Consider the following 62,545-nt stretch of genomic DNA (forward strand, 5'->3'; position numbering starts at 1 on the left):
ACGTTTAAATAAAACAACTTTTTTATGTTTAAGTCCTCGTCATGTTCTGGGTCTCTGGAAAGCACCTAGGGACAACTTCTGTTGTAATATATAAATAGCTATATAAATAAAATTGAAAATAAAGACTCCTTTGGAGAGAAGAGACCATCTTTAATAAAGCACGTCTGTTTCTTTAACAGTTCAAACCATTCAATGATTGCTGTTCGACCCGAGAGCTGACTGAGCCAACATCTGGTCTTTGGAAACATCTGTGTTTAAATACCAGTTTGATAGTGTGGATGGTCACACGGGAGGAGGAATTAGACTAAATGAAAATCAGATCAGCGGGGAAGTGTTTTATAAATGCACGTCATTTACCAGTGAGGTCTATTATAGTTGGTCAGAGCAGGAAGGTTTTAACTGCTGATGGTTGCTGGGTTATAAAACAGAACAAAGATACAAGTGTCTGGGTTACACATCTTTAATTTTTGAACAAGCAAACCATTTCTCTTGCATTTTCAGGCACCTACAGAATACTTTGAACAGTGTTCGCCCCATCTCATGACTTTTACTAATGGTTAAAGAAGTCAAATGTTGAAAGACACACTGCAAAATAGTGTCAGTGTTTACAACCATGCCAGAAGTGACCGGAGTTTGACTGCCCCCCTCAGGACCGACAACACAAAACAACCTCTCCCCGTTTACAGAGAGGGACACAGAGCTTCACACAGTACAGTAGTGTGAACTAAAGAGTATTTCTTCCTCCAAATGAAGCAGATCTTTTTGTCCAGACTTCTGGCAATGTCAGTCAGCAGGTAGAGGACACGTCTGACAGCACTGGCGCAGATGCATGATGATGAAGATACTGGTGCATGTCATTCAAACTGAAACCATGCACCGTGGACTTAAAACCTCACAGCAAGAAAAAAAAAAAAAAAGAAAAACCCAAGAAAGGCTGACAGAAAGTGAGATACATCGTTTATTAGAGGTGGCACACAAGACAGGATAACATGAACACATGCCTACATAGTCACGCTGGATCACTTCTCCTAAGCTCAGTTACATATAATAGATTTTGACTTTTCCTTTTGGTGCACAATAGACGGACACGTTTCACATGAGAGTTAAGGCAAAGGTCTGTAATGTTTGGTGATTTAGAAGTCAACACTATTCTGATCAGACCCTGCAAAATGCAGGTTTTGTGTATTTTCTTTGGCACAAATGTAACGGCCAAAGACAAAAGCATCTCCTGTTATATTATTTTATATATATCATTGTTTACAGTTGAAAAGAAAATAGATGAAGTTCATATAATCTACACATCAGTAAATGCCACTAATACTTCTAAGCCTGATGACCTGATTTTAACAAAGGCACTGACACAATCTATTTCCTAAAGTACAGGAGCGTTACAAAGTTGGCGATTATTTTGTTCAGTCAAATTACACATTGTAAACACATTGATTACCTAAAAAAGGTATCGTTTATATCTTGAATGAGATTGACTTTTATTCAGGTGACTGATAAAAAAAAAAAAAAGAGAAAAGACCTAAGACATAAAACTCTTACGTGACACTTCGGTAACAGCTGTTAAAATGGAGATGAGACTTCACTTCTGACCAGAAATGCTTTAGAAGGATGTTTTTGGTGACAAGATGTTATTGTTTTGTGTCAAGTTAATTTTTTTAAGGTTAAAAAGTCAACAGCCAGAAGAAGGAGCAGGACTGCACTATGAAGTGAAGCAGAAAAAGATCCCCTCATGAATAACACGACATCAGAGCGGATGATCAGGTGATCTTTGAACGACAAATGTGTCTAATCGCATGTGAAAATCACTGGCCACTTGAAATGAAACATCACATCCGTGGTATTCTTCTACAAGCTGGGAGGGACAGAGGCGTTTAAACACGGCAGTTTATTTCACAGGAGAGAGAAGGAGGCGTGATGGTTATAACTCACTGCCGAAATGTAGCAATACACATTCACAGACTCTGAAAAGTGGTTGAAGATTACTCAAAATATTATCACAGGCATAAACATTGGTTTTAGAAAAATAAAATCAAACGAAACATGCCAACAGTTCACAGTAAGCTGGTCGGTAAGGTGGAACAACAACACAGAGGGTGATATACGTGCCATCAAATATGAAGTTTGGATTTGCCTGACGTAGAAACAAATTATTCAGTGAAGTCTTATACCTGTTAAAACTCTGCCCTCTAGAGGCCGAAACGTGTGACGTCACTTTAGAAACAGTGACAATGGTTTTCCTTTGAAATAAATGCTGTGTATGAACTTGTAACCAGTGCTAAAATTCTACTTAAAAGGAAAAAAGTTTAGTTAGTTTTAAAACCTTTTAAAACCAGTTGTAATGTTACATTATACTATGACGAGCAGAATATGATAGAACCAGTAAAAACACCAAGAAAAAGCTTAGACTTCACTTGTTCTAGTTTTCTTCACTTTGTAACAGTTTATAATTCATATTTTCTTTTAAGTTGCAGATAAAAGGTCGCTGGTCCAGCTTCTCTGCCCACACACACCCTCCACGTCTCAAACTCATCACATGCTTGTTTTCCAACTTGAAACTGAACGCCACCTTATATTTCTGCTTCGTCATCGTGGAATGGGAGACGGCGACACGAGCCCGTGGAGGCGAGAGCACCGGGGCGTTTTCTGCTACCAGGGATTCGATGTGGGGCTACTCCCAAGTTACAACATACCAACGACATTCAAAAGAGAACGGGTCAAAAATTTGAACAAAAACTCAATTCACTTGTGAAAAGAAGTTAGGAGCTGGAGGAATGATGCGCGGGGAAAAACTATTGCAAACTCAGATCCTGACAGTCTAACTAGTGCTACTGGAGGTACATTTAAAAAGAAAAGATTGTTTCAGCAGCCCTGGCAGGTATCCAGGCTCTCTTAAGGCTGTGTATGGCTTTATGTTTGCTTCACAACATGTATGGGTCCAAACACGTGACAGAAGAGTAAACACTAGTGTTAGTATGAGCAAATATCATGAGAATAATTGTTAAACATCCATCTTTAACATAGTGATATATTCGATACGTAAATCTAACTAAAGCCAAACCTGAACCCTGAGGTTTGGGCACTTGAGTGGTGAACAGGCACTGCACATCAGAACGAGAAGACAGCTCATGTTATAATCTGCTGCGAGGTAAGGATCATCGTACAAATGATTCAAATATATCTTCTATTTTGATATAATCTAAATTTTACAATCCCGCTGAGATCTAACAGGAACCATCTGAGCTAGAAATCCATCAAACTGAACATATGGAGTCTGAAAGCAGAAGTTACTTCTAAAAGAGCTACGAGCAGTGAAACTGACACGCTGCACCGTTCAGAGCGGCGATCTCGTGTCACAGCACACGAAAACGGAGAGATGCTCCCGACTCCGGGCAGAAACTTCCACTGCTCCCGAGAGGAACAGTCCTCAGACTGTACATGTGTGGATTCTTCCTAGAACCCACAACACTGAGCTGTCTCTCCAATATCCAGCGCTGCTTTGAACTAAACTACATCGCCGTATAAGAGTTTTAGATAACTAGTGCAGATCAAAAAGTGGAACTAAACACAATGGATACATAAGAGTCTGGCCCCATTTTTTTCCTTTAGAAAATTAAAAACATCTTTAAAAGATTAAAAAAAAAAACAACAAACAAACTGTTCTCTGTTGGTGTCAAGTGTTTCTGGTCAAAGGCAGTTGCATAAGGGGTCTCCGGCTGAAAAATCGGTTTTCATGCTTGAGGCAGATGCACGGTTAAAGACTGCCACGCCTGGTTCATCACATGGCTGTTTGGCACTGTGGGCTGATCATCTTCTGGAGCAGAGGGATCTGTGGGACCAGAACACACACCGATTACCTCGTCTGAGCAACAGAGAGTCTTTTAAAGGCTGATCGTTGCATCTTGGTTGCATATTAAAAATATAGAAGCATTTTTGGGAGACATAATGTTCGAAACGTGGAATGGAAAAGACAAAAAACTGCTGACTATACTGTTGGCAGCCAGTAAGAAATGTCTTACAAGGAAATGGTTGAAAGTAGAACCCCCCACTATCGACGACTGGATTGGGATCATCTACGAGATCTATGTTATGGAGAAGATCTCTTCCTCCCTCAAGGTTGAGAAAGAAAACTTTTATAAGATCTGGTCCAAATGGACTGAGTATGTGAAACCAATCACATCCGATTTCATGTGAACTATTTTTATATGTGATGTAATGACTGTAAACATGGGTGCGCTCCCTGGTTTTTATTTTTATTTTCTTTATTTTTTATTTTTATTTTTTGATCTTTCTGTTAGTGTTTTCAATTACTGTTCATAAAAAATGCCTGGAGGACAGTAGGGACAGAATCATTTAAGTTTAAAGATTGAATGCATAAATGTGTAAGATGGAATACTGCTGTTCTAAATAAAAAGAGAATTTCAAAAAAAAAAAAGCATTAAAAACTGTAACAATAGAGCAAACGTACAGTATTGTTTGGTATTTTGTGTCTTTCCAATAAAATACATTTTTTTCCAAAAATAAATAAAAAAAATAGAAGCATTATTCCTTTAACTTGCCAATTATCCACATATGTACGAATCGCGAGTGTCTGCTGAAATGTAAATGTTTTGTGCTTCCAGAGAAACTCTGTGCTTCATGAGAGATAAACATTTCTTCCTGCGTGATGCAGTCATGCATGTCATCAGCAATGTTGATTAATTCATATATGTTTTTACAATGATTAGATAACTATAGGCTAACAGTGTAACATAATATCACACTATCTGCCACATCTGCCAAAATTACATCAGGAAAGAGGCAGAAAAGGTGAGGAGAGGAAATTCTTTAAATAGATTCTTCCCGTACGTCACTGAATTACAGACATGTGCATCGGCACACATTTAAAATTATCTTGTGACCTCGGGTCGATAATTTGTGGTTCACAAATCACAGATATAGTGCGCTCACACTGGATTAAAATGTTCCTTCATTATTATTACACAATTACCACAGGTCCCCAGATAACCCAGTGTGAACGGGGCGATAGAAATTATATCTGTAACCAAATAATCCGGAAAAATGAATGCAACTGTTGCAAAGCATCGATGCTTGTTTTGTCCTAAGGGGGGTATTGCCTCACAGGTGGCTAAACGCAAAGATTTATCAAATATAGGGATTTATCTAATAGGGTCAATCATTTTGAATTTCAAAAGAAAGTATCAAATGGTCAAAAACACTCAAATCTTACAGTAATTATAAACCCGGTCTACAACTGATCACAAAGATATAAAACAAACACCACACACACACAAGGGGCCCCTGATCAGCGGTTTGGCCTCGGGGCAGCGCCGCCCTCACCTTGGTCAGATCCACCCCGGTGAGCGCGTTGACGGAGACAGGAAGCTCCGCTAGCAGGCGGTTAATTTCTCCGGTCACGCGGCTGCCTTCTCCACTCAAGATGACGATCTCATTAGTCTTGGCCAGAGGTGCAGCCACCTTACCAGCAATCTGTATATTCAAGAGAAAAAAGACAGTAGCATGTTTGTTTTAAAGATGAAGAACTTGTTCCAACAACCTACATTTACGACACAAAACACTGGCGGCAGAGTCGTGTTGTGGTGTCGGACTGATCGGAGAGACCAGGGACAGCTCTACTCTTAAAGGGACAGAACCAGGACCAGTATCACCTATGAAACAAGTAGTTTCGTTCTTGATGATCCACCTGGAAACATGCCACATGCATTTTTGAAGATTGCTGGTTTAAAAACATTAAATATATTCACCTTCAGTAAATCAAAATATGAGCAGCAACAGCTGTTTTTTTTAAACATAGTATAGAATGGAAATGTTATTGTCGTCATTGATTACACGTGTGCTGTGTGAGAAAGGTCTGCTGTGTTGCTGAGACACTCCCAGAGCACCGAGCCTTGGCTTGTAGTCAGTGAAGGAAACTGTACTGATGTTGGTGAGCAGGGACGGCTGGGAGATGAGCGAGCTGATTAGGGCATGTTTTCTAGGCCGAGCACAGACTGCTGCTTTATACACAAATATGCTGGATATACCTGCGCTTCCTCTCACTCTGCCTACAACATGAATGACGCCTTCATTCCTCCCAAGATCATGCAGCATCTCCAAAAGATCCCACATCTGGAGGACCCAGGTTCAAGCCCCAGAATGGCAACCAAGATGAACCATCTTCGAATCCTAACCCTGCGTTCACACTGAAGGCGTCAAAAATCTCCCAACGCCAGCATCTCGCTGTTTGGAGCATTCACACTGAAAGTGGCATGTACTGTCAACGCCTGCAGTGGGCGGGGCTTGAAGCTGCGCTGCAGAAGTGGAGGGAACAGTGTATATACCCTACACATATAGCCTACACATCTTCAGTTTCCTATTTCACCATAGATCAAACTTTGGGACGCCTTCTTTATATTTTAGCGTTATTTCCGCGTAGATAAGAGTGAGTTTGATGCTCCTTAACAAGTTTGGTCCACGGATCAACATCAACCCTAACAGTGCTTTACAGTGTAATCTTGATTTGGTGTCTGAATGGATAGATAAAAACAAGTTAGTGTTAAATGTACTTAAAACTAAATGCATAGTCTTTGGTTCTAGTCACTCTTTGAGCAAAAAGTTACAATTATCTCTCTCATTGAGAGGTATTGCATTAGAACAAGTCAACAACGTAAAACTTTTGGGCCTAACACTAGATCAAAAACTGTCTTGGACCACACATATTGATAACTTAGTGGTTAAAATGGGCAGAGCCGTGTCTGTGATCAAGCGCTGTTCCCACTTTTTGAATGTTCATTCTATGAGGCAGATTACTAACTCTTTGGTACTATCTCACCTGGACTATTGCTCTATGGTCTGGTCATGCGCTGCTAGGAAAGATATTCATAAACTTCAGCTTGTGCAAAACAGATCTGCACGTATGGTCCTTGGCTGTCCGTTCAGAGCCAATGTTAATAAAATGCACAACAAGCTCAACTGGTTGAAAGTAGAAGACAGGCTGTCATCCAATCAGCTCATTTTCTTTCGTAAAATGTGTATTACATCTAAGCCCCGATGTTTATATTCTAAGATGTGCCACGCTGACGAAGTTCATGATCATTACACAAGGCAGGTAACCATGGGTATTTTTGTACTACGAGCTGCAAGATCATGCTCTATGCAAAAAACTGTTCTATATCGTTCTATTTCTTTATGGAATAAGTTGCCAGATTGCTTAAGACACACTACTTCTGTAATGGTTTTTAAAAAACATCTTAAAAAAAGTATGTTGGCTGAATACCATTAAAGTAACAATTAGCAGTCAGTTAGGTTTTTACTAGAGTTTTGATTTCATAACATGTAGAATTCTCGTTTTGTTTTGATCTCATGGATACCATGTTTAATTTTAATCTGTCTTGACTTCTAAACATGTTCTAGTGATATTTTTAGAACAGTGTTCTTGTAACATCTGACATTGTTTTATTTTGATTTTATTTTCAATGTTTTGTGCATGTACGGAGTAGGATGGGGTTGTGTGGTGGGAGGTGGATGGGTGGGTCGGGATTTTGGAGTGCTTAGTAAAGTCCAAGCTCATTCAGTTTAGCTCTATTCACGTAGTAATGTACGAATTTTATTTTACATTTATATGTATTTTATGTGTAGACCCCAGGAAGACTAGCTGTTACCATGGGTGACAGCTAATGGGGATCTTAATAAACAATAAACAATAAACTGCCAGAGCCCTTGCTCCCGGTGAAGGCTGATTTATGGTTCCGCGTCACACCAACGCAGAACCGACGGCGTAGGGTACGCGGCGACGCACACCACACCGCGTCCGTACGCCGTCGATTTAATGCAGAACCATAATTCAGGCAAAGCTGCAGTCTGTCTGCGCTGATCACACACCGGGTCGGAGCGGATTTGGTCATGATGTTTAACCTGTGTTTTGTGATTAATAAGCACGGTTTTTAATTATTTTGCGTTGGATCAATGTAGCAAATAAAATAGTTCGGACCATCCAGCTCCTCACCCATCAGGTACGTGTTTCACATGATCAGTTCAGGTAAAAACGGCAGTCAAATCAGCTAAAATGTCATTTTTCTGGATGAAATATATTAATTCCTGATAAAATAAGTGTGTTAGTGCACAGCTCTGCTCCTGTACGCATGTGAATGAGTGTACGTTTGGTTTACATGAAAGTACAATCTGCATTGAGGGTTCTCGCTTCGGGAATCCTGGTGTGTGATTGGACGACGCCTCGGCGTCGCCGCTGCTCATTTGCATAAAGTTCAGATTTTTCAACTTCAAATTGACGCCCTGCTCCCGCCGCTCCCGCTGCTTCTCGACGCGTGTTTTCATAGACAATGAATGGCATCCGGCCACCTATAACGCGCGTGACGCTTTCAGTGTGAACGCAGGGTTATTGCATGCGTTTGTTCTCTCAGATGTAAGTTGCTTTGGATAAAAACGTCTGCTAACTAACTAATGACAGTAGTTGTTTTAGTTGCACATCAAGATGAAAGTGGCTTCAGCTCCTCGGGCTCAAGTTCTACGAGATGCAGTTTTAATAATGCCAAGTGACCGTGATGCCTTCTTCCACTACACTTAAACGCATGAACAAGAAAGAAGCTGCATGAAAAGAAGGACACCGTCTAAATACCATTATGTTCATGTTTTCAAAGCCAGGGCTGAGTAACGTGAGGCACAGACCTTGGGAAGAGCTTCCAGGACGAGAGCGGTCTTGGCAGCATCGCCGTACATGTGGTAGGACTCGGCCTTCAGCCTCATCTTCTCAGCCTCTGCTTTCCCCACAGCTTCAATAGAGGAAGCCTCTGCCTCACCGATGCAGCGGATCTTCTCCGCCTCGGCCTGTGCCGTTAGCACCTTCTTTATCCTGGAGGAAGGTACAAGAGACATCCAAGGTAGTCATACATTTCTGCAAAACATGTTCATTATAGTCATTTCCTGAAATCTCAAGACACATTTATGATAAACAGTAATCTGTTATATATTAAAGTCTCCAGCTGGTATGATGGTGTAATCATCTTGCTGCTGTGATTCTTACGGCCTGGTGTTATAACACTTCTTAAACACCAGAGTAGGGCTGTGCGATTAATAGATTTTAAATCTAAATCGGATTTATTAATCAAGACGATGTTAAAAAAAGGAAAATTGGAAAATCGATTTTTTACTTTGTTTGGTCAAGAAAATTGTAAATGTTGTCCCTTTACTAAACTCAAGGAGGATTTACAGTATCTTTCAATTGCACTTCATTCCCAATAGGGAAATGTGTTTGCTATTTTTCTTTAAAAATAAAGATACAATATTTGAAACAATTTATTCCATTGTCTTTTGTAGTTTTACCAAAAAAATCGAAATCAAAAATCGGGTTTACAGGAAAAAAAAAAAATCGGGATTTTATTTTTGTCCAAAATCGCCCAGCCCTACACCAGAGAGTTTAAAAGATTTAAACTATCTTCACATTAGAAGACTTTAAATTTGATTTTAAAGTGTTCTGAATGTTGATGGTGGAGTTAATCTTCCCAACATCTTTTGTATCTTCCCACAGGCTGTCAGGTTTATTAACACTGTGTGCCAGCTCCATAAATACAAGCCGATACTCGCCCCCACAGACCCTGACCCTGACAGTGTACAACCGGACTGGGCTGTGATGTGGGAGTATGGCTATTTGTATTCATTCATTTTTATTCTGCTCATTTTATCTCCAGGTTTTATCATGTTTTGCACTTTGTGGTAAAGATTGATATTCTGTATGCACAATGAAAATGATAAATAAAAGGAATCTGAATCTTTATGGGCTCGTCCAGACATGCACCCATATAAATGAATCAGCAACGATGCTTTACCGTCTTACCAAAAATGTGGTTCTCATATGCATTTTTTCCTCTCAATTCCTGCCTGTCGCGTCATTTTATTGGTCATAAATATTTTTTTACTCATCTCCATATGAGTGTTGAAATAAAAAGTCTACTATGATACTGAAGGTGTGGTCGGCTCTCAGGCTTCATTACTGAAGTGTTATTTCATTCAAGCAGGATCTCTGAACCAATTAACAGCTTCAGTTATTATGCCATATTATATCTACGTCTGACTTTTGCTGAATATTTGCATCTATTTTAGGAATTGTGAAAAAGGTGAAGTAAGCAACTTCAAATAAAGCAAAAGCAAGAGGTATTTGTGTGATTTTTAAGGACTCACTTATGCCCCTCAGCCAGCTGCTGCATCTTGTAGGCCTCCGCCTCCGCAGGACGCTTCACAGTTGCAATGAGCTCCTTTTCAGTTCGATCGATCTCCTTCTCTTCAATTGTGATCTGTTTTTTCCTTTGCACCACCTCGATTTCAATCTCCTCCAGCCGGATCTTCTGCTGCTCTTTGGCCGCCTGCAGCTCGTACGCCAGTTGAGCCTCTGCTTTCTGGGAGAAGTGTTTTGGGTTTGTTTTTTTTAAATTAATTTTTCATATTTATTTGGAAGACACAGTATATGAGGTCCAGTGGGATTCAGTCTGATACCTTTGTGTTCACTTCTTGGTTGAAGGAGGCTTTCTGCATTTCCAGCTCACGTTTGGAGTCAGCCATTTTTGTGTCTGCGAGGAACTTAACATCCATCATTTCCTTCTTACACTCAGCTTCCTGAAGAAGAAAAAGGAAAAATAATGATGGAGATGGATTAGAACTGCCTGCTTCCTTATGAGGGTGATAGTTATTAGTGGTCCCAAGCACTCGAACAGAGTTGGGTAAATCAGCCTTTTCCTTTTATGCACCGCAAGCTTGGAATGAGCTACAACACAAACTCAACCTTAAATATTTACCCTCTCTTAACATGTTCAAACACATGTTAAAATCAGTTTTTACAGAACAATGTCATTGTTTTTAATCAAGTGTCATTCTTGTCATGAATTCTTTTTAGCTTTCTGATCCTTGTATGTTTTATGTTTGTTTTTTTGTTTTGATATTTTTTTTATTTTTTGTAAAGTTACTTGTCCATGTATGTATTTTCTTTTATATGAAACTGAATTTATTTTTTTGCTGCTATCTTGACCAGGACTCCCTGGCAGAAGAGATATTGTATCTCAATGGGACTTTCCTGAATAAATAAAGGATAAATAAATTAGTAACCGAACAACAACTGTGCTGTTTTTAGCTCCTGGTGTTCCTTCTCTTACCCTGATACCAGCATCTCTCTCTGCCTCTGCCACTCCAATGTCGGCATCCCTCTGTACCGCAGCCGTCTGAGTTTTACCCAGTGAACTCAGGTACTCCACTTTATCGTAAACATCCTATTGGTGAAAAAAACAAAAATGATGTCAGTAATAAAATATTCAAACTACAAGTAGCTACAGGGAAAACCAAAAAAACAGGCAGCATGAATGAAACTTTGTTCTGCATACTTTGATGGTGAAGCTGAGGATCTCGATGCCCATGCGTCCAACATCGGGCGCTGCCACCTCTCGCACCAGACTGGCAAACCTGTCTCGGTCTTGGTAAATCTGTTCAACAGTGAGGGTGCCTGAAAGTTTGAGACGACAGTTGGTGCTTTTTATTTCCTCTAGTTACATTTACAATCTGTATAAACAGGCATTGGAGGATAAATGTATCCTGGTGTAATACTTTAATTAACTTTAATTTCAACTGAATTTAATTAATGATGATTTTGGATAGAATGGCTTTAATTTAAAATATGGTTAATAATTTCAAACTGACTTTGGTAAATGATTAGTATGACTTTAATTTAAAAGTGTCTACCTTTCATAGTAAAAGTAATTTAAAGAAAAAACTTTAGTGTTAAAACTTATTTAAAATTATTGTTTAAAGGACACTTTGTTTAATGTGTTTTGAAGGCACTTTAATTAAAAGATGGTTTATTGTAATTTAATTTGACCATTTAAAATGTAATTGTTTAAAACAGTTAGTTTGTTCAAAATGACATTTGTTTAAATACTTAAATACTCTAAAAATAATTGTTGAAGGGTTTGTTTAAAAATACTTTGTTTAAAACCAAATTGTTTATTTAAGAGACATTATTTGTTTAGAAATGTTTAAAAATATAACTACTGAAACAGGACTTTTTTGTTTAAAAAATTGTTTATTTTGACAATGTTGTTAATCATATGTTTCCTTGTTTTAAGGTTAACAACCTAACTACGCTACTATTCGAAGACCCCCAACAAAGACCAACAAATTGATTTGAAAAGTTGGAAAAATAAAGTTGGAAGAGGTTGGAAAGAAGCTGAGTTGTTGTCCTTCTGTCCATTTGGAGAAAATTGGAGTTGACTTTACAGAGAATGGTGCTTTCATGTTGCAATATTCACTAGCAAATGTGAAACTAAATATATATAAATAGACAATTATAAAGAGAGCACTGCAACAATCCAAATTAATATGGAAGCATTCTTTTAACAGTATAAATATAAGGCAACTAATCCTTTCATTTTTTTACTTCAAGATTACACTAATGCAGGCCTTTATCCGTTTGTCCTAAGTGTAAATGTAAGCAGGACTTCTGGAGAGAAAAACCACCAGAGTTCATATTCTGACACATTAAGCTTTTACAGCTCGAGGTTCATCGTATCGTAAAGACCACAGTTCCACATAATCTCCAGCAGAGCACATCGCGCTCAGACAGAAGGCTTACTCCGGTCTCCAGAGGTTAAATGGCAGACATCAGTAGCCAGGCCCTCCCTTTATGATAAAGCTGAGCCGCCACTTTATTTACTGTGCTTTAGGGCCTCAACTCCCAGAGGGCCTGCCGTGGTGCAATGGGCTTCTGCAATGGGCTCCATGTTTATCTATGCCACTATAATCATTAACTTTGGGTTTTTTCCTTTTTCTGTCTCATAGCAACCATCTCTAGCCTCACGTTTTTGTGTTTTGGCCTCCCATCGCCCAAACCAGTCCAGGCAGATGGCCTGGCTAGCTGCACCTGGTCCTGCTGGAGCCATCATCCTATTAACATGGACTTTTTTCTCTCCCAAGACTTAAAAAACTGGATTGAAGTAGAATATAGTTGGGTTTTTATGGATTTAATGACCATAGTGAACCTGTTTGCTTTGTGTGTAAAGAGCCCTGAGGTGGCGTGTTGTGAATTGAGGCTACACAAATTAATTGAACTGAACTAAAACAGTAGCCATGCAGTTTTGTAAATCTACCCACCGAGGATGGCACGCAGGTGACCCTCCAGGGTCTGCAAGATGACGCTCTTGATTTCGGTCACTGACTTCCCCAGGAACTGTTCACAGGCATAACCCAGCAGCTCATTTTCGGTCATCACCTTCACCTAGTGCCAGCACGGACACAGATCGTCAGCTGAACACACATTCACAGACACGGGTGTGGCACACATGAAAGCACAACACATATTTGCTTTTGTGCCATCACCCAACACAATGACACAATCATCACTTTGTTAAAACACTGACGCTTCAGAAAAATACTTTCCAAAAACATACTGAATGGGCAATAGTATTTAAAGAAATGTTACAAGAATATAGTATATTTCTGATATGGATTTGTAAATCTTTGTGTTTTTTTTAAGTCACTGATCCCCACCGTAATCCAAATGTATGAAGTCACTCTGCTTGATGTAAAAGGGAGATACAAACTTTTGTCCATTCCTGAAATGGCATAATGCGCTCATTCGTACAGGATTCATACTTTCAGAATCAGAACAATATAATAGCTTTACTAACAACACATGCATGTGGGTGGGGGATTTTAGGAATTCTCTCACCGACAATGTGATTGCTTACATTTTCCATATTCCTGTCAACAACATCCTTTAAGCAACACAAACAGTTTTTGCATGTGTGGAGCTTAAGCCTCTTTTACAACACTGAGATTTGGCCTTTCAGACAGGACGTGGTATGCCTTGCACTTGGTGCTGTGGTTGGCCGCGAATCATGTGCAAGGTTTGCAGGTAGTGCGTAGCAGACATTAACGAGTTTTTGAAAGATGCAGACTTGGATGCACAATGCATATTTCAACCTGAAGGCAAAAGGCTTTTGCTTTGGATGTATTGATAAGGAAGAGGAGGAGGAGTTGCAGTGTACACTGACCCTTTGTCAGGTGTAGGGAAATAAGATTTTACTGTGAAAGTAGAAGGGAAAAAAAAACCCCTCTGTGAATAAATAAATGACATTCCTACTGGTTCCATTAAGACCAAGTTGTGGAAGATTAATTTCTAGTTGAAAGTTATTTCTGTCATAGGATTTAACAAAACTTGCTTTGTTTGGGTCAGAAAGACAAGAATAATTGGACATAAATTAATCTCATATTTACTCCAATTGCCTTTACATATAAATAATATTATTCAATGTGTGTACAACTAATTTGTGTAGAATTGTTTTCCAGGAAGGAGAAGACAGATAAAAAGCTATCTGTGCAAAACAAGAACGGCTCCCCCGGTTGAAGATATACCGTGCTGTTTCAAAGCCAAGGACGAGCAACATGTATCAAGTTGAAGATAATGAGTTGTGTAAATATGAAGAGTTGCATCTGTGTTCCCTCTCCCTTAGAGCTGCAACTCGTATTGTAACTAGGGACCACCTTAAGGAAATAAAAAGAGAGGCGTCGGCAGGGTGGTAGGAGCGTGGTAGATAGCGATAGGAGATTGTAACTGAACGCATCTCTGTCCGTTCTTGCAAGTAAAAAAATTAACCTCTTGTTTTTGTCTCTTTTGCATTATGTTTTGAATGTTGTAGGTTGTTTAAACCTGACAACAAGACAACATTTTTTTATTTTTTTTAAATCAGATTTTCGTCAATTGTCTGCCAGATTCTTTGCAGTTGACCCATCGATAAGAACCGCCCTCGCAGATGAGTATCAGCTGCACAGGGACGAGAGCTCAGACATTTGTACCTTTCAGCTTTATAGAATAACCCTGGAAGATGCTGAACTCTCATCTATTTCATGGATTTTATTCCAAATGAAACCAAATTAAGTAAATTCATGTAATCTTACTCAGCAGTGCTGATCAGTGTTTATCCAACATCAAGAATCAACAGAACCATGTGGATCCTGGATGTTTTCATCTGGATTCCTGATTACAGTATGATGAGGCTTCTCCCTCTCTGATCTGCAGAACTTAACCTCCAATTTTATCTCATTAGCAACTGAATCCATCTTTTTATTATATATATATATATATATATATATATATATATATATATATATATATATATGATTCTTGACTAAAAGTGGTCCTTTTTCCATCTAAAGGTCTCTTGGGACCAGGTTTTCACACAGGAAGTAACAATAACTAAGGAAGGCAGGACTTACCAATAGGTCAACTGGACGCATTGAGGTGTCTTCGCAGAGCGTTTATTTTCATTTTTTTAGCGCAGGGACGGTTTGCACGTAGAGCTTCTGGCAACTTATAGAAATGAATAGGCTCCAGAGGCGAGTGCAGCACCCACCACGTCCTCTGAAAGGCTTACATTTTGACATTTCTAAATTTGGCTATAAGTCTGCTCCTTTTATGATGAAAAGAAAAGACTGTACCATACATGTATGCAAATCATCCTTTGGTACCACATTAAATGCAATAAAATATTCTACATTTCGTTCTGCATTTCAGAAATAATTGAACTAAATGAAACTAAACAATTTACTACACAAAACATCCCTGCCACAACAAATGTAGAGAATCATTTAAACTTCAAAGAATGGGGGAGAAAAATCTGCTTGGTACTTTCCACTAATCAAAGAAATTTGTAACATTCACAGACATGAATACAGGCAGTTGGTGAATGTAAGAGCTCACTTAAAAGAACTAATAAAAAAAAAAAGATCAGGAAGGTTTGGGCTAACACTGTAGTCCACAGGAACTGTAAGAAAAATAATGACAGTGAGCTGGGTCCTTAGGCGAGAGGTCTGCACATGGTTTTGTTTTTCAACATGCACTCATTCAAGAACACGGGAAACACAGAGTCAGGAGTGCGGTCGTCATTCCAGGGTTGCACTGTCTGCAGACGGAGAAGGTCGCAAGTCAGCCACAAACACACACACGCACACACACAGGCCAGCTCAAACAGACAGCAGGGGGGGCCATGCCATGGCTGAGACTTTCACAGACACTTGAATGTAATCTGATCTGCGTCCCGCCCTCCCATCTCCTATATAAACACCGGCCTTTATACTGTATACTCCCAACCCACATGCCCTTGAAAATATGGGAAGAAATGGTCTATTTCCTGAACTGATATTTTCTCGTAAAAAAAACAAGAAAAAAAGTTTTAGGTAATATATTTCTTTGGTTCTTCTAAGGAGTTTTTATTGCTAAATGTGTACACATGTCAAAGTGGACTAAAATACTAAATGGAAAATAAATAGAAAATAATTAATTCCACCAGGATACAATTGGATAAAAAAAGAAGCTATTTTATAAGTAGATGTGTCCAAAATTGGGGTTGCGTTCATTTCCTGAAATGAGGTTCTGCTGGATGTGTCCCTTCGATTCTAAGCTTGTATGTCTCTAACATAAGAGGCCCGTAAAACCCTGTTACCAGGGGACACAGCCATCCCACAATGCCTTTGGCTTAGGTTGAACCAATCAAACATGGGCCGTGATGGGGCTCTGCGAGGTAAACTATGTGAGAGGGAGAGGGGCTGCTTAGAACCAGACAGACAGTGGGCTCATTGTTAGCACACATGTAAGAAAACAGAGGGGAGAAACACTGGCATGACTGCGGTCAAAACAGAGAAGTGATGATGAAGGAAACCGGCATGCAGACAGTGAAAAGAAGGAAATGAAAAGGACATCATTTGGAATGGGTTTAAAGACAAAAGTGTGAAATTCTTACAGAGAAAATCCACCAGCATTTCAATTTACTTTTCAATAAACATATTTAGACCTCCAACAACAGCAACATGTTTCCAAAAAAACAAATGTACAGCTCTTCCACCAAGCAGGGGCTTTATTTGAGTTATTCTTTTATGATATAAAGTAGATATAGATACATTGCAAATGATTGGGCCATATCCTGCTTTAGATTAGTTTTCCCACAGTGTTATTTTGAAACATTTTGGGCAATGTTTTATGTAGTGATATGAAGACTTACTTTGTGATTTAATGAAACAGGAAACTCTTGTTTTTCCACCTCAGGCAGATCATCACAATGAATGGATTGTTTGCAGTACAAGTTGTTATTTAAAAGGTTGTTCTCACTACTAATGATCACCAGCGCTATCAGGGACTTACGGGGGAGAGGACGCGCAGTTCAAGCCGGTCAATCAAACCCTGAAGGCTCTGGCTATTCGGTATCTCTCACCTCCTTTTTAGCTTGAAACGCCTACAGAGATGTTACACAACCAGAGAGTAATCTAAAGCATTTCTTTGCATTTGGCAAAGAATTTACAAACTGCTTTTGGCTTGGACAAGTGGTTCAAGTCCATCACCAACTCTCTGCTGGTTTAGATCCACCACGCACTTGCATCCAATGCAGAGGAAGTGGAGTTTAAAGCCTCTTTTGCATTCCTCAGGCTTTCATCAGTGTGAAGGAAAACCAACACACAGAAGGTTCATACGTTGAACCTGCTCTGAACCAGGACCTTTTCAAGCTGGTTAAAGGGGCTGTATCTGCCGCCAACACATTGCTGTAGAAAACCCACAGCAACACTAAGACTGTTCCTTACAGTGAGGATGCTTATACATGCTTTCATCCCCCCCATGCTTCAGAATATCAATGAAGCAAGTGGAGTCATCAGTATCATACGAGGAGTGGCGTGCTTTTTATTTCTTTGTGGCTTCTATGTTAATCTTTTTAAATGTTAAAAAGTGTGTTTTTCCACTTATCAACACAGTACTGGAACTCTTATAATTAGGGATGAATGTAGTGAAAATGAGACCAAATCCAACCCAACGTCTTGACTCTGCTTTTGAAATGTACGTGAAACAAACTGCTGTCTTTTTTTACCCAGAAGCTGTATGTCTTGAATTTCACTGGTAATTGCAGTTGAATATTCCTCTCTTTCAAACATTAAAGCAAAGATTATGAAGTATTACTAAAACATGACATATTCTAAACAAATAACAGCAAACACATGATTGCAACTTAGTCAGGTGAGTTCAGCTAGGTGATTCTACCCACATGAGGGCATTTCCTGCAAAAGAAACAAAAAAAAAAAACAAAAAACAACTTGACCTAATACCTGTGTGTGTACCATGAGCCCTGTTCTACCTCTGCCATGGTTTTGGGCTCATGCTAGAGAAAGAAAGAGGGGGGCGGGGGTTAAGGGAGTCTGAACTGGCATTCCCAGAAAAGTGTGGTGAATTACCTGAGCCACCCCAGTGACAGTAATAGCTACACCCTCCGCTGTCTCTACATCCTCACACTTGGGCTGCAGGGTCATAATCTCAAGCGTTATCCTGTGAAGAATGTGGAAAAATATAAAATAAAAATTGACATGTTCGCAGGGAAAGCAAATGAGGGGAAGGAACAGAACACAAGGAGGAAACCAAACAAAACAATAAAAACAAAACAAAAAAAAACAAGACAAAGTGAAACCATTCACCCAAGGACGCCAGATCACTTGCAGCGGAGCAACATGAGAGGCTCCAGAGCTCAATCGTCTGGACACAAGTATGACTGGCTAATTTTATTTTGAAAGGATAATTTATCTCTGGTATTAAAATCCTCATTTCTCCTTTTCAGAAATGTTTGCAACGCAGGTTTAAAACCCCCGTTGCTGGAGGTGACTCAGAGCTCAGATATTGGATAAGCCAAGTAAAGGACAGCCAATTGCCTCCCTTTGACTGCAGAAGAAAGAAGAAATTGAGGGTTAGAGCACACAGACACTGTTAACTTGTTAGTGGAACCATTTTCCTTTGTCCGTCTTTGGCATTGAGCACCAGCCACTGCTTTTGGGAACTTTTAGTGTATTACCTGTGCCACCCCTGTCACATCCAAGGGAACACCCTCCGAGGTTTCGATATTCTCACAGCGACAGAGGATGGTCATAACCTCCAGAGACATTCTACGCAGGCAGAGGGCAGCAGGAATAGCAGAGGCAAAACAATAAGTTGGACAACAGCTGTTAGGAATGTCAGTAACCAACGTCAAGAGAGACAGGGAAGAGAGAGGGGGCAAAGTCACAACCTGTGCGCCTGCACTGCTCACTTCATCCCATAAGGCTGTTCTGTGTATGATGTGCTGCTAGTGAAACCTTTAAGTGAAGCGCTCTTATTACAGCTAATTATACATCTAGAATAATGCTGTACAATTCTGTGATCAACAATAACGTTCACAGATGAACACAGAGGTCAGTGTTGACAGGGTCCTTGATCTCCAGTAGCACTCCAAGATTACATTTAAGTGGAGATCTCACAGAAGTGTCTTCCAAATACTCCTATCCTCTGCTTCAATACTGGTCCAGCCGAACTGCTTATATGGGATCATGTTTCAGAGCTGATAAGAGAGGCAGACTTGTTCTCACATTGTAAACACTGACTTGGATTCTTTTTTTTTTGTGGGACTTTTAAAGTCGAACACAAGACGGACAGTCTGCAGCTTGGAATAGAGACTCTTTCTCTCCCTCAACAGCTCCATCTCACATGCTTTCCAGAAAAGCTGGATCAATGAGTCACGGGCATGGGGATTAGGATGATTGCTGCATCAATAGCAGGGAGCCACTTTCCCTCCCTCCGTTGGACAAATGCTATCCAGCTACTTGCTTGAGCATGCAGGGCGTTTAACAGACATGGTCATTATTCTGGGAAGGCCTTCTTCTTCTCATCTTCAAAGAGTCATCAGAAGTGCTGTTCAAACTGCAAATAATACAAATGGTGAAAACTAAGAGAAAGGAATCCTTGGGACAGTTTGATTCTAAGTGTACATCGTCTACAGGAAAAGCACTTTTGTATTTTGCTGTCGAGGTCTAACATTATCGTTCCCTAGTTACTGAAGATGAAGGGCAGCACTTAATGTGTGATGAGTAACCTGAAGGGTCATCGTCAAGCTGAGAGCAGGTTAGATCAATAATAGACACAGCAAAGCCAGTTAGAAAAGTGGGAACACAGAGGCAGCCAGGCAATTAGGTTTCTTTCTTCTTTTTTTTATGAGGAGCTAAAGCGACAGAAAGGACAGTCAGAATTTTGTCATAGGTTTAAGTTATGTTGTTAATTTGCTCATTCTTTTTGTCGGACAAGAATTTTTTTAGGTTTTTTAAATACCTGACATGTTTCTTCTCCTGACATGCTTGAAAGCATCATCTTTCTCTGATGATGCTTTCAAGCAATTAACAGACAAAAAAAAAGGATTAAGGTAATTATGGTACGTTCCTTTTAATTTTGAATTGATTGATTGCATTTCAAACCACTCAAGTAGGAAAATGTTTCACTGAAAGCTGGTTACAAGACAACCCAGAGTCCACTTCACTTCCTGCAATAGCTGACTTAGCTGTGGAGGTCTATAAACATATATTAGCCTGAATGGCTTTATGTTATGTAGTGTGTTATAATCTGAATAAAGTGTATGTAAGATGGCATGGTTTGAACAGTGGGTTTTGTTTCTTGATTGGGACTAGACTTGAATAATACATTTAATTTCTTGTTAGTGGTCTGGTTTCAAGCTCTGGAGCAGATAAAGATAAATAGCCTTTCAGTAACTAACATACTATTTGTTTCGGTGGTTCATAGCAGGAATTCAAAAACTACAGGGTTTACTGTTGACAGTAGTTTTCCCTCGTTACCATCATGTCTCGACCGTTTATCTTTCCAGGGTCATTACTGAAGCTGCTTCATTGGGCTTCACTGAACAGAAACAAACAAAACAACACTAGGCTCCTACGTTTACAAGTCACAATAAATAGTAGTTTTTAAACACAGATGTTGTTTGTATTGATTCGTTATAAGTTACTAATTCATTCTTCAGTGAAGTGTATAAAAGTAAAAGTAAGTAATAGACTCTTCTATTCGTTTATATAAACTTTTCATGATACAAAAACGATTGACAAGATGCCAATTTTTAAATCAAGGTTATCGTAAGGTTTTTTTCCCTGACAAATAAAATGAAGTGTGCACACATCTGCACTCCAACCAGCATCATCAGTAAAAGTAAAAAAGACCCTGTCATCTGTTTAAATTGTGCATCGCATTCATAACATTATGTCTATTTATTCGTGATGATCTCTGTATGTTAACCTGTATTCTCATATTGGATAATTGCAGACATGGTGAGATCTACTATCTACTTACTTGACATGTAGTGACATGAAAAATAAAGTACCGGTACACCCTCTTTAAATTCTACGGTTGAAGTATAAGGACATAATTATGATAACAGTAATAATTATAAATCATCTGGTCCTTACCAGGTGTTATAATTAGGTAAAGGCAATTTTAGGTGAACTCCACATGAGATATTACACAACAACTAAGCTAAAATGCAAAAGTACTGCGTAAAAAATAACTACTCCCCCATGTTTATATAATATTAAAACAATAAGTTGCAATATCAAACGTAGTTGACTGATCATCAGCAAATGTGAGTACCTCTACAAAAGCAGAAGTTTTGGCAGGTTTCTGGTCCGGAGTATTCAGGTGTATAATCATAATACCAAGAAAGAAAGATATTGTAGGAGTGCGGTTGATGTAGGCAGAGAAACGACGGAGATTAATTCCTCTTTGGAGAGCACTCCATTTAATTAAATTAACACAGTGAGTAACCAAAAACCACACAACAGCAAACTCTCGCGCAGGTAAAAACGTCAGCACCTCCGAGGTGTGTCTCTACTCTTAAAGTAGCACGTATAATTAAAGGGAAGAATATCCCTTGTAAAAGGAACAACAAGATATTGTAACATGGGCGAGGTCGCCGTGAATTATAACTCTGAGAATTAATAATTGTCCTGTGTGTGTATATCCACCACAATATCATCAATGAGAAGCAACTATTGCTGGGAAGTGCTAAAAAAAACAATCACTAACAATTTGGAGTCTTTACTTCTGGTCTGAGAAAGTCTATTCATAAGTGTAATGGATCCGCTACATCCAAGGGTGTTTTCACATTGGCACCATTTATGACGGTCTGAAGAACTCTCAGTGCAGTTCACTTGGGTCAGTATGAACACAGCAGCCGTACCAAAATTGGCACACCTATGGCCCTTTCGCACTAGTCCCGCCTCAGCTCGGTTCTACCCGCCATGGCCCCGTCTTGCGCTTTTGCACTAGGGGCTGATGCGGGTAGAGCCGCTCCAAGCAGATACTTTTTCTGTAACCATTCTGGCGAGGTTCTATCCGGGCTGAGCCGGGACTATTTCTGACGTCACCACCCTCCGTGCCACTGATTGGTCAGGGGGCGGGGCCGTCAGACGTTTGAATCAGGAAGCGGGAGTCAGCGCGAGCGGGAGTCAGCGCGAGCGCGACTCGCGGCGATTTTATTATAAAGCGCAAACGTCTGTTTGGTGATCCAACTCTGAGGTGCAGATGTTCATAAACCTGGTGGCTGACGAGAGAATTAAAAAAGGGATGTAAACGGGCTGTTTTACTCTCAGCCGCTCGCGGCTCCAGCTGATTTCTCATCAGCGCCGACATGAACAAAGCGGTTGCGCAATAGAGTACGTCACAGCAGCTTCACCCCAACCTGCCCGCTTCTCACCTGGCTGTGGAAAAACAAACGGGGACAAAACGGGTAGAGGCGTGACGAGCCGAGTCGGGCCGAGTAAGGACTAGTGCAAAAGGGCCACTAGACCTCTCTGAACAGGTCATCTCCACACGGCTAATTCCCTGCACAGCAAACTCTGATGCTGTCCGTTTGTTTGCGTTAACAAGGCTTATGTTGACGTCTCAGCAGTGCATCATGGGTTGTGAATGAGTAGATAAAATTGATTTGTTTAAAAACTCAATAGTTAGCCTAGACCAGCACAAACAATATGTTTAAAAAAAAGAATAAAATAAGGCCAACTCTGGGTCAAAACGCATAGTTGTTATATCGCTATGCTTTTCTGCTCTTTGCTTCAGGCGCGTTGTCATGAAAACATGACAGTCCACCAACACGGATATCGACCAAAACAGCACAGACTATTGTCATGTGGCCTGTGGTGCTACATTTGGGCTGGAGTGAAAACAGCAATTGTGAACAAAAACCGAACTAAGTGAATAAAAATACAATGACAATGTAATTTGGTGTGTATCAGGCCGCAAAATGGGTGTGTATAACAATACAATTAGAAACAGACTGGAAAAGTATGGCTTGTTTGTAATGACCGCCTGGAGAAAAACATTTTCTCTCTTTACAAAATTAAAGACAACAAAACAACATGGAAGCACAGAAAGCCACACTTCCTCCCACATCACCCTTTGCAGGCCAGCCCACCTTACCAGTGAAGCAAAACACGCATCAACGACGCTGACAGGATCTTTAACATTTACTAAAGCAATTACAAGGACTTGCATAAAACATTGTACAATTATCTGTCCAAAACAATGTGATTTATACAAATAAGACCAAAACAGAGATGTTTGGCAAAATACTCATCACCATATTTAAAAAAGAAAAAAAAAGAAAAGCTAAACAACATTTCAGCACAAATATCTTTTTGGCTCCTTTTGCTATTTGCAGTGACTGAGTCAACCACAAACTTCTGAATATACTAAAGTATTCTTGGGCCAAATGTGAAGCGGCTTGTCATTTGTCAGAAGTTTGTTTGAAACGTACTCACGCAACAGGGCAACAACCTCAACCACAGTTGTAAACATATCACAGAATGTCTCAAAATGTAAAAAAAGGGAAAAAAAATCAAGGCGTTACAACAGCTAAGTCCAGACATCAGACTAACAAAAGTACTGTGGTAGTAGTTTAAGAGAGTTATACACCAAGGAATGCCAACAAAAGCTGTTGAACGGATGCAGCACAATTGGAAATATTTGGCTAACTTCTAAATGATATTCAGTGATGGGGGTATAGCTAGTTTTTAAGCACACTGCTTTTGGGTTTTGGTTTAATTTTTGTTAAAGGGGACCTATTATGGCATTTAATGTATATTTTAAACAGGCCTTGAATGTCTTAAAAACAATCTAAAGCTTGTTTTTTCTACATAAATCAGAAATTCAGCCTGTGGGCCCTGTCACTAGTTTTACCGCTTCTAACCTCATTTTCTGTGAGTGATCCTTAGGGGAGGGGAGGCTATGATAATGAGGCTCTGTGCTGATTGGCTGCCTGAATGACGTGTAGCAGGGGAGGGAACAAACCCTCACTCCAGGCAGAAGAGCCGGCTGCGTACAAGCGTGTCCCATGCGAGGGAGCTTCGGCAACAAAATAAATTCCATTGCCTTATTTTTTTTGTATTGGACTGTCCTAACTGGCCGCAAGTTTAACGGTTTCAGTGTGGACAGAGAGCGTCCGATGTCACGCAGCTCGACGCGATAGTCGGACGCTCGCATTCAGTTACAGGGTGTAAACGGATCTTAAGGTTCTGCGTTAAATCGACGCGTACCCTACGCCGTAGGCTCTGCGTTGGTGAAACGCGGAACCATAAATCAGCCTTTAGTTCCCTGACCGGGTCACCTCGTCTTCACACTAATTCACACAGGAAGATTTAATTGAATTCTAAACAGTTACACCACAGTTATTTACTCCGATTCCTCATCATTTCATTTCTTATGTTACAAGACAAATGATTCATGTTAACTGTAAAGAAATCACAACACTGAATTTTCACAAATGGCAACTTTATTGTTAAAAAAATAAAAGAACATAAGTTGTATATAAAAAACAATGCAATATTGCTGGCTCAAGGAAAGACCGTGCGTCTTCTGAAGGTGTCGTTGAACAGCTTCAGGTGCTTGGAAGATCTGAAACCATAAACAGAAAAAAATGTATTACTAATAGAGCTCCGGTGTTACCTAACGAGTGAGTGGCTCCGTTAGGGAACACTGGAGCCACCAGAGCTGCTAACCGGTCCGGTCCGTGAGCGGCCCCGGTGCTCCGGAGCTAAGCTAAATACTTAGCCCATGCAAAGATCTTACTTGTAGACAAATATAAATAACATAAAAAAATAACGTCACTTACCGCTGACTCGTGTGCAGTTGCCGGGTCCGTACTGTGGGCACTGATCCTTTTATGAGGGTAAATGTTGATGCAAAAACTGTCCTTCGCTGTGGAAACAGTCACCGCTTCTAAACAATGGTGGACGCTCCAGCCAGAGTTAGTTGTGGGCGTGGTTTCAGCAGCGGAGGCCGACCTATGGAAATCTGCTCCCGTCGTGAGTCACGACGGGAGCAGATTCTGAACGGCTCGTAGAAATCACATGACACTGGAAGATTCAGCCGGGCGGGGTGTACAGACCCTGCAGAATTTCGTGTCTTTCCATCTTCCCTGTGTTGGCAGGGTGAGGGGAGACCACTTTATATATGTTAAAACAAGAAAAAACGTGTTTTTCATAATAGGTCCCCTTTAAAGAAAAATTGAAACGATGCAACACTGCTTAAATTTTTTTCATTGTTTGTTTGTTGTTGTTGGATGCCTCCTGGACGCCTCCCTAGGGAGGTGTTCCAGGCATGTCCCACCGGGAGGAGACCCCGGGGAAGACCCAGGACACGCTGGAGAGACTATGTCTCTCGGCTGGCCTGAGAACGCCTCGGACTCCCCCCGGAAGAGCTGGAGGAGGTGTCTGGGGTGAGGGAAGTCTGGGCATCCCTGCTGAGGCTGCTGCCCCCGCGACCCGGTAACGGAAAAGCGGGAGAAGATGAGTGAGTGAGTGAGTGTTTGTTGTTGTTTTTTAGCCTGTTATCAGCTAATTTTAAGACCAAGTAAGTACCAGATGATATATTTGTTTGTTTATACTTCTTTTCATTTGACAGTAGGACTCATCAGCAGTCCATCAACCACGAAAAATGCACAATGGATTGACCACTGGTGCAAATTTGACCCAACTTGGGAAACATTAGAAAAGGCTTGCTTTTTTTTGCAGCAGCAGCACATGCAGCAGACAGCAGTGAGCTGTGTGTGTGAACAATATTTCCCTATCATTTTACATGTAAATACATGTCAAAATCAGAGTATGTTGTCTGCTGTGATTTTGTCAAACACACTGATATGTAAAGTCAATTGATGCGTTACACCGTCCTAATGGGCTTTTGTCTGATAAACAGAAACCACTGATACTGGCTGGCAGCAGGCAGAATGCACCCTCTTATCATATAACATTAATACCATTATTATAACAATAAATACCCTTTGGATATACTGAAATAAAGAATGACAATCTTGAGTATTCAAGATATATGATTAATATTAAAGTAGAAAGTTTTAAAGAGATGTGATTTTTTCTCCCCTATTTTTGTACTTACTGTTCAATGGGTTCAACTTCCTCAGTCTCAAGTTTCTCAACCTTTAATCCTGTTACCTACTCGTCAAAGGAGGACTTGAAATGGCAATAAATGAAGCTTTCTTTCTTAAACATAAGGAGCCCCTCTACATGTGTAATTGCAGATATAACTAAATATTTAACATTCCCTGAATGAGCCTAAGAACATATTTAAGGACTGGACTAAAACAAGAGGGCAGTCTTACCTCTGGATGTCAGAAATGAGCCACCAGGCCCACGCCCAGCCTCCCACAACATATGTCTTCTGATCTGAGCCACAGCAGCCACCTATAAAGTAACACGGCTGAAATTAATTACATATGATTGTAGCAGACGACAGAAAGGGTAAAAAACAGCCACTCGGGTTGGTTTAGATCTTGAACAGTACAGTATGTTTGTTTTGATTCAAGCATACATGTTTTGAAACAGATCTATCGCTGACCCAGTTTCGAAGCAGGATGATCATGTGCATGCTCCACTTTATGTTACCCACACTTTCCACAGAATAACACAATACAATACAATAATACAATGCAAACCTGTTGCAGCATTTGGTTTGCCTGACTGCTGAGCTTAAATGCAAAAGTTTACTACTACTCATAAAAGAGATTAAACAAAATTCCCCACGGTAAGAATTTGCCATCTCACGGTAAAAACGATAAATTGTGGAAAGAAAGAAAGAAAGAAAGAAAGAAAGAAAGAAAGAAAGAAAGAAAGAAAGAAAGAAAGAAAGAAAGAAAGAAAGAAAGAAAGAAAGAAAGAAAGAAAGAAAGGACTATCGTTATTGGGATGAATGCCAAAAAGAAAGAAGGAAAGAAAGAAAGAAAGAAAGAAAGAAAGAAAGAAAGAAAGAAAGAAAGAAAGAAAGAAAGAAAGAAAGAAAGAAAGAAAGAAAGAAACGACTATCGTTATTTGGATAAATGCCAGAAAGAAAGAAAGAAAGAAAGAAAGAAAGAAAGAAAGAAAGAAAGAAAGAAACGACTATCGTTATTTGGATAAATGCCAGAAAGAAAGAAAGAAAGAAAGAAAGAAAGAAAGAAAGAAAGAAAGAAAGAAAGAAAGAAAGAAAGAAAGAAAGAAAGAAAGAAAGAAAGATTCCCGTTGATGACACTTTTTGTATTGGTATTTTTTTTATCGTTATTGGGATAAATGCCAGAAATTATCGTGATAAATTTTTTTGTCCATACCGCCCATCCCTACTTTCTAGCACAATTTCTATTTTTTTAATACGCATATTAACTGATGATAAACAAAATCAGAACAAGATTTTGACATTTTCTGTCCCAGTGCCCTCCTGTCATTAAGATTTTCTTTTTACAAGAGACTTGCAATAAAATGAGCTCTTTTTAGTGAGGAAATCATGCTGCTCCCCTTCCCTTGCCCCCCTCAGATAGCTTAATCTGGAGTGTTTCGTGTGACATTCCCAGCTGGCACATGTTAAGTGACAGGCAGAGGAGGAATGGGAGGACCCGGGCTATATTTACTGTTTAAACTCACGCTACCCAACTACCACTCTGCCAGGACATATAGACCCCTGCCTCCTACACAACATTTTCAAGAGAGATTACATTTCTGGTCTGAAGCCAAAAGTTAAAAAAAAAAGCAACATTGTTTCATGAAGTAGCTTCCTGCATTTTAAAAGGACTTCACCTTCCTGGCTAACTGAACAACATCCCATATGATAATAATGCAGAGAAAAGTTTTTAAAAAAAGGAACAAACTGCACTTGAAAATAATGAGGAACCATTTTAATTGAATGTCAAAATATCCTAGTTTACCATGCAAATTCAAACATATGTCTAAACATGAATCTATCTAATAACCTATGTATTAGAAGTGCCCTTTTAATGAATTAACATGGGCGGGAGAGGATTTTACTAAGAAGAAAATCTGGCAAAATGTCAACCAAGGCTGAAGTGAGGTCTTTCAAAAATACACAGCATTTCACTACCAGCATAACTGGAATTCCTGAATGTCTTCACACCACAGAGGAGGAAGTTGGGGAGGGGATGACTGACGTGCTCTTTAAAGTTTGCTTACAATGAATGTTTCATTTTGTTTTCCTCTCGCCCTCTTTTTCATCAAAACTCAACCAGACAGGAATCTAGTATTACAGATTCATTTACGGAGGCCGATTGGAAATCTACCCTGCACAATGATGCCAAAACCACAGTTTCAACTGCAGCATTTTGCTTTTAATCTCAAAAGCCAATGGACGGAAATAACATTTGTTTTGTTTGTTTCGGTCATTTCCAAAATAATAATTCAAATACAAAAGAAATTAAAGAAAAGAAAACAACAAATAAACATGAAGTTAAGGCTATTTTGGTCTAAATGCATTAGACCAAAATATATAAACAAAACAAGACCAAAAAGGTCTAGACTGAAGCTTAGCTTTTTACCATTTTATAATCAATTTCTGTCAGCTCCTACATATACCGATACAGAGCAGAAAATCAATTAAAAGAAAAACATTTCATATATTTTTGTATATTGAAAACATTAAATATACTGCATAGACCTATTATCTATTTAAGTTCAGGCACTTAAATAAATACTCATACAATATGATCATACTTAATGAGCATCTTGTTCTTCAATATTTGTTTCAATATTTGGTATGTGCTGCACACTTTAATTTCTATTTCCAAAACATTCCACAGTGTGGATCCCACATTGGGCATAATAGTTTTTATTGAAGCTAATAATACATTGAAACAGGGGCGTCAATTGGGTATGGCAAGGTATGGCAGCCGCCACACCTGTGCTTCAAGGGTTAAATGTAAATGTTTGTTTTTTCAAATACATTTATGGAATTACTCTGTCTCTTTGTATTGATTATTCTATTACTTAATACATATAGAATAACTACAAATGCAAATCAGAACATGATCGATTTCACTAGTTATTATACACTGCAAAAATTCACCTTAACAAGAATATTTGTCTTATTTCTAGTTAAAATGTCTAATTTTTAGTCAAAAAAAATCTCATTACATTTAAGACAAGACTCAAAAACAACCATTTTCACCTGTTTCAAGTAGATTTTCACTTAAAATAAGTAGAAAAATCTGCCAGTGGAACAATATTGTTTTGCTTGTAATGAGAAGATAAATCTTGTCTCACTGGCAGATTTTTCTACTTATTTCAAGTGAAAATGTACTTGAAACAGGTGAAAATGGTCAAATAACAAGTTATTTTTCTGGTAATGACTCTTGTTTTAAGTGTAATGAGATTTTTTGACTAAAAATGAGACATTTTAACTATAAATAAGACAAATATTCCTGGTAAGATTTTGAGTTTTTGCAGTGAGCGAGACTGCATTTGAAAAAGTTCAAATTTTCTTGACCACACAGATAATCTACATAGACTTCTGTGATGAGTATTTGCTGGACGTGTTGATTGATACTCCAGTTAAGTTCTGTGACTCGTAACCTTGCCATACCTTAGCTTCCACTGAATTGACACCACTGCATTGAAAACGTGTTCATCGTTATAGGGGATTATAAAGCATGAGCTGGTAGTTGTAGTGTTCAGTCCAGACTGGCTGAGGAGAGGATGGAGCCTGCTGTAATTCAATTAACTCTGCTCTCCAAGCGCCGCCATATATCACCACTAGTGTCCGATGAAAAAATGCTTCTTTTTCCTTTTTTTTGCCCCAGCTTCTCTTAGTCTAGTCTCCTTATACCTATATTGATATCTTTATCTTCATTTACATTTTCTTTTAAATGCCATTGTACCACATCAATCCACACAAACTAGGAAATGGCATTTGTGAACACGATTTACAGCAATCACAAGCCGTAGTTTCAACATACGTCGATCATTTACTATTAGCACAGTGCAGCGATGTTTACTCGAAGATATGTAATATATTACGTTGTTATATACATTTCAGCTTTAATAAAACGTGATTATCGTTATCAACACGTGGGAAAATAAACCATAAAATCTATCATTTTGGTCTGTGGAGGGAGGGGAGATAACAGGGCGGGCTGTGAACTGATGAGGAAAACCAATTGGTGCTATTTTATGGAATATTACAGTCAATTATTGCTTTTCTAGATGTCTAGATTTAGATGCAACACATACAAATGAAAAAAGAAAGGGGTATTTTAACGTTTTGTTTTTTCTGAGGCGTCGAGCAACTGGAACAAATCGTCCAAAAGCGTTACCTGAAACCACAAGAGCCTCGTTTGGTCCGACGGTGTGGCAGTTTCCCATTTTACCGAGAGAAAAATCCTACCCTCATACAAAAAGATTTAAGTTAGCAGGTTCCCTTTTCTCTTTTTATCAACTATAGATTATCGTCCAGTGTAGTTTTACAGCGAAGAAGATTTTTTTTCTCCAAAATGGAGAGTGAAGATTGTAGCGGCGGGAAACCAGCCGACGGCAGACGCGTCGTTTCCGCTGTGCCCTATCAAAATAAAAGCCTGGTAATTCGTCGGATCTTATTTTGTAAGTCACGTTGCTATGTTTACATCGCTGTTTTTCTCACTTGACGTATTTAAACAACTAACCCTTCCCACTAAACTGCCCACCTCCCCAGCGCTGGATTACTAAACCATAATAATAAAATAGGCGTGGCAGTTCAAATAGCCTCTCTCACGCAAGCACTCACACGCAAGGAAACCTAAGCAAGAAAGAGAGCCCTTGTAATTTCCCAGCAGGGCCCCTATGTTTAGGATAGTCATCACGTGAAATTTGTCATCCACCACTGTTTGTATATAGTTCAAATACTCCTCTGAAATACACTAGGGGCTATTAAACTATTCTATTGTACTTTTTTATTGTATGTATACCGCTATGCTTTGAATACAAAATATTAGATGACTTTGAATAAAGTAATTTATCTATCTATCTATCTATTTAGCCATCCATCCATCCATCCGTCTATAAACACACCTTGTACAATTTAACAATAAGCAACAGTAAAAATAAATAAATACATTGAAATACATAATATTAACATTGTTATCCCATTTGTTTAATGTATGTGGTCCTGAAGTACATTCTTCTCATCAAATGAGTGCTCTAACAGACTAGTTGACTTCCCACGTGGTTGATGAATAGATGTATGAGTGGTATCATACCAGTACAACAGGATAGGTGTGCCAGGAATGGAAAAGGTCAATCCCAAGTCTAAACTGGCACTAGCAGGATGTGGTAATCCCACACAACAGCCGCTGGCATGATTGGCACAATCCTTACAGCTATAAACACAAACATTTTAAGGTCAAATCTAATCATTGTATGTCTAGCTTGCTTAACACCATATGTTTAAATTTACTGAACTTGTAACACACTGATCCTGGTTAAGTAGGAAAATGGACTTGTGTATAAAGTTCTTCCTGAAAGAAGTGAACAAGTGAATCTAAGGGAAAATGTACATGTACATACTGTATTTATTCTCATACATAGACGTATTCTACTGGTCTCATTCTAGTCTTACTGTTTTGTTTTTATTCTCTTTAATCCTTTATGTTTATTTTTTTATTTTTATATGTTAAGTGAATTTTAACTGGATTTTAACTGCAAATTTTAACTGGAGTCAAATTCCTTGTTTGTGTACGCAAACGTGGCCAATAAAGCTGATTCTGATTCTGAACACGTTGAAACTCGCCCTTTAAGACATCCAAGAAATCAGAAGAGATAAAGTTGAGGAACAAAAGACAAGCTTGTAGTAACACAACCACTAAACTGCTCAGGATCGCAATCATTTCTAACTTTCCACATTCAGTCATTTCCCCAAATCTGAAAATCACATAAACTGACATAAAGTTCTGAATTATTTTAAATCAAATCTCTTTGGCACTGTATTTTATTGACTGAGTTTATCTGACAGCACTTAGAGTACTATCATGTTTGTTGTTTTATTTGTCTTATCCGAGAAATGTTTTCCCCTTTCATTGCATTCAATGACTCGTCTAAAGCAGTTATAATGATCTTACTGTTGAATTACCATATAATATAGGTTACATAGGTTTTAGAAAAAGTTTTTTTTTTATACCATTACAGTCATTTCTCGAGGATAACTCTGTTTTTGAGAAAATACAATCTGGGTTTAGGTCTCGGCACAGCACAGAGTCTGCACTGTAAAAGATGCACAACAATATCAGTCTGTCTGTGGAAGACAAGTGTCCTGTTGTTTTAGTCCTGCTTGATTTGACAGCAGCATTTGACACAGTGGTTATGTTGGTATCCACGGCACTGCATTGAAATGGTTTATGTCAAACTTATCTAGTAGAACCTTCTCTGTCGCACAGTCCCACAAGGATCTGTTCTTGGCCCTATCCTCTTCTCGTTATGTTACCCCTTGGGTCAATTTTAGCCAGGCCTAATCTTTCTTTACAGTTTTATGCTGACGATTCACAGATCTATCTGCCAGTGAAGCCAAATGGTGCACAATGTTCTTTGTCTGGGTGTATTGCTGAAGTTAAGCAGTGGTTGGCCCAGAATTTTCTTCATTTAAACAACAGCAAAACAGAATGTATTGTGTTCGGGGAAACTGTGGCGTTGACTTCAAAGTTCAGTTCAACCATCAGAAATCTGGCAGTGACCTTTGACAGTCAGCTGAAGTTTGACAAACAAATCAACAATGTGATGAGGACAATTTTTTTCCAGCTGCATCTCCTGGCCAAAGTTAAAATGTTTCTATGTCGACATGACCTGGAGACATGCCCTAATTAGCTCACGGTTAAACTATTGCAAAGCACTTTATGTAGGAGTCTCCCAGTCTTCTCTTAATCGCCTTCAACTTGTGCATAATTCTGTTGCGCGTCTTTTAACCAACACTAATAGACGTGTGCACATCACTCCTGTCCTTAACTCCCTTCATTGGCTTCCTGTCCTTTATAGAATTGATTTTAAACTTTTTACGTTCATTTTTAAAGCTCTTAATTGCCTCGCACCCCTTGTATTTATCCAAGCTTTTACCTGTCCGTAATCCCGGTAGAGCGCTGAGGTCAACTAATCAACTTTTGCTGGAAGTCCCAAGGTCAAAATATAAACACTGGGGTGGCCGAGCCTTTTTCCGCTGCCGCTCCCAGACTCTGAAATAATATCCCCACTGTGATGCAGTTTATTTCTGACCTCAGCATTTTTAAATTTAGGCAAAAAACTTACCTATTAAAGATGGCTTTTAGCACCCAGTAGTGTGATGAAACTTATCCCATTAGATTTTGTTGTATTTTATTGTTTTATATAGTTTTTGAATGTTCTTATTTATCCTCCTTTTCATCTATTACTTGCTGTTAAGCACTTTGGCACACCGAAAAGCTGTTGTAAAGTGCTATATAAATAAAACACATTACAATACATTACGTAAAGGTACATCTGCTTTGTATCATGAATGGAAATATACTGAAGAATCCGCCATCCACACGGTTTCCTGTTTGAGGTCCCCTTTCCTGTCTGATGTTTCTTTCATTGCACAGTTCCACTGCTAAGACAGTTGTGCAATCAGTCTATCATCATCAAAAGAACATATCAAGGATTAAAGGACTGATGTCTCAGCAGGACTTAGAAAACCTTGTCCATGCTTTTATCTTTAGTAAACTCGACTATTGTAATGCTGTTTTCACGGGTCTCCCTAAAAAATCCATCAAACAGCTGCAGTTAGTCCAGAACACTGCAGCCCGAGTCTTCACTAAGACCAGGAGAGTGGACCATATAACTCCATCTTTACACTGGCTTCCTCTCTGTCACAGAATAGATGTTAAAATCCTGCTGTTGGTTTATAAATCTCTGAATAGTCTTGGGCCAAAATACATCTCTGATCTCCTGGTCCATTATGAACCAACCACAACCCTCAGGTCGTCAGGGTCACATCTACTTCCTGTACCCAGAGTTAGAACCAGACACGGTGAGGCATCATTCACCTTTTATGCTCCTCACCTGTGGAACAAACTCCCAGAATCCATCAGGGCTGCTGAAACTCTCAGTTGCTTTAAGTCGAGGTTGAAAACCTTTTTATTTACTGCTGCATTTCAGTAATCCAACACAATGCACTGTAATCTTTATTTCTTGCATCTCATTTGTTTTATTCTTTTTAACTGTCTGTCTTTAATGTATTTTTTAAAAGATTTTGTGGCACTCGAGTTCTTTATTGTGAAAGTAGGTGGACAGGAAATGGGTCAAGAGAAAGGGGGAAGACATGCAGCAGTGAGTGACAAGCCAGGACTCGAACCTGCACGAGGGCACCCTCCTCTGTAAACGTCCCACTGTGCTATCCAGAGCCCAGTGCAATTCTAAAAAATGCTTTTATGTGAAGCTCTTTGAATTGTCTTGTACATTGTTGGAACTATTGTAAATAAGTAGTAAGTTACCATGCTTGCTATTAACAGAACGTATGATGATTTGCTTACGCCTGATGCACTGATAAAACAATGCTGTGTTTAAGTAATTAAAAGTACTGCACAAGAAGTTTCCGGATATCAGCATAAAGCAGATATCTGCAGAGAAGAGGAAACGTCTTGTTGCTAAACAAATGAAAACAAGAACGAATAAATGCCTGACTCAATACCTGAATCCGCTGAATGCGACCACTCCTTTTTCCCCTCCCTTTAGGGGCGCAGTTAGCTATGTAATATAGGGTACACCCAGAGTAAATAAAAGCAAGGAAGCAGCAGAGACAAATCAGAGTATGTTGGAGATCTTACAAATCTCGACTGCTCTCCTTGCAAGCAAATTCTAATCGTGTTTGTGTCTTTTTTTGTCTCCAGAGAGTTTGATGATACAAATGTTACGTGCCTAAACCTAACATACATGAAGTGTGCTTTACAAACAAACCTGCCTTGATTCACTTTTCATTCTCGTTGCTCTCTTCCATCCTTCATAAAGTTTAGAAAATCACAGGTCTTGTGGATCTGTGATGTTTAGCCGTCAGCTCTGAATGCCTTTCCAAAGGCTTTCCTTCTCTTGGTAAACAGTATTTTCTCTTTAACGCTAAACACTGCATTTTTTCAGCCTTCATGTGGCCCAGCTCTTCTTACTTTTTAGTATACCGTAAAACACCAAATAAAGACCCGGGCCTTTATTTGCTTAAATCGCTCAAATCAACGCGGGTTTATTTGGGACCTGCATTTATTACTTGTGATTCCATTCAACCCCACTCTTATTGTTTTTATTCTATTAACATTAAAACATACTGCATGTTTGCTATTATTATTATTAAGGTTGTTAGTTTTAGTTGGATAGAGAGTTCATAATACGGTTTTTAACTGTGCTGTAAGGTGATACTTTTTTTAATGATTACTTCTCCATTTGTTAAATAGAGTATAGAGTTGGTGATCCGTGAAAAAAGGTTAAAACTGGTTTCCTTTGAAAAGATGAAAAACCTTGAGATTTATCACGGCTCTCCCCACTGGTTGCTCAACTGTTTGAGACAGAAAAATAAAAAGTTCTTTAACAAGTTTCTTTAAGTAGACAATCTCCAGATTTTTAACCTTTGTGCATTTCATGTGTGTTAAAAACCACTAATGAGTTTTATGGTACCTATTAACTAGGACAATCTTTTACCTCAGTTTGAGGCATGCTGGCCTGTTTCTTCAAGGGTAATCATTAAGGATAATAAAAATCAGAGGTTATATCACCTTACAGTCCTTTAAACTACAGTCATCTTGGAGTTGGAGTACAGTCAACATGGAGTTCGGGTCCCGACAAGCAGCAGCGATGGCACAGGAACCCGGCATGGATCAGCAGCTCAAGAGACCAACATGGAGCAAGCAGATAGAGTTCACTCTGGCCGGCATCGGCTGCGCCGTTGGTCTGGGCAACGTCTGGAGGTTCCCTTATCTCTGTTACAGGAGTGGAGGAGGTGAGACAGCAAACTGGAAACACAATTATGAAACTGTTCCATCCTCTGCTCTTTAACATTGACTTTTTTCTATGTGAATTCGGAATTGATCACAAAGAAATTGACTGTGATAGTAACTGTGACTGAAATCAGTGAAACTGTTTAATTACTCTCAAATGCTTATGAAATGAAGGGTACAAGCCTATGTGATACATTTAACGCTGCAACAGCTGCACGTGCAATTGGGGCTGGAGTAATAAAGATATGACATTTTATGGAGTGATACATCAAGTGACTCTCATGCATGATATAAGGAAAACAATGCACGTGTAGAATGACTCAGGGAAGTTAAAGAGTAAAGGATTTTAAGAAATCCTTTAGATTTCTTAGAGCTACAATGTGTGTGATGATCAACCCACTGACACCTCTTGCCAGGTGCTTTTCTGCTGCCGTACCTGTTCATGCTGCTGGTGTTGGGGATCCCTCTGCTCTACATGGAGCTGATCGTGGGCCAGTACACCAGGAGAGGGCCCGTTCACGCTCTGGCCAGTCTTTGCCCCTTGTTAAAAGGTACTTTTCCTACTGTTTAATGCTCACCAAAGGCCATCTTGAACAACAAATGTTTGTTGGATGGTGGAAAACATAAGACCTTCTTAATGTTATTTTTTGCATGACCCCAGGTGTGGGCGTTGCATCAGTGGCCATCTCCTTCATCATGTGCATCTACTACAATGTGGTCATCACCTGGGCCCTGTATTATCTGTTCAGCTCCTTCCAGGCTCCACTACCGTGGCAGAACTGCAACAACACCTGGAACACACCAAACTGCACCGCTCATGCCACCAACCATAGCTACTCCTCCACAGCGAGCCAAGAGTTCTTCCAGTACGTTTCAGAACTTGGGAATAACAGATGCTCGGTTCTCTGTATGTTAAATGAGATCATGTAAATAAGTAAATAAGACAATGATTCATTCACGGTCGGATTACTGAAAACAAACTCTTGGCTGCAGGGTGACTGGGCTTCTTACACACGTTCAACTCTGGTAAATATCAGAAGAGTTAAAATAATAATAATAATAATGATGATAATAGTTTTCAAATTATTTTGAAATGAGACATGACATATATTTGTAAATATAGACCTTCAGAGACATGTGAGGGATTTAAGAGAAAATTAATTCAGTGATAAGAAGAATGTCGAGATAAGATATCTTGTGGAAGCATGTCAAATATATTACATGAGTTTCAACTTTTCCCTTCATTCTCAGTGGGGAAAAACTTTTTAGGCCCTAGCATTGTCGTTAGTTTGGGATTGAGTCTAATGAACTGGAGTTCATCTATGCAGCTGAGGGCTGCATATATCAACTTGGTTTCTCTTTGCATGTGGTTTGCTGTTCTGTCAGCAGCGTGAAACCTCACGTTTTTACATTTACTCATTAACCTGTTGTACATTTTTTTAAACTCTGGGTTTGAAACCAAAACTGCCAGTATGTTTTAAGTAATAAAGTAAATAAACTGTAGAGGTTGGCTCGTGAACCAAAGACTAAAATGGATTTAACTAACATGCTTCTTTTTTTTAACTTTAATTTGATACAGATGTGAATTCATCAAACACGGTTTGTGAACTCAATGTTTTAAGGATCTTATTTATGTAGTCATTTGCACTTTTACATGGAAAAGTAAATCTTTTGAAGTTGCTCTAATTTATTTGGGCTGATGATAAAAATATATTTTTAACCTTAAAATTCTCCTCACTTTCTTGTTTAAAACAAAAGGATAGGTTATAGTTTTTGGTCATTAGATCACTTGTGCAGACATCATCAATCTTTTTTGAATTTTAATCATTTGGGGATTATATTTTATTGCCAGTCCTTATAGTTGTTGAGATGCTATTATTACTATATTTCGCACTCTTTTATCCACGTGAGCATGACCCAGTCAAAACACTGGCAATTGTCTTGATTTTCCACTTGTGAGTCATTTTTGTAGAACAATGAACACTAATTTATCTGGAGATGTTTTTACAGTCCTTAAAATATTGACACACAGCTGCAGTTGCTTCTCTAAGACAGTTGCTTATATATTTCCCTTTTGGCATTGTATTAAAACCCACCTGAAGGCTCCAGACCAGCAAATAACCAAAACATCTGCTTTTGTAGACGTTTTCACACATGCTAGTGAGCAATTCATCAAGAATTGATTGGCAGCACATGGCTGCAACTTTCCTCTGAAAACCTATTAAATGTAAAAAAAAAAAAAAACCAGATGGCACAGTGAAAATGGTTAGATGTTGTTATTCATATGAGGCTGTGTATGCCTAATACAAAGATTCATTACGATCAAAGTATCTTTAACTTGGGCACTAATCTCAGCCCCAACTCAACAATGAGAGACACCACTTTTATGATTTCCTGTAATATGGCTCCAGTGTGTAGTTTACAGCACAAGGAAAGACGATAATGTGTTCATTATATCAGATTGATGATAAAGGTTACTGTGTTAAAGTATGAATTTTCTGTTTCTTTTATTTTGCTATCTTTATAGATATAAGATGCTTGAGCAGACCAGCGGAGTCGAGGAAGCAGGAACGGTGCGGTGGGAGCTTTTCCTGATCCTCATCCTGGCTTGGACCCTCATTTACTTTTGCATTTTTAAGGGCGTGAAATCTACAGGGAAGGTGAATGAAAACAGAGGGCAATACAGGAACTGACCGGCCCACAACACGTTCATCTCACACCGTTTTATCTGTGTGCAGGTGGTGTACTTCACTGCGTTGTTCCCGTATGTCATTCTAATTGCACTGCTGATCAATAATGTGCAGCTTCCTGGTGCCATGAACGGAATAAGCTTCTTCATTGTGCCAGAGTGGGACAAGCTGCTCTCGGTGGAGGTAAGAGAGGAGAGAGGAAGTGGAGATAACGGTACTGTTCTAGTGCAGGAGCATAGTCAGCCCAGCTAGTTCTGCAGCTGGTGTTGTTAGTACTGGTGCTGTGTTGCAGGTGTGGGTGAACGCTGCAGCTCAAATCTTCAACTCCATTGGGATTGGATTTGGATCTCTCCTCGCCATGTCCAGCTATAACTCCTTCAACAACAACGTCCTGAAGTAATGGTCCAAACATCCCAATCGATTCAATGTTCTTTACTCTGCAGTCATTGTTTTTAATTAAACTGAACTGAATCATACTGTATTAGGAAATAAATATGGTTGCAGTTGCAATAGAGAATGAATACATAGAATTAAAAAAACAAAGAAATTTGACCAACAGCAAGAAATATCAAAGTGGAGCAGAGAAAGGGAGAAACGGAGAAAGGGAGAGGGGAGAGACGCTTCGTCGAAATGGCAAGAGATCACCATAAATGCTTTCCAGTGTTGTGTTTGGTTGAAAAGAACATTCCCATCTGTCATGACAGATGTTGATAAGTGCCAGAGTAGTCAACAAACTGCAAGAAAAGAAAAAGGTTTCAAAAATCACCTCATTAACAGGAAGAAAAAGCTCAGTATAAAATATCACACTAACTTGGCCTGTGGTGCCATTTTGGAACTATGTTGATGTTTGGGAGGGTCAGAAAGTAAAGTGGCATCTTGTCTCCCCACAGGGACACCCTGACTATAGCCATAATCAACTCCGCCACCAGCATTTTGGCAGGATTCGTCATTTTCTCTGCCTTTGGATACATGTCTCATCTGCAGAACATTCCTATAAACCATCTAGCCGTGGATGGTAAGAAAACAAAAACAAGGGATACTTGCAGAAAACTGCAGCAATTTCAAGTTTATAAACAGTTTCCTTGTCGGACAAGCCTCCAGGTAATTTCTGAATGTATTTAATTGTTCTACAACAAGGTGCAACAAAGCCGCAGTTCAATGAAATATAAGTGGTGATGAGAGCAAGTAACCAAGATGACATACAACTCAGGACCAACACCTGTTTGCTCGCATGTAGGTCCTGGACTTGTTTACATTGTTTACCCACAAGCCTTTGCCAACATGCCAGTGTCTCAACTCTGGGCTGTGATGTTTTTTTTCATGCTGCTTTGCCTCGGACTGGACAGTGAGGTAACTAGATATTAAGGAGAACTCAAAACACGACAAAACCGAAGCTGCGGCACGACTCAGGAGCTCTGTCTTTTCTTGGCAGTTTGCGATGGCTGAGGTGATGGTGACCAGTCTCATGGATGAATACTACCAATATCTGATCAAAGTTTTCAAGCGGAAGGAGCTCTTTGTTCTTGCAATTTGCATTGTGGCCCTCCTGTTGGGGATCCCTTGTGTCATGCAGGTATACATTGCAAATAACCGTTTAAATTCAAACATGATACACAATTTCTTGAAGAGTCTTTTTCCTTTCAGGTGGGAATATATGTCTTCCAGCTGATGGACCATTACACAGCCATAGTGTCCATCATCTTCCTTGCATTATTTGAGGTTATTGCCCTCTGCTGGTGTTATGGTGAGAGAAACCAAATCCTCTTATTATGCAATGATGCAGTGTAATTGAACACATTCTGACTCATTTTTCTGGCCACGTGTTTCCCTCTGAATTGCTGCATTCCTGTGAAATCTGACATCTGGAACAAAAAAAAACCCTGCAGGGGTGAAGCGGCTTTCAGACAACGTAACTGAGATGACTGGAAAAGGAGCGAACATTTTCTTCAAATTTTGCTGGCTAATCGTTGCTCCTGTTCTCATCACTGTAAGATGTCTAGTTTATTAATGTGTTTTCCGGAAAAAGGAGATCTACCCAGCAGTCTCACAACTTCTGTCTTTTGGCAGGTCATCCTGATTTTCTCCATTATTCAGTTCAAACCGGCCCGTTATGAAGACTACGTCTTCCCTCCCTGGGCTCAGGGGGTCGGCTGGGTCATCGCATTGGCCTCCATCATCTGGATTCCTTTGGGTGCCATTCACACGTTGTTGGTGCTACCGGGCTCACTGACGCAGGTGATGCACCACTATCCTTTAAACGTAACGCCCATGCGCATCAAACCAAGCTGTATACTCATTTAATTGCTATGTGTCTCCTGTAGAAACTGAAGCTGTCCATTACACCCTACGCCTTGAATGAAAAGTCAAAAATGCCATATTACGAGAGGGGCGGGACATACCCAACCGTACCGACCATCAGCTCCAACTTTAATCAACTTGAAAAACCTCCCATTGAGACAAACTTCTGACCTCTCAGTGTTTTTTGCACAAATGCTTTGCCACCACGGGTGGCAAATTACTGTTAAACTTGAGTTAATCACAGCGTAACATCAGCTGTCAATCTTACACACTTCTGGTCAGAAAATTCCACAGAAGTATGTTACAGAAATCATGATTGTAAAAATGTGTAGCTGCACATCTGGCATGCAGATAACTTAAAATGGACATTTCTTGAGAGCCTTTGATTTGTGAGATTTTGTTGGGCATCTGCCATATTTTAGTACTTATGTTTAACATGTTTAAGAGACTGTTTAAAATTGGTTATTGTTGTCTTTATTGATAAGTATTAAAGCCAAGTTAGAGACACAAGTCAGTGCTCTCTATATTATGAACTTTACTTTTCCAACAGTGCCATCTTCTGGTCACATTTGTTTTTCGCATATGGGCTCAGTACCAGCAGTTAGAACAACTAAGAAGTCCTTGTCACTATTTAACTATTTAGCATTTACAATTGAAGCGGCAACATTTGTATTGAGGCACTTCCCTTGAAAACAACTTCTGATTAGGTCAAAAGCAACACAGCAATGCTGATAAAACTGATACGAGCTGATAGGCAACAGGCCTGTTCACGTGTCACACAGAGCAATAAAAACCTGTCACAAAGTCCAGTTTGTGTGTTATTTTTGTGTGTGTGTGACACTGCATACAAAACAAGGCATTTAGAAATATCTGGGAAACAGTCTTTATTAATTCATTAAAGGAGAATTTTCCAACAGAAGGGAACATGTTTAAGGGCATACATGTGCACAGTTAGTTTCCTCCTCGCCGAGAGACGCTGGATCTTCCTTCCGATAACTCCACACAAATGAATCCAAAGTGCACAACAAATAATATTACACAAGCAAAAAAAAGGTGGACTGCAGAAAGTCATGCGCTTGACACGTAGGGAGGTGACTAGGCAAGCCTTCCCAGGCTCTTTTAGCCATTATTTATTGATCATATGTTGGATAACAAATCAGGATAAACAGACCGTTTATGGCTACTCATAGTGGGTGTGACATGGCATCATCTAAGATTAGTTCATGAGACGACAGCTAAATTTAATTAAAAATTATAGTATTTATTAAAAAAAGAAAACAAAAGTTATAATTCTTATAAACAGCAATTACTTTTTTTTTTCAATTAAATTTCAAGAAGATATGTTGTCGGGGCTACAAAACAAAAAAAAGAATAAAAAAAAGAATAAACAATGTGCAATCAATGACATCTCTTCCCTCTGAAGTAATAGCTGTGCAGATTAGTGCCCAGCTCAGCAGCAACTCTGCTAGTTTGTTCCTACTTGAGAGTCGGCTCGCCTCGAGGCTGAGCCCAACGACTGCCAAGGTTGCTGCATTCAGTAGTATTTTTGTAGTGGTTTTCTAGAGTCCACCCCCGTTTATTACCTCGCCAGCCTCTTGAAGGCTCCACCTCTCCTTGATCACACCCCTGCAGAGCCAACACAATTGTAGTTTACTGGTTTTACAACCCCACCCTCTCCCACCCAAATGCCCAGCAGAGGTTGCTAAGGAGTCACTGTGTCTGCCAGCCTGCTCCTCCTGCAGCTTCCAGGGTCACTGCTATGATACCTGCTCTACTGGCCGCATCTGCACATCTCCAATCTATGGACACACACACAGAAAAAGGCAAATTAAATTAAAGCTTACCAACTACACAACTCTTGATCCACAGTAAAAGAGTAAACAGACAGACAGATATACCTGGACATGAGAAGGGGCACCAAGGACAAATGTGACTGCACTGGCTACATCCTCTGCTTTCAAACACTTAAAAATGGAGAAAAGTGATTATTGCAACAGCACTTGAAAGTATGACATGTCTTAGTTGTTAATGAGATGCAGTCGCATACTTTGATGCTCTCGTACACTGCAGCTGCTTTCTCTGGATCATTGTTGTGTAGCCGGAAGGCAAATTCAGTCTCCACTATTCCAGGTGATATACACTGCAGGGATGACAAGACAAGACGTTTATTGAACAGCGTTCGGTTCATTGCTCCTGTTGGATGTGTTCTGTGATGGAGACCCGGACTGTTTACACGTTCACCACGCTGACAGATGTTATGTGACTTCAGTTGCTACTAACAGCCCACACCTTGGTGCTATCATGGCGACAGCTTACTCACAGTGGCTCTGATATGAGTCTTTGCCTCTCGAAGCTCTTGTCGTATACCCTCAGTCATAGCCGTCACAGCATATTTAGTGGCACAGTAGAAATGCACATCAGCACTTGGCACTACCCGATGCCCACTCATACTGGAAAAGGCAGAGGAAGGGAAAGGCAGATAAGAAATAAGAGTTTCATTCTATAAAACTGCTATATGCAGGTTCAATGATTAAAAAAAACCCAACCAAAGTAATGTAAGCATATCAAAAATTTGCCTAGTAAAAACCGATACAGTCAGTAAATAATACTGTGCTGACCAGTGAAGTCGTAAGTTTGGTTTGGTCTAGCTTGACATATTCAAATGGGAGGAGGATGTTATGCCTATCAATGCCAAAAAATGCTGATTGTATTGGCTGTATAGACTACGTAAAAAAATTCACAGACAGACCGAGGGGGCAAATCAGTGAGTGGTCAGCAGTTGCTTCTTGATCGAAGTGCAAACAAATAAGTGCCAACAATCAAAGATGCATCCGATGCAGAATTATAGCATCCCAAACATCTGGAGGCATTGGGGTAATTGTATTCGAGCTACATCCAATATTAGAGCAAGCCATAGGAACAGAAGGGGAATCCTGTAAAGCAACGATAATCTGCTGCTAATCCATTCCTATACCCATGTTTGCTCTTTTATTCTATCATTTATAACAAACAACTTGCACAGCTGTTTTTTCCTCTCAGCCCATTCCCAAAGAGCAGCATGGGCTTTGTGTATGGTTATATTTTGTTTCCTGCATGTTTTGTCGGGAAAAGTGTTGATATAAAGTGGAGACTAGTCGGGTGACTGAGCCGCTGTAAGATTACGTGAATCCAGTCAGGGGCCAAGAAGGACAAACCCTCTTGTATTTGCACCACCATCAAAACAGCACCCTGTCCTGATATTACTTCTACATCGGTAGGTCGTCTAATCAATATGATAACATATTCAAATATCAGCAGCTCCTGTTGTTGCTGCTTAACAGTGCCACTGTACTGTATTTATACATTTGTTTTATGTTTTTTTTTTTTTAAACATAGAATATCCCTCATGGGGAAGCCTGGGTAGTAACTGTACAATAGTTGTTTTTTAACCCTTAATTCTGCAGCCACATAGCACCTATATACATAGGCTACAAACAGGACTTATGTTGTAATTAGCGTTTATAATAGTTCATTGTTTGCGTTTCCCTGTAATTACACCACCACGGCTTATATTGTGGTGCAGCTTCTGCAGTGATGAGTTTTCTCTTGTCTACTTACTTCATGTACCTCAGAAACAGTAACACAGTAAATTACGCATACCTTATGTGTTATCTGATGAGCTGATAAATGTTGAGCAAACAGTAAATTTCAAAGACATCCCAGCGATCTATCTTTACACGTGTCTTGAAAGTGACAAATAAATAATAGTAGCAGCAAATAAAAGGAAAGAAACGCAACGGTAACAAGCAGACCAATTTCCTTTGTTGCCATTCTTGTCAACACGACTCGTAACGTTCTGGGGAGGTGCACATCAGGGGTAAGCCTGCAGGGTGCCCAGCTACAGCCTGCATAAATCACCATTACACCAGGCGCTGACATGAACTTTCTCACGATATGCTGCCCTCATTTGGTCAGGAGAGGTATTGTTACACAGCGTGCTTTCAACTCCTCTGATCTACCTCTCTCAGATCAAGTTGATTTGAATTGTTTAATATAAACGGGCTTAAAAAAGGGAGCAAAGAGGTATGGGGGGGTGGGGGGATTAATTTGAAACAGATTCAGTGAATTCAACAGAAAAATTCCTTATGGTTTATTGCTTAATTGGCTGTTCCCTTATTGCTCCAAGTCCAAGATGTGCCAGGTGGGGCTCACAATTGGCTTTCCTTAAGCCTCCTGGACTAAAACCAAACTGAAAAAGCTAGTTCATTTGTTCTTTCGATTTGTAGGTTGCTTGTATAGCTTACCTATTAATATTGATGATGTGGCCGTCGTCCACATTCCTCTCCTTCATTGATTTGTAGGCCTCACGGGTGCAGATAGACAAGGCTAAGACGTTCACCTGCAGGGGAAGTGAAGAACGGCCTTTGACCATTTATTTAATCTAAAAAGATATTTATGAGATAAAGCATAAACCAAGCTAGTAGTACTTTTCAGCATATACAAAGTGCAATAATAGTAGCCAATACATGCTACGTAAACAAAAAAGAAATACGCGACAACTAGAAGTGATGAAGCAGTATCCGTTTAGCTGACTGATGCACACTGGGTCAGTGTGTTAAACCACGTGAACCTGCTGTCTCTCTACAGCTTGTGGTCCCTAAGCTTCTCTCCTAGTGACACTGATGGACAGCAGGTTAACAGCAGCATGGTAGCAAGATAGGGGGAGGTGACCAAACAAGGTCAGCTTACAGATTAAACACAGGCTAAAAATACACTGCTGTACCCATTGATGTGGGTTGCCATGACAACAGATGGGTACGCATTACAAATGCTGGACCTTGGAAACAGAAACTTCGGTGCAGGGGGTCTTAGTAGTCAAGAGCTTGATGAATCAAAATGTTAAGTCCCAAGAAAGAAGAGAAATAGCCCTGGCTTTCAGTTGATGGCGTCTGCTGTGCCAGGGCCTCTCCTCAGAGCCAATGAAGCTGCTTCTGTGTGGAGAACACAACCCCACTATTTGGCTTCAACTCTTGTTTCTTAAACGACACAAGCTCCACAAACACAAGACTTCCATTCATGTTAGTCAGCCATTTCAGCTCCCCCCTTGGCTTTTCTGTTTGAGAAGAGTAACCAGACAAGTTTTTTCCCAGCATGTTTTGGCCTTAGCATTTATATCTGTGTTCGCTCACCTCCAACATATTCCTCCAGCCCTCAGTCTTTCCACTGAGCAAGGGTTCATTGTGAGCCAGACCAGCGTTGTTGATGCACACGTCTACACCCTTGTGCAGGGTCTTGATGGCTGAGAACATGGACAGGATCTCCTCTTCGTTGGACAGGTCACACTTGTAAGGGATCAGTGTGCCACTGTAGCCTGCACTCTGACATTCCGCTGCCAGCTTCTGAAAAACACAAATCCCACCAAATTATAAATCAATTTTTGTCATATGACATAAACATAAAACATTTAATATGAGTGAACATGTGTTGATCTGACAAAGTAAAAAGCTAGAAACGTTTAACTTATGGAACCATAATTATAACACCCTACCACCTCAGGCCTAGAGGATATAGTGAAGAGGTATCCATAAAACTAACATTATGTCAGCTGGTCCATTGAAAACCTGTCACTTCCAGTGCAGCCAAAACCATATGAATGTTTTTTCATCATAATTAAAAAAGAAAATTAACATATTCAGATTTAAGGCCCATCTTAAATTGGTAACGAGAATAAAAACAGGTCTTAATTGGTTGACTGGAATACAACTGGGCTGAACTTCAGCTGGCTCTCCATCGCGGTCGGCTCTACCCTCAAGTGACACTGATCCCCTTACAACGTACAGCTGACTGAGTCGCTTGATTTCTGGCTCTGCGACAGTCGAGCAGGAGGCAGGGTGGATGATGAAGGTAGGGTTAATGCTAAAGATGATGCTGCCATTGCATCAGCCTGTTTGTTCAAGTGTCTGCCCCACCACAAGGATTACATGAAGAGAAAAATAACATACAATAATGGAATTTTCTTTTGTAATTTTTGGTATTTAATTAATCACTTTTAATGTTCATCTGTAACCTTTAACTCAGTATAGGAATCTATCAGCAATCTTCATAACTTAAAAAAAAACAAAAAAAAACAACATATATATATATATATATATTTATTAGTGAATGATTAAAAAACCTTGAGCGCTTTAATGCATTTTTATTGTTTTAAGGCCTATGTTACAATGCTCAGTCAGTTAAGCCTAACATAAGCTCAAAGATGGCCAAAAAATGTATTTTGCTAATTTATTTATTTTAAGTTATTGTTCTTTGCTGGTATAATGTCTGCTGGAATATTTAAGAAATGCTGGGAAATTAAAAAAATGTTCAGTTTTTTATGTTCAACAAATGTTTTCTACCTTGTAATTTTGTAAAAGATTTTTTTCTTTTAAAAAGCATGCCTAAATCAAATTTATTTGATTTACGCAATGGTGAAAAAATTGGCAAAATAAATGAAAAACTGCGAAGAACCATGTTCGGTATTCGGCCAAGTGTTTATTATTATTTTCGGTTTCGGCCACAAATTTTCATTTCGGTGCATCACTAATATATATATATATATATATATATATATATATATATATATATATATATATATATATATATATATATATATATATATATATATATATATATATATACACACACACACACACCCTCTCTTAACACTAAGCACATGCAGATTTCACTGTTCATCCTCTAAGGTGTTTAACAGATTATCCAGAGAAAGCATTATCCGAGCAAAGCTGTCAAAAGGATAAAACACTGAAAACACAAATGACTGGAAAAGTCTCTAATGCTCGTGCTGTAGATGGAAGAACAACTCCCTTATGTCCATTATCGGCATTATCTGTGTCGGAATTCACATTAGAGCAAAGCCCTTCACACTTTCCTGAACCACGGTACGGCCGGTTGCTCAGGCAGGAAACCAATGGATCCCACTACATTCAGAGAGGCGTTAACATAAAGAAGGGAACCGGGCCAGTTTCTTGTTGGAGAGGAGGAGTTAGCAGCATTACTGCGGTTGCGGAGGGAGCCGCAGAGCAAACAGGCTCTGATATCTGTCCAACTACAGGAAGTCTCTGGCTGTGAATCTCTGCGTTTCTGTGTGTGGGTGGGTTCTGGCACCAGCTGGACTGCTGTGGTCAGAACCAGCCCTCACACTGGTCACACCTCCGGCAAGGCCACAACAGCAAACCGATGCCGAGATAAACAACCTCTCCTGGCTTGGAGATATAACGGCAGCATACGCAGAAAATGCATTATTTATTCATCACAATGGAAAGGGGATGTCTGCGTTTACTCTTGTTCAGCACCAGGCCTTCAAAATATTGAAGCGGACCATACTGAAAGATTAAAAAAAAAAAAAAATAGAAGAATGTTATGAATGCATGGTACAGAAATGTGTGTAAGCAGGACTCCCAATCCCTTCTCGACTTATGATTCAATAGCAGGCAGTTGTACTTGCCCTGAACGGATCCACCAGCGTTCATAGACAAAGAAGTCTCCTCTTATTTCTGTGTATTGCAAGTATGTGCCTTAAAGCAAGACAACAGATTAAATATTTGAAGTCGGCATTTAAGAAGCTGCAACTATTCATTGTATGTGCAGAAGTAGCTCATGGTGATATATGAGGACGTGAAACAAACCTGCAGGAGTGTTCAATTTCTTAAGGTAATATTGTTTCAGGGAAAAGGAGTAGAAAAACAGTATTGACACTACATGGGCAGAAAAAAGTGGGATCTTACATTAAGTCTACAATGCAAGGGACCTCACTGTCTCACTGCGTTCATCAATCATTCACCCGCTCACGTGTCACTAACAAAAACAGACCAGCAAAAAACCCACCAGAGAGGTGGAAAGAGATAAAAATAAAGATGTTGAAGTGTTGAAGGCAAGATCTTCAAGTGCTGAGGCAGATCAATAGCACAAGGCAACGGCCATGATCAGAGACAGCTCAGAAATTAGATTTGTCTCAGGTTGCCTCAGGAATACAAAGAGAGATTGTGTTATTGGACACTGTGCTTCCTCTTATTATCTGGTAGGTGGCCCAGACAAAAAAGAAAAAAAAAAGTGTAATGCAGCCATAAAGTAATTCACCCGGTAATCCCTTTCCCCTTCCTCCATGATCAGTCTCTTAAGTACCTGCGACACACTAAACAATTTTGCCTGTCATAATCCATTTTCATCTTCATTACTGAGACTGTTGTCCAGTGATCCCAGAAAGTGTGCACGATGGAGGACAAGAGGGGGGGCTAGTGGTCAGAGAGTAAAAAGAAGGAGAGCTGGTGAAAGACAGAACGGAGAATAAAGTATGTATAATTCAGGCACATTGACCTTCCAGTTTATTTAAATTTAGAAAGGGATAGAAGAACGCAGTATCTTAAAATCCCCTCTTAAAATAAGTTTACAATTCATGAGTCATTTTAGAGAATCTAAAAAGAGAAACAGTGAGAACCTTAGTTCTGCTCTGCTTAACTCTTTCACTCATAATCCATCCCAGCTATAATTTGGCCACATTAAAAAATAAAAAGTCTATTTCACGTTCTGCCGGACAGTGATTGAGACAGCGAGGTCAAAGGTGACGGCGGGCTGTATAACAGGATTGCACCAGGCAGAATAGATGGTTGTGTGATTATCTACGGTTCAAACTAGAACACCGCTACTAAAAGGTCTAAAGGTTGAACGAGGTGGTTTTATCATTCTTCCTTTGAAAGATTGATCAAGAAAAGGAGATAGGAAAAATAATTACACCATTTGTAACCAACTGCTCTTACTGATATACCAGGAGTTTCCAAGCAATGAATGGCATCGTAAAAAGCACAGCTTTGAAATATTGTCACATTATAATACAAGCATGTATAGATATCATTCAGCTCAAAAGGTGAGCCGTGGTGATGACTGAGGAAGTGAAAGTAAATATAAGTTAGTTATCTTGTGATTACAAGAACATTATAAAAAACAGTCCAACACTATACAAAACTCTAAATCAGGGGTGTCAAACTCATTTTGCTTGGCGGGCCGGATTTGACCAATTTTTTTCTCGCTGCACGCTCAAAATAACAAAAACGGTGCGAACATTTTTTTTTTTTACTATTGTTATCTAATCCAATATCAGTTTAGTTAATTTTAAAAGGAAATATGCACTCTGTTTACACAGTAATTATATTTCTTCAGGATCTTTTCTTGAAATTTCTTGTTTTTTTTAAAATTATGTAAGATACTTTTAATATAATTTTACAAAGATAAACAGAAACAAGTATGTTTTTTTTTATATTTCGCTTTTTTATAGGAAATGTAATTAAAAGCAACATCTTTCTTATTACATCCGAGAGTTTCTTTGTGATTTAGAGATTTTTCCAGTACAATTAAGTGTATTTATTTTTAAAAATTGTCACGGATATTTACGCCAGTGTGCCGAAAAAGTCAGCACTTCTCTTTTACCGGTTTTACTTTGTCATTATCCTCGTATTCAAAACCCGAAATTCTCCAAATAAATATCTATCATCTTTTTTAGCAGTGATATTTTTCTTGCGAAAATATATAATAGTAGTCAGTTAATAAAAATAAATGACCGTCTACAAAGAAATAAAATCGGCAAGTGCATTCTAGAAAACTAAAAAAATGACGAAAACTGCTCTCTTTGTGGAATAACGATGGATTTGTAAAATAAATATATTATCGGATATGCTGCGATTCATGGCAATTATTTATGCCTTCCTTTTTAGTAAATTAACATTTTGTTTTTTTTTGCGTTGGAAACATCTCGCGGGCCGCATGAAAATCTCTCTCGGGCCGCATGCGGCCCACGGGCCGCACATTTGACACCCCTGCTCTAAATGATAAGTAAGGAAGTAAACTGGGGGTAAGTGAGCATCAAAGCCACCATCCAAGATGAAAGCTCCTGAAATCCATCGAGAAGATGGCATTTAATGATGCACTGCTTTGTGAATGGAAGAATATCAAAGGATGATGGAAGAGATAGAAAAAGATGGGAAGGTGAACGCAACAGTGGTGCCAGCGATAGTTGGAGCACTCAGACCTGTGGCTCCAGAAGAGCCCAGGAACAAGATCAGAGGTCTTGGTTCTGAAGTGTGCAGTCCCAGGAACAAGAACAAGGGAACAAGGCGAAACCCTCAGGCTCCCAGGACTCTGGTAGAGGACCTGAGCTCGAGGGGCCACAGAGAATATATTATATAGCGGTTATTATACAGTCTTGACAAGCTAAAAGCCATGACAGCAGCAAAGTGTTGTGTAACACTAGTAGAACCTGTGATGTTGGATTCTGCTTTCCTTGATGCAGAAGTACAAACCATGTAAAGGCGGTAGCAGATCTCTATTCCAAACAAGACAGAAAACAGTGCCAGGCTGAAACTCCCCCCGTCACTGACAGATCCACTGCAGGAACCAGCCCGATTCATAAGGCTCTTATTGACAAGGCTATCATACACCTGAAGGAACAAGTGAAACAGATCGAGTCCATGGGCTCTGTGTACCTGACCGGGGCCAGTGTTCAGCAAATGTGCTCTGATTTTAGTCCCGACCCCAGCTAGAAGCCACAGCAGTGTGCATGATGTAAAGAGGAGAAAACAGAGCAAAACAGGCACAGTGCTGCTTTCAACCACAGTCCAAACATTTTTGTTCCCTGCAGATACCAACCACGGTGCAGTTTATTCTGTACGTGATCTTCAAAGAAAGCATATACAATTTCTAACATCAGACAATCACCCAATAACAAATCAAATTGGACTGCTGAACACACAAAATCACCCAATTTGCATTCATTCTGCTGTTGTATAAACTAAACTGGGCTCATGCTGTACCTTACTTTGTGTTATTTATATACGTGTGTGTATTAGGGATGGGTGGTATGGACTAAAAAATGTATCACGATAATTTCTGGCATTTATCCCGATAATGATAAAAAAAATACCAATTCAACTCCACCTTTTTAACTATGAATCTATCTCACTCTCAGATCCGCCACAAAAACTCCTTCCTTCCTTCCTTCCTTCCTTCCTTCCTTCCTTCCTTCCTTCCTTCCTTCCTTCCTTCCTTCCTTCCTTCCTTCCTTCCTTCCTTCCTTCCTTCCTTCCTTCCTTCCTTCCTTCCTTCCTTCCTTCCTTCCTTCCTTCCTTCCTTCCTTCCTTCCTTCCTTCCTTCCTTCCTTCCTTCCTTCCTTCCTTCCTTCCTTCCTTCCTTCCTTCCTTCCTTCCTTCCTTCCTTCCTTCCTTCCTTCCTTCCTTCCTTCCTTCCTTCCTTCCTTCCTTCCTTCCTTCCTTCCTTCCTTCCTTCCTTCCTTCCTTCCTTCCTTCCTTCCTTCCTTCCTTCCTTCCTTCCTTCCTTCCTTCCTTCCTTCCTTCCTTCCTTCCTTCCTTCCTTCCTTCCTTCCTTCCTTCCTTCCTTCCTTCCTTCCTTCCTTCCTTCCTTCCTTCCTTCCTTCCTTCCTTCCTTCCTTCCTTCCTTCCTTCCTTCCTTCCTTCCTTCCTTCCTTCCTTCCTTCCTTCCTTCCACGCAGAACCATAAATCAGCTTTACAAAAAAAACATCAACGGGAATTTATCGTTGTTACCGTGAGATGACAAATTCTTATCGTGGGGAATTTTTTTGACGGTTTATCGTGAACGGTAAAATATCTCCCATTCCTAGTGTGTGTATATATATTATATATGTGTGTGTGCCTGTGCTTTCTTTTTTTTCCACTTCCCCTCTTTCTTTCCATGATAGTCATATTTATGTGATTACAAGTGCTGACTTGCTGCTACAGCTTCACCAAGCAGTCATATTAAATGTTTTCTCCCTTACGTATCACTACAAACAATGCAGACTTAGAAAAGTGGATTTCTTCGACAGGACTGGACAGGGCAGGAAGGCCCCTATGTCTCACTGCAGGAGGCCCAGAGAGGAAGTGTCAATGTTGGTAAACCTTAAGTCCTGAAATATGACAAGCCCGGAGAGGACAGCCCAGTGGTGGTGCGGGTGAAATGACTCATACGGGTCACTGAGCTGTGCACATCAGACTTTTTAACTACTACATGTGAGAAACAGGTTATATAAAATATAATGTAATTAAAACACTTCCACAATCCCCCCCTCCAGCAGTCTCAATTATCTTTATACAGTCAGGAATGCAGTTTTCTGTTCCTGTTTTTTAATTATGCAGGTGCAAATTTCTCATGGGGGCTCGATCCATGGAGATTATTAGTTAGGTATACGCTGTTAGCCGACGGCTCACACGGAAAATGTGCAGTCAGTGGAAAAGCTTTGCGTGGGCAAGACTTGTCAGCGTGAAGAAGCCAGAAGGTAACTTTGATGACCTCAGAAGAAAATTTACATTGAAAATAAAGCAGCTGTGAAAGTGATGACAGCAATGTTTTGTCTTACAGCTGATAACTAGTGACACAGCAAAAAGCATACCGTGAAAGCTAAATGACTGGACCATGACTACCTGCTGTATTCCATGTAAATGAAAGTACTCCAACTATTAAAAGGGAACTTGGAGAAATCCCAAAATAGCTTAACACAAATTTGCATCACTAAAAACATGAGATGAAAAGAAGGAAAAAAAAAGAAATTCCTGACAAAAACAAAAAGAGACATGCAAATGCAAAGTCAGTCAGACAGCGAGACAAAGGAAGTAAAGCCGTCTGACCCACTTCAATTCCTTTGAGGTGCAATCTGTTCACTGTGACACTAGCAGACAGGCTGTGCAGACACATCCCACAGGAGGTGATTGAGATGATCAGTGAGGGACTCGCTCTGTCTGCAAATCAGACCTTTATTCTGTCACTCAAGATTTTGAAGCATGACTGAGCGCTTTTTTCCCCCCATCGTTCAGGATGGGCGTCAAGCCGAGCCGAGTCAGCCAAGGTCTGAAATGAAGCGTCTATCTCACCTGCCAAGAGTGTCGAGTCTTAATTCAGGATCAGCTCACGTAAAGAAAAAGATGCTTGGGGCAGCTAAACGGGCAACAGACAAAAGTGCCGAGGTGTAGAGGCAACTGTTTGCAAAGCACTGCGTCTGTGGCAGCCAGTCAGAGTTTGGGTGCCATTGTAGCATAGCAAATTAGATCACCTGTACTCCTTATATTCTCCTCGGTATTGTGAGAATGTATGGTGGAGCTCAATGTTTAACAAATATTCTCTTATTTGGAAAGGCGTTGTGCAGAAAATCCCCCTCGTCTCTTGCCAACAGTCTATCCACTGCTCTCTTTTGCACTCAGAAGCTACAGTTTTCCTTTCCTGGTGTATCTGATCTAAAATCGAAGCAGCCAAACCATTGAATTTTGAAACGCACCTCTGTTGTTCAAACCTTCAAAAGCACTCTGCCCATGTCAGTCAGAGACTTATCATCTTGGGAGTTGTTCCATTTTGCACTTAGGCTTTGCTAAAACAAACGAACCTACCGGCTTCAAGAGTAAGAGATATTTAAGAAGCACATTAACATCTTCAAACACAAATATACATCCACCGATTATGATTATGATTATTATGATGTGACAGACCCCACCCCATTTCCACTTCTCCCTCTCTTCCTGGTAGCGACTTCTCAATAATCTCCTCTGCTGCACTAACCTTGACCTGCAGATAATGCAAAAGCATAGAAATGCAACGTGTGCTTATCTTAGATGTAAAAGATGTGGACACAGGTTCAGTGATTCTCCTAAACTGCCTCAGCCTGATGAAAAAGAAGATTGGCATTTCATCACAACTAAAAATACCAACTTCACTTGAAAGATTCAGTTTCCCAAAACAAATTCATAAAAATAGTTTCATTTGAAAATGTGATAAAAGAAAACAATTCAAGTCTTGAATACAACTTGGGATTTTAATTTTTCTGTTTGAGTTGTGTGTGATCAGCAACCATGTTCACAATCCCAGAACCGTTTTCCTACTTCATCACAAAGCGCTGGGTAAACAGATATGAAGATGGACATATGGGCTATGTGGGCTAGAATGCTTTAGAGCTCTGAGTCTAAAAGACTCTAAATCCATCTCATGTGGAAGAACACATCATTATTTTCCACAAAAGCCTCTTCCTGGACCCTTAAAAGATTTCACAAGAATTAATAAAGAGGAGCAGAGTTTCTGCTACTTGGCCTCATCGTCTCCATTCCTGAACAGAGCCCATGGTGACCATACATCTCCCTCCAACTCGTCGCTAACCCCTCCCCACCTACTCTGTATTCTCACTGGCAACAAAACAAAACTGCTGCCAGAACTCTCCAGTCCACTTTGTCGGAGTTTTGTTTACACAGAAAATAGAAGGCCTATGAATATGAATACAGTGCTCCTGTTTCCCCGCCGTTTCATGAGTTCTAATGGGGGGAATATACACTGACTAGAAGAGCTTTACCACCCAAGGTAAAGTAATAAAGACTGAAAGGGAAGTGAAAAACAATTGCTTGGTGATGCACTGACACATGCATCCTGCACAAGCAGCATGCCAGGTCTGGCACGACTGTAGCAAGAAAAAAAGAAAAAGAACAGTACTAGCTTTGTCCCTCAATTTTATAAGGTCCTTCAGAAATGATGAGATGCAATCATCCAACTGAGATTGGTGTATTTGTAGAATAGCATCCAATGTGAAAATTAAAGAAAAAAAAAGCCTGTTTTGCCTGTAATATAGAAAGATATTAAATGTTGGGTCACATCTTTGAAAAATTAGTACACTCTAGTGTACAGTTGAAATGTTGTAAAGTTGTGACCTTGTTTAGTCTTGCAGAAGTCACAGATGGGCTGACAACCAGTTAACCATTGACAGGAGGAGCCATGTGACCCGAGAATGAATGGACGGAGCTCGTCATTTGCACAACTCATACTCACTGCATGCTACTGCAGGGCTGGCTGTTATACAGTCAAGATGGAGCAAATGTGTTGTAGGCCTGAACTAACTGCAACTTTTTCTCACAAATACTGTAATTTCTTACTCAATTTGAGATGATCATCTTCAATTTCAGTATCCACTCTGCATTAGATGATGATTCTTAACATGTGCTGGAATGTTATCACATTGACTTACATTGACCACATGTGGCCAACATGAAAGTACAGTGTTTGTAGGTGCAACTCCTTAACATGAAGATGGAAAATCCTCTTCAATGAAGTGCATAAAACTCCACTACTTCCAGACACATTTTGTATAAAATTCTGGAGGGGTAACTTGACCAAAATAGACGTGAGAGGACTGACACTTCTGTTATCGGGAGTTCACTGTGTTGATAGCATGTCTTTAGCCAAGAGTGAGACAGAGTTGGTTATCTCTCTGGGCCTCCATGAGGCTTTTCATATGGTGTTACTGTCACAAGGGACTCACGAACTTTCGTTTGTTTCATTTACTAAGATACATTATCCCCAGTTTCACGTGACTTGTCAGTCTTGTTGGCAACTGATTGGGATGTTACTTCTTGTTGTAGCAAATTAACTGTGGCACATCTGTGTCCAAATCCAGAACATTTCTGTACATCAGAAGTCCCTCTTTTTTCCCCAACACTAATGCTTGATGTGTGCTTTCAGGTTACATTACATTCTTTCTGAGTATTCCTGTTAAATGTTAGGCTGTCCCTACATGCCTTCAAGTTTTGATTTCAATCTGAATTTGATTAATTGTTCATCCCCTAGCCAAGACCACAGAGCAATTTATATTAACAAATAAATGAATTTTAAGAGACAAAACATCACATTTCTTGTGTTCATTCACTGGCCATTTAAAGTCAAAATAAATGTGAGATTTTTCTCATGTCTTGCATTTTCCCTACCATAAAAATGTTTTCCAACTTTTGCACTAGAAACAACTTTTCTGTGTATTATTCAAGCATTTACATTATTGTGAGTTCTTAGAAGTGATGTTGCCACAGAGCTCTCGCACACTGCAAGCTGTAAATAGTGAAGACGCCCTGTGTTGTACAACATACTGTACAGCAGTAAGCCATTTCTGCCCTTGTGGTCCACAGCTCCGCATACTTTAAATATTTCCCTGCTTTGACACACCTAATTCAAATGACGGGGTCAGTGGTAGACTTGTGCACAACTTGATGATAAACTGATTGTCAAACATTCATTTAAATCAGATGTGTTGGAGCAGGGAAATAACTAAAAATGCAGGACAGCAGCCCTTGAGGACTAGAACTTGGGAACACTGATGGAGAACAACTGGGAGCCAAATTATTGATGCCGAGTGAATATGCGGCCCATCCCACCATGGTGTACCTTCCTTAACAAAACAATATCACTGAAAATTACAATGCAACATGGGATCACATAGGTGACCCCGTGTTAAGGAATGTAGACGCCTAAGTCAACTGGAAACAGTGGTAACAGCTGTGATCTTGTTTCATCTCTCCAGCTACTCACTTAACTTAAGCAAACAAAAAGTGACATTGTTTTGTTATGATTAAAATAGTTCAAATGAACCATTGTTCAAAAGCATTACAATAGTGGGCTATTAAACATTGATTTAATGAGGTTATACCTTCCTGTACAACACCTAGGGCATTCAAACATGACATTCATTGTTGAAATTGAGGTTTTGCAGACTTTCAACAACTCGCCTTTGGAATCTGCGGGGAAGCGAGAGCAAAGCTTAATTATTGTCTGACAAGATAAGGAAGGTGTGGTGCCTTATGGCTGATGGTTAGACAAGAGCTAGTGGGCTGGGCCAATGACACCTGCTTCCAACCTCAGCAGATACTGTGTCACACAAGTTTACTTTAACAAGGAATCGTTTTTGCCACACACTGACACTATCATAATTGTTTTATGTACAGCTGTGTAAGCTTGAACTTTTCCTCAGCATTTGATGTGGACTGATTGTGCCAATAAATATATATGACTCAAAAGCATGTTTAAAATCTCACCCACTCATTAGATCCAAAATCATTTCCAGTGAAGAAAATCAGAACATTCTCATCTATATTTATAGGCAAGGCAAGTTTATTTGTATAGCGCAATTCAATGCAAGGTAATTAAACAGTAAAATTACCGGTAAATTAAATGATAAGAAAAAAGGTTAAATAATAAAAATCATAAGTTGTTAAAAAGTAAAAGGCAGTACAGCAGGTAAGTATTTAATTTAAGAGTACACTTCAGTAAACAGTAATGTTTTTAGGCCTGATTTAAAGTATCTACAGTTGGAGCAGACCTCAGGTCTACAGGAAGTTTGTTCCACCGGTGAGGAGCAGAATAACTGAACGCTGCCTCACCTTGCTTGGTTCTGGTTCTGGAACCACAACAAACCAGATCCAGATGAACCTCAGGGGTCTGGGAGCTTCATAGGAACTAACAGATCAACCATGTATTTTGGTCCAATACCATTCAGTGCTTTGTAGACCAGCAGGAAGATTTTAAACTCTATCCTTTGACTCACTGGAAGCCAGTGTAGTGATTTCATGACCGGTGTAATATGGTCATGATATGGTCCTGGTGTTTGTAAGGATTCTGGCGGCAGCGTTCTGGATCAGCTGCAGCTGCCTGATTGATTTCTTGTTAAGGCCTGTAAAGATGCCATTGCAATAATCCAACCTAGTGAAAATGATTGCATGAATACGTGTTTAGACAGAAACTCCTTCATTCTAGCAAATGTTTTTCAGGTGGTAATAGGCAGATTTATTGATATGGCTGTATATTTATAGAGTACCCTTACTAAGCAGGCATCACCTGGCTTAGGCAGACCAAATGCTGTCACAGTCATCTATGATCTGAGCAGATTTATCAAAATAAAATGAAATTTTCCAATAGTATTAATCAATTGCATATCAGGGGTGTGGTAAGACCAGCAGGGCGACGCTGACATGACCAAGATCACCGCTACATTCACTGGGTGACAATCTCTGACTCAAAATGTCTCTCTTGGGAGAAGTTACAAGCATATCTGGTAAAAAGAGGAAGATTAGGAAGACTAGGAGGGATTTAGAGACCTTTTGTAACATCACTGATCTTGTGACGAACATCAAAGGATGTCAAGAAACTGTGACACTCTTTGCTTTTACTAAGGCGTCTCTTTTATTATGTTGGCTGCTTGGTCTGTTAAATTTAAATAACTATAAATACATACTAGATATACACATATGTGTGTGTATGTATAATATATATATATACATATACATATACACACACACACACACACACACACACACACACACACACACACACTATAAATACGGGGGAATGAGCTGAATGTACTACTGGATAATGAGTTTATAAGTAGACTAAAGGCTGATTTATGGTTCCGCGTTACACCAACGCAGAACCTACGGCGTAGTACGTTGAGCGTCGCCGCGTACCCTACGCCGTAACCCTACGGTTTATGCTCTGCGTCGATTTAACGCGGAACCATAAATCAGGCTTACCAGCGGGGGTAAAGGTCTGTAGCTTCAGCTGTGGAGCTACTGCTAACTAGCACATGGCTGCACAAATCACTTCTGACACTACTGCTATTATTTACTATTCTTATTTTTTTTCCTAAATATATACACAATTGATACGGCTCACCTCAATTTTGTCGACGTTCCTGGCGCAGCCCACGACCCTCATGCCGTGCTGGACCAGCGCCCGGGCCACGGCCGCGCCGATGCCCACCGAGGCTCCGGTCACCAGGGCCACCCTGCCCGTCCACCGCTCCATCTGCACCGGCGAGCCCGCAGTACCGCAGTACCGCAGCCGCACCCCGCTGCCCGGCCCAAACGAGCCTTTTTAAGCGGAGAAGTGTCCTGTTAGTGTGCGGTGCTCACAGCGCGGGAGCCTGCTGTCTGGTGTGGTGGTGTACGCGGCGTCCAGGACGGCTGGCGACAGTGTGTGCACACCGAGCCATGCGCTCCCCCGGCCCACAATATGAGCGAGTAAAGGCTTGTTTCACGGCACCTCCCACTCTCTTTTTAGAGCCAGGGGAGAAATGTGTGGTTGTATAGCGCCACCTGCTGGGGAGTCTGGCACAAAACACATGCAACCATAGACATAATACATAGACGCCTATATATGTATGTATATATTTATATATATAGATTTCTGTAAGTATATATATATATATATATATATATATATATATATATATATATATATATATATATATATAGGCGTAAACTGTAATTTTTTGTGAAGAATCAACAACAAGTGGGACACAATCATGAAGTGGAACGAAATTTATTGGATATTTCAAACTTTTTTAACAAATAAAAAACTGAAAAATTGGGTTTGCAAAATTATTCATCCCCCTTAAGTCAATACTTTGTAGCGCCACCTTTTGCTGCGATTACAGCTGTAAGTCACTTGGGGGTTTGTCTCTATCAGTTTTGCACATCGAGAGACTGAACTTTTTGCCCATTCCTCCTTGCAAAACAGCTCGAGCTCAGTGAGGTTGGATGGAGAGCTTTTGTGAACAGCAGTTTTCAGTTCTTTCCACAAATTCTCCATTGGATTCAGGTCTGGACTTTGACTTGGCCATTCTAACACCTGGATATGTTTTTTGTGAACCATTCCATTGTAGATTTTGCTTTATGTTTTGGATCATTGTCTTGTTGGAAGACAAATCTCCGTCCCAGTCTCAGGTCTTTTGCAGACTCCATCAGGTTTTCTTCCAGAATGGTCCTGTATTTGGCTCCATCCATCTTCCCATCAATTTTAACCATCTTCCCTGTCCCTGCTGAAGAAAAGCAGGCCCAAATCATGATGCTGCCACCACCATGTTTGACAGTGGGGATGGTGTGTTGAGGGTGATGAGCTGGGTTGCTTTTACGCCAAACATAACGTCTTGCATTGTTGCCAAAAAGTTCGATTTTGGTCTCATCTGACCAGAGCACCTTCTCCCACATGTTTGGTGTGTCTCCCAGGTGGCTTGTGGCAAACTTTAAACGACACTTTATATGGATATCTTTAAGAAATGGCTTTCTTCTTGCCACTCTTCCATAAAGGCCAGAATTGTGCAGTATACGGCTGATTGTTGTCGTATGGACAGAGTCTCCAACCTCAGCTGTAGACCTCTGCAGTTCATCCAGAGTGATCATGGGCCTCTTGGCTGCATCTCTGATCAGTCTTCTCCTTGTATGAGCTGAAAGTGTAGAGGGACGGCCAGGTCTTGGTAGATTTGCAGTGGTAGATACTCCTTCCATTTCAATATCATCGCTTGCACAGTGCTCCTTGGGATGTTTAAAAGCTTGGGAAATATTTCGTATCCAAATCCAGCTTTAAACTTCTCCACAACAGTATCTCGGACATGCCTGGTGTGTTCCTTGTTCTTCATGATGCTCTCTGCGCTTTAAACGGACCTCTGAGACGATCACGGTGCAGGTGCATTTAGACGGAGACGTGATTACACACTGGTGGATTCCATTTATCATCATTAGTCATTTAGGTCAACACTGGATCATTCAGAGATCCTCACTGAACTTCTGGACAGAGTTTGCTGCACTGAAAGTAAAGGGGGTGAATAAATTTGCACGGCCACTATTTCAGTTTTTTATTTGTTAAAAAAGTTTGAAATATCCAATACATTTCATTCCACTTCATGAGGAAGTGTTTGTTCAGTCTCTGAGTTTTTAAATCTTATTAATACTGACCTTTTCCTGTACTTTTTTTAATCTTGTAAGCACTCTGAGATTCCCTGAATGAAGAGTGCTCTATAAATAAAATGTATTATTATTTATTATTATGTATATCGATTTATATATATGGAGATGTTTATGGATATACATATATATATATATATATATATATATATATATATATATATATATATATATATGGATATATGTTTATTGTTTCTTCATATTATTAAAATAGCTGAGCTTTACACAATCTGCTTCTCTATCATATAGTCATGTTTTTACATGTATGTGTATGTATTATATATGTATATTGTGTGACTTTCAAAATAGCCTACCTATCATATTCATACCAGAATAGTAATAATAATAATAATAATACATTTTATTTATAACGCACTTTATATTCAATAATCTTAATGTGCTACAGAGCAGAAAAATAAAACATGAACATTTTTTAAAAATATATTTAAAAACAGAACATATATAAGCAGAGGTGGAAAAAGTACTGAAAAATTGTAATTGAGTAAAAGTATCTTTACTTTGCTTAAATCCTACTCAAAGTAAAAGTAAAAGTACTCATCTAAAAATTTACTCGAGTAAAAGTTACTTTCAGTTATTTAATGCAAAAAAAGGATGAGTCACGAATCAAATCCAGCACAAGTTGTTTTAATTAAGTTTGAGGCATATTAAAGTATTAATTTAATTAATTTAACATCCACACTTGTAAAAGCTCAGCTGAGCTCAATAACATGATCCTTTTACTTCCACAGAACAGGACAAAAAGGACAGTCACAACCTGTACTGGAAAGTGCAAACTATTTTCAGTTATATTGTCCAACCGACAACACTAAAACCAGAATCAAAGTATTCAAACACAAAATAAAGTGCCCA

At 39.7% G+C, this 62,545-nt stretch overlaps 3 protein-coding genes across 4 annotated transcripts; 1 reads left to right on the plus strand and 2 right to left on the minus strand.

Moving 5' to 3' along the window:
• Positions 1-940: 940 nt before the first annotated feature.
• Positions 941-30,678, minus strand: LOC133459808 (flotillin-2a). 2 transcript variants are annotated; one of them, XM_061740108.1, is made up of 11 exons: positions 30,477-30,678; positions 26,508-26,589; positions 18,882-18,972; positions 13,153-13,276; positions 11,391-11,509; positions 11,166-11,279; positions 10,513-10,632; positions 10,201-10,415; positions 8,692-8,875; positions 5,347-5,496; positions 941-3,835 (listed from the first exon to the last, which is right to left on the minus strand). In XM_061740108.1, the coding sequence occupies exons 1-11, from the start codon at positions 30,523-30,525 to the stop codon at positions 3,785-3,787; spliced, it is 1,299 nt and encodes a 432-aa protein (XP_061596092.1). In that variant the 5' UTR covers positions 30,526-30,678; the 3' UTR covers positions 941-3,784. The 2 variants fall into 2 exon arrangements, with proteins under 2 accessions (XP_061596092.1, XP_061596091.1); XM_061740107.1 differs by lacking the exon at positions 18,882-18,972 and adding an exon at positions 18,274-18,364 and having other exon boundaries at positions 30,477-30,676.
• A 5,219-nt stretch (positions 30,679-35,897) lies between these two features.
• si:ch211-283g2.1 (sodium- and chloride-dependent GABA transporter ine) lies at positions 35,898-41,911 on the plus strand. The gene is made up of 13 exons (XM_061740109.1): positions 35,898-36,118; positions 36,533-36,667; positions 36,778-36,982; positions 38,644-38,776; positions 38,855-38,989; positions 39,099-39,202; positions 39,697-39,821; positions 40,044-40,156; positions 40,239-40,379; positions 40,451-40,550; positions 40,693-40,793; positions 40,874-41,041; positions 41,128-41,911. The coding sequence occupies exons 1-13, from the start codon at positions 35,944-35,946 to the stop codon at positions 41,272-41,274; spliced, it is 1,782 nt and encodes a 593-aa protein (XP_061596093.1). The 5' UTR covers positions 35,898-35,943; the 3' UTR covers positions 41,275-41,911.
• Positions 41,912-41,973: 62 nt separating this feature from the next.
• Positions 41,974-59,954, minus strand: dhrs11a (dehydrogenase/reductase 11a). The gene is made up of 7 exons (XM_061740110.1): positions 59,607-59,954; positions 46,273-46,482; positions 45,388-45,482; positions 43,425-43,554; positions 43,152-43,244; positions 43,003-43,068; positions 41,974-42,903 (listed from the first exon to the last, which is right to left on the minus strand). The coding sequence occupies exons 1-7, from the start codon at positions 59,736-59,738 to the stop codon at positions 42,862-42,864; spliced, it is 768 nt and encodes a 255-aa protein (XP_061596094.1). The 5' UTR covers positions 59,739-59,954; the 3' UTR covers positions 41,974-42,861.
• Positions 59,955-62,545: the final 2,591 nt, after the last annotated feature.

The sequence above is a fragment of the Cololabis saira genome, chromosome 14 (genome assembly GCF_033807715.1).
Source record: "Cololabis saira isolate AMF1-May2022 chromosome 14, fColSai1.1, whole genome shotgun sequence".
NCBI classification, from domain to species: Eukaryota; Metazoa; Chordata; class Actinopteri; order Beloniformes; family Belonidae; genus Cololabis; species Cololabis saira.

What these genes read in the sequence shown, in the direction of transcription:
- LOC133459808 (XM_061740108.1), bottom strand. Translation starts at nt 30,525, where the DNA reads ATGGGAAACTGCCACACCGTCGGACCAAACGAGGCTCTTGTGGTTTCA. An exon ending in CGAGGCTCTTGTGGTTTCAG is followed by an intron (nt 26,590 to 30,476) that starts GTAACGCTTTTG and finishes GTTACTTTATAG; the next exon opens with GTGGCTGCTGTGGCTCAGAT. An exon ending in CAGCTGGCTGAGGGGCATAA is followed by an intron (nt 8,876 to 10,200) that starts GTGAGTCCTTAA and finishes ACCTTCCTCCAG; the next exon opens with GATAAAGAAGGTGCTAACGG.
- si:ch211-283g2.1 (XM_061740109.1), top strand. Translation starts at nt 35,944, where the DNA reads ATGGAGTTCGGGTCCCGACAAGCAGCAGCGATGGCACAGGAACCCGGC. An exon ending in ACAAGCTGCTCTCGGTGGAG is followed by an intron (nt 38,990 to 39,098) that starts GTAAGAGAGGAG and finishes GCTGTGTTGCAG; the next exon opens with GTGTGGGTGAACGCTGCAGC. An exon ending in TACCGGGCTCACTGACGCAG is followed by an intron (nt 41,042 to 41,127) that starts GTGATGCACCAC and finishes TGTCTCCTGTAG; the next exon opens with AAACTGAAGCTGTCCATTAC.
- dhrs11a (XM_061740110.1), bottom strand. Translation starts at nt 59,738, where the DNA reads ATGGAGCGGTGGACGGGCAGGGTGGCCCTGGTGACCGGAGCCTCGGTG. An exon ending in AGACTCATATCAGAGCCACT is followed by an intron (nt 43,245 to 43,424) that starts GTGAGTAAGCTG and finishes TCATCCCTGCAG; the next exon opens with TGTATATCACCTGGAATAGT. An exon ending in CAGTGTACGAGAGCATCAAA is followed by an intron (nt 43,069 to 43,151) that starts GTATGCGACTGC and finishes TCCATTTTTAAG; the next exon opens with TGTTTGAAAGCAGAGGATGT.